We start from the raw sequence: 72,089 nt of genomic DNA on the forward strand, positions 1-72,089 counted from the left end.
TTATTTTTTAATTGTGTCTGAGTAAAAGCTCACCAGAACTGTCAAGCATATACAAATATATATCTTCCAATGGTGACAGCATCCCCCGATGTAGACTTTTTCTAAACGTAAAAATTGATAAATTAACTATGATGGTGCTCTGGGTTTTGACTGATATATCAGACATTAACCTTGCAGCCTTCCTCTTTGAAAGAAAAAAAAAATCAAACAAAACACGTTGCTACTCAGGAAAATAGAATATATGGTAATTAGAAGTAGATCATAAGATCATAGGAGGTTACTAGGCTATTGGCCTTGAGGCCCGTGTAAGCCTAGCCAAGAGTTTAGCCCATGTTTACACAAATCAGCATCCAATGCCAATGTCCAGCAGGGACACAGGTGGAATCCCAAGAGGTATATTTTCTGTTTCCCATCCAGTTATCCTGGTTGTGCTTAAAAAAAGGTAAAGAGGTACTCTGCTTTATGTGGAGAGGGAGTCTATTCCATAGATGGTGGAGTCTCTGGGACACAAATCTGTCCTACCAACAAGTCTTGTTGATGTTACATACCAGGTTTATGCCAAGCGTGCGGATTACTCGAGTGGAGCTTGACTTGCGGATATGCAGCAGTCCCATCAAGGTGAGGTCCGTGATCACCTTGTATGTCATACAGAGGTCACCTCTGAGGAGTCTGTATGAAATTGAGTAGAGGGATAGGGCTTTTAGCCTATCTGTGTATGGCAGATATTTGAGGCCCTGGATTCTCCCAGTGAGGAACCTCTGTGGTATCTCCAACTGCTGCAAGTGCTTTGCGAGGTACATCCCAAAAGGGGCATTGTACTCAATAATGGGCCTTATAAGGGAAGAATACAGGGATGTTATGAACTTCTTGTCTCTGATGAGCTACCCCTTATTTATGAGGTGGCCATGTAGAAGGCTTTCTGTACAATGGAAGTAACATGGTGGCCAAACGTCAGGTTGCTATCAACCTGGGTGCCCTAGTACCACACGCCTGATTGTGTGCTTAGGACATTGTTATTAATGTGATACTTTGTGGGGACATCACTCTTCCCAAAGGGAATGATGATGCATTTTTAGGTATTCAGCTTAAGGCCAAGTTTCTGGCACCAGTCATTTGTCTGAGTAGACCCTCTTGGAGGATGTTCACATCACTAGGGGAACTGATGACAGCACCCAGCTTGCAGTCATCTGCAAATATGGTCAGCCATAGCCCACTGGTTTTGGGCTGCAGCTCAGAAAATTATATCCCAAATAACAGAAATGAACCCTGGGGTATGCCGCTTGTTATGGGTCTACTCTCCTATTTTGACTATAGGGGTTCTATCAATGAGCCAGTTTGCTATCGATCTGGTAACATGGATTGATGTCTAGTTGAGAAAGTTTATCTATTATGGCCGAGTGAGGAATAGTGTCAAAAGCTTTGGCCAGGTCAAGGTAGGCGGTGTGCACCATCTGCACATCGTCCATGGCTTTGGTGACTGTCTCCAAGAAGTTGACCAAATTTAGCAGACATGACCTCCCCGTGATGAAGCCAAACTGTGTAGGATCAAGTGTTTGGAGGTTGCTAATGTCCTTGTTAATAAGGTCCATGATAATCCATTAAATGGCCTTGCAGATCAGGCTAGTTAGGCTGATGGGTCTACAATTTCCCAGATCGGTGGATGCTCCACCTTTGTGTAAAGGGATGACAGTGGCTGTCCTCCACTCATCTTGGATGAAGCCACTACTCAGGCTTTGGTTGAATTGGGTGCCTAATGGTGCTGCAAGTTCCTGACTGAGTTTATGTAGGATACAGCCTGGGATGTTATCAAGTCCCATGGAGGCTGTATTTTTTGCCTTTGAGAGAGCAGTGATGTAAATGTGTGTGTGTTTTGTGTGTGTGTGTGTGTGTGTGTGTGTGTGTGTGTGTGTGTGTGTGTGTGTGTGTGTGTGTGTGTGTGTGTGTGTGTGTGTATAGATGAAATAGCATTGGGATTTTTGGTATACTACACAAAATGGAGGAAGATAATATGATTAAACAACCTGGTTACCTAAAGTTATCAGCTTACAAGGTTTGTCCTTGGGTACTGAGAGAATTTATGAACCTCTGGGGAAAACCCTCTTCAAAACCTAAAATTAATTGCTGTCACACATCTCTTAACTGCTTGGAATAATTAATTACTTTATCAAAACAGATAATAATTCAAGATTTGATAATGACTATGCTGCCTAACTATGAAGGAAATAAACGTTTGCTGTCTTGTAATTAAGCTTTTAAGTTTCTTAAATAAAAACATAAACCAAAAAACTAATAAGTCAATAAAGCCTGAGGAATTGATGGTATTCTTCCTAAACTTTTTGAATTATTTCTTTAAAAATAATACCCCAAAATTCAATAAACTCCATGCAGGTTTCATGCAAAGCCTACATGGAGTGTTTTTGCTCATCACATGGCATCACATAATGAATATTAATGAGGCACAGCAATAGTAAGCAAGGTTTCGCAGCTCATAACAGTGTTGCTGGCCACTTAACCTCTAATGAATGCAGATCATACCTCTCAACCTTTTAGTGCAAGAAATCTGGACAAAGACTAAAATAATGGGGGGACAAAAGCCCAATAATAAGGACAGATTTTAAATATTGTCCTTATAAACTTAGAAAGTAGCTAGAATAATAGGATTTGTGTTAGCATGTATTTTCTGAAGGATATGAAGTATGAAACTCAAATGTATGTCACTATTTATTGACTTCAATCTTCAGTGATTTTCCAGAAAGGCACAAATTTTACAATAAACAGCCCAAAAATATGAGGCAAAAATGTGGACAATCTGCAAAATTCTGGACAGTTGACAGGTGGCCGTGAAAGAGGATTGTATGACAGCACGGCAATTGTTTTCCTCTTTCTTGAGTTTTCATCATTAATATTTGTTTGGGGCACTATCATAGATTGTTTTTCCTCATTTCAAAATTTTCTCCATTTTTTTTAATGGGCCAGTGCACAATGTGCTGCTTATCACAAACATGTTTGGCTATGCTCATCTGGTTTGCATGAAGCATGGCAGTATACAAACTGGATGAATGGACCACCCAGGATGCAGATAGGACCCAGACAACTACAAACATATACATGATGCATTCAATTAATACTAATGGCCATAGCGCAAACACATTAAGAGGCATTGCACTGTGATTAACAGTGAGAACTTTACAAGGAATGCTAATATAGGGAATATAATGTAAGTAATCCTGTGGCAGCAAGTGTTAAGTGTAGGTATAGAGTGCAGATGGTCCTGGGTTCTAGTACAGGGTGTGCAGCCTTTGTTTTTCTGTTGTGACATTGCAGAGTATAGCAATGAAGTGCAACATACACACATGTTTTCTCAACCTTCTTGTGGCAACAGCTGTAAGTGCAGGACTACCGTTGTGGTCACCCCTCATTCTGAAGGTGACAATTCAAATTCAGCTAATATTATGCATTTATGATTGTGTTTTACTGCTGAAGAAATAGATAGCTATGATTCTTTCCTACATCCCCTCCCTGCACATCCCTGCCCTCCTTTCACTTTATTTTTCCCCCTGCTTCCTCCCCATTTCACCACGTTCCTGTCTTCCCCATTTCTTTTCTTTAAAGCATAATTGTGCAATGGTGAACATTGTGCACTAATGCATGGCTATGGAAGAAAGCAATTGTAAGTGTTATATAAAGCTATATTGGAAACCAGTACCATCTAGGCCATGGTAAACACCATGGTTGGGGTGAAGGTAGGGACATTGTGAACCCACAGACGTCAGGCTGGGTGACAGTGAGAATCAAGTCATCATCCACTGGACTGTCATCACTGTCACCTCACTGCGCTGATGGCTGCAGTGTCTGATATCTGTGTCTCTTCATGTTATTCGGTACAATGATGGAGAGCAGTATCTCCATCCAGTGTAGGTGTGCACCAGCTCTGTGGCACACAGTCCTATGCACCAACCCTGGTAGTTCACCACCTCTGTTATTGTTCCTGGAGGGAACCACTGGCATATCCTGTGGGGCAGAACTACCTGAGGGGCCAGGTATTCCAGGGGCAGCAGAGGAGGTGTTATCAGCTTGCATCCCAGACATACTGGGCCTTGGTGCAGTAGCCGGTGGAGTGGGAGCAGGTGGATCCTGTGGGGCAGGCCTACTCTGCTGTGCTGTGGGAAAAAAACAAAAAATAAAAATTAAAACAAAAACAAAAAGGAGACGATAAGAGTTGGGATGAGAGAAAAACAAGGGAGAACATTAGCAACTTCATATGTGACATACAATGCATTGATACAATTATTTAACTCTATTCCATTACCCTTAGTTTTAAGACTACCAACTCCTAACAAATAATGTTTTACTGTTAAGATTACCCATCTCATAACAGATGTGCACTATACTACAGATTGCAGCAAGCAATCCTTGATGTGTGCATATATTGCACATCTGCGTGTTCCAATTACACTGATTACAGTTTACAGCAGGCCACTGGTGCCACTGCTTTAGAGTTCTGATGTTACATTGCAATACTGATGAAAACTTAACAGTACTGTATATTTGGGAAGTGTGGTTTTTGAATCCACAACTTCTGACTACTCTCTAATACTGAACTGTTGTTTTGGCCTACAGACTAATGCATGCATACTTTCCTGTTACAGTTAAGAGAGGCATGCTCAGTTTGATACAACTGTATAATAAACCAAAAAAGGTGTCTTTACTTTTAATACCACAATAACAGTACTGTTTGGATGCATACATACCACATGCTTCTCGCATCCATGCCAATCTAGCAGCATGGGTTCGCTCATTCAGTTCTCAGTCTGTGATGGCTGTGGAAAAAATAGAACAGAACAGAATACCATTATGAATACCAATCCTGACTATATCCAGCTTTTGACTCTTACAAGTAGTCTCTGTAAGTGATAATTACAAATCTGTGGGGTGCCCCCAGTCCTAAATTCCTCAATCCAATGGTCGATGGTATCCCTCTTCCTCATCCGGAGGTGTCTTTAGTGATTCCTATATTGCTCACCAGTGTGGGGGATATTGGTAGCACTGGTCAAAGCCCGTGTAAGACTATTCCATGCCTCTGACTTGTAATCTGAGCCACAATAGTCCCTCTGCAACAGCCTGGGCCCATGTTCATTCACTACGAGTCCACAAAGTACTTTGGATTCCTGGACATCCTATCTTTGAGCACAGAATCTCAAAACCTCTCCACAAAAACCTGCCATGTCTACCACAGATCAACACCAATATAGCATGATGTTTTCCCAATAATTGCAGGTATCACACTTACTGAGAGTGAGCACTTTTTGGTTTTGCAACATTTGAAAATGTTGTGTATCGCTTACCATCTCACAAACACAGTACTCAAGGGTGCAAACTGGCGGGCAGTGTGTTTGATGATAGCCAATAGTATAATCAAATTCATCTGGTTTATGTTTGTGGCTGTCTGGGTTCTGTCTACTACCTGGGTGGTACATAACATTCATCCAGTTTGCACACTGCTGTGATACACGCAAACCAGATGAGCATAGCCAAACCTGTTTGTGCTAAGCTGTGATTCATGTAAACAGTGGCCCCCAAAAAATAAAAAAAATAAAAAAAAACAACTGAGAAACAGTTCAAATAAGGTAAATCAGTCTATGACATACACAGTAGAACATATTAGTACACTTGAGATATGTCTACATAGGTATGGGTTTCAACTCTTACTCCAATGCACTTTCAGAAAACAGGATGGGTGCCTTATCCATCTTTGCCACACAAACAGCTTTGCAGCAAAGAAATGAAGTAATTCCTCACACAATCAAGTACAACTGAATGTACACTGATATCAAGGCATAAACTGTTATTTGTACATTTATTATATTTAATATATTTGGATGTAGGATACTTAGTGATCATACAACCTGTTATGGTTATTGCTTGCAAATATACAGCTCTGTCTTGCCTTTCTGTGTTTCTTGGTCACGCATCAGTTATCTGACCAGTACTCTGAGACATTCGATGTGTAATCCAGTCTATATCATTTACCTTAAAATGTGTGAGGATAATAACTGGGAATACTATGATATGCAGTTGCTATTAAATGAAGGGCAGGTTGGATGGCACAAATAAACATAGCATTCTCTTTTGGGGGAGGGAGCAAAGGTGAGTTCCTGTTATGGCACATGCAAGGATACATTGTTCTTTTTTGGGGAGGGGACAAGCTGAGCTTCTGTTATGGCACAAACAAGGATATGTTGTTCTTGTTACTCTCCTTGTTTTGCATCCTGCCTTTTTGATCTTGTGAGGGTTGTGAAGTCAGAAACTGTAATTTATTTCATTACTTTCTAACTTCTCTCTGTAATGATTTCCCATTACAAACATATGGTGCTAAACTGAGGGCATGCAGTGATCATCAGTATTTTGGAGAGGTGTGAATATTTGATGCCTGAGGCCTACTATTTGCTAATGGACACATACAAGTCAAATAACTCTCTGCTGTCACATGTTACATTAATTTCTGTACAAATCTCCCACCTTTTACTTGTTTACTGTACCAAGTGATGAAATACAAGGACAAGACATAGTATTATTATACAATAAAGTACATGTTCAGGACTTACCTTGCAAATGCAGCAGTTGCCAAAATGTTAGATCTGGGCTGACTGTGATGCAAGCACTACACAGCCAATACATGAGAAGGTAAAGGCTCTGGCTTTGAGTTGAGGTTGGCAGAGGTATCAGAGTTCCTGTAGTGTGTCCCTATACACCCTGTAGCACTCTACAATGTCCAGGTTGTGTATGTTGTGATAAGTTAAATGTGGCATGAAAACTCTTTTCCATCTTGGCCTAGGCCTATTGGCAGCAGCAGCATTGCCTGCAGCCTGTAGCACATACAAATGGCTTAAAGCAGCAGCAGCTCCTAACATTCTGTCTGTGCAGTCTTTCTGTGTCTGTACTCCACAACATTTGAAATCCACAGAAAAAAACAGCATGGAGTTTACATGGATGTTTTATAACTCAAATAGCTCCACCAGATTGGTTGATTAGCATGCAATTCAATTGCTTATGCTGTAATAGCATCTCTGAAACACAGGCTAAGACAGATGCAATCCATTAATAATCTGCTCCATTATAAAAAGGTAAATGAGTATGTAGCTAGCCAAACTAATGGTGAGGACACTTTCTACATGCTTGCAAGACTTCACAGAAGTGTATTTCTTCACAAGATATCTTTACAGAGGAGTACTGAACTCCAGCAAGTATGCTCTCATTTTGTTACCTACATAATGTATACGCTGGAATATACTTATGAATAATGTGAAGCAAAGGCTTTTACACTTTTATGTGTATGCATTAGTTAGAAGTGTAATGATGGCATGTCCTTGTTTGCCAAGCCATTTCAGAGGTACGCGTGATTGAAAATATATGAAAATAGAATGCTGTATAATAAATATGTACAAATGTTTCAGGGACAGGTCCTTTAGCATTTCAAAGATGTTTCATTAACAGAATAGTTCATTTGCCTGTTCTTTTGTGGGTGGGGGTGGGCAAAGAAGAGTTAGTATTATGTCACAAACTAGAATGTTCTGTTCTTTTGTGGGGGGAGCACAGTTGAATTACTGCTATGGCACATGCAAGAATATGTTGCTCTTACTACTCTCCTTGTTTTGCATCCTGCCTGTCATTTGTATTTCACATCTGTAGACTGTTTTATGTTTTTCCAGTGGGTAATACTGGTTGGTTACCTTTGTTATTTTATCTGGAAACAGTTACTTTGTAGGTGTATTACTGTTCTATTGTCTTTTAGGACATAAACAATGTAAGTGAGGTGGAGACCCCCATTCAGCTTTGCAGAAAACAACATCATTGTTGATGCTCTTTGCCAACATGGGGTATTTCTGATGGGAAGGGGTCATCCCAATATGGAACACAGGCTACAATTATGGCAGTACATTGTTGGGAACATCAGTTCTGTGGCTGGCCACAACCAAACCTATGAACAGGTGGACCACAGGGCCACTGACCTGATTACCACTGTACGGAGGTGAACAGCTGCAGTTGCCTGAGACCACAGGGTAAACAGCGGAGGGCCTGCTACAGAACCACCTCTTACCCCAATAAAGAGTTCCTGGTGAATATCCTCCATCATAAGAGCTCACAGCAGAGTGGACCACAGTATGTCCTTGGTGTGGGCACCAATCCTTCTGAGTCCCAAGAAGAGCTTCCAGGTAGGCTTTGTTATATGACCAGTTGAATACTGTTGCATAGTAAAACAATTGACATAAATGTTACTTCTGTGTCACATGCCTTTTTTGGTGGGAGTGGGGTTGGAAGATTGCTATAGTTATAAGCTTAGTTTGGAGTTGTCAGCCACTTTCTTGTTGAAAGTATAGTTAATGCAGATATAGAGGAGTGCATGCATTACACCCTACGTTATGGTTAAATGTGATGATGTTGCCCTTACCTCTTGCTTAACTTCTTTCAGTACCATCAGGAATCAATATATGTCTCCTGTAGATGGTAAGCCAAATAAATTTATGTCAGTACTGCAAATCAATTTAAAGAAATATCATAATGTATCATTTTAGGCTTGTTGTGTATATTGCTGTACTGTCTGTAATAGTGGCACCACTGTTAGTTGTTTAGCATATACTGCACCAGACTAGTGCAGGGATTAAAGTATTCCTGTTTTTCTTCCCTTTTATCACAAGTGGTCATGACGGTGGGAGTATGGGTTCTGTGCCACCTGATGTCACTGTCTCAGCAGACACTGATGATGATGGTGGCCAAACTGAGGCACAGTCGCGGGGTGCAGAGATTGAATCTGACACAGAGGTTAGCATCCAGCCACCCCTTTAATTTTCCCTGGACACAGCCAGTAGGCCTATGCCTAACCTGTCCAACAAGCCCACAGATATTGGACAGGTGGAGGATGAGGACATTGATCAGGGAAGTGTGGCTACTGTGGCATCAGTGCCGGTTGACAATGGCCATAGCCAAAGTGTGGGAAAGGTGCCAATCAGGAATATTGATAGGGGTGCTCAGAGGGGTCTTCTGTCCCTCCTCCACCTGGTGCAGTTGGCTCTTCCTGTGTCATTCAATGTATGTTTAGGGCTGTCATGTAGGCACAGGCACATTCAGGAAGGTGCTCCAGACAAATGCTAAAGGTTGTAGATGTGGCATAGTCTGACTGACTGAATGACACATTGGAATGAGCATTGACTGTAATGGAACAACTGCTGGTAGGGGAACAGCATCCTTGTGGGCATAGTTCAGCCACAACATCTGCTGATAGCCAACATGGCCATGCCCAATCACGCTCCCATAGTGGCAGTACTTCCATTACTCTGTCAGTGAGTGTGCTGTCCACACCCAGATGTGGCAGGCCAACTCTACAATGCATGGCTCACACCTGTCCAACACACCAAGATGTAGGGCTAGCACTGAGCTTGGCTGTGGTCATGCAGATTGTCACATATCACTTTCACATGGAGGACCCCTACAGACACACACACACAACAGTTACATGATTCAGCCTGTCTGCTTCCTTTTCATATTCACACACACACTCACAGACCTTTTGTGTCAGCCTAGGCCTCCTGCCCCCCCCCCCCACACACACAATACCCTGTGCAAGTGATAACTGTGTCATATATTTTGGATTCAGGGATATAAAAGCTTTGTGTCTGATGCACAGGGTACATAGCTACATTAGTGCTTAGTATATCTGCATTTTGTTATTGAACTGATAATTGCACCTGTCACTTATATTTGCCTTGCCAAGTTATACAGTGGATAGCATCATCATTTCACTACTTTGTAGTGTATTCTCTTGTAAGAGTTGTGAAGTCAGAAACTGCAATGTGTTCCATTACTTTCTAACTTTTCTCTTTAATGCTTTTCCAGTACAAACATATGGTGAATATCATAAGTCACGCTATCACAGTTAGTTCTCAGGACTGTATGACAGCACTGTAGTCAAATCTCAGCAGGACAGTAATACAGTATAATGCACTCTTTTGCATGTACCTCACCAGATACATGGAATAGCTGGACAGACCACAGGGCTTCCTCATCAAGATAACACAGGGCCTAAAAACCATGCCATAATGTTTGTGTTTAGATGAAAAGACATGTCACTGTAATATGTCTGGTATTGAATGAGGTGATATCTGCCTGGCCTCCAGGCCAGTGTCTGATCAAGCCTTGGTGGGATGACTGCATATGCAATAATTTAATATAGCTGATGACATGACTATTGTCTGTTGTGCATATGGTAATAACAGTGTCCCACATGTTAGCTCACACACACACACACACACACACACACACACACACACACACACACACACACACACACACACACACACACACATCCAGTTGACTGCACTAAGAATAGAACCCCTACCTATCTAAGCACACAGACTACAGAATAAAGTACTTAATGCAAGCACCACTACACAAGTCTGATTTATACAGGAGTGCAGGTCAACTTATAGTGGATGACATCAACAGTGCATGTTGGAGAGAAGAAGTTGGGAGGCCTGCCTGAAATGGATCTGTAGGCAGGTGCAAGTATCAAAATACTGGCAAGCCATGCCATTGGAGCAGTAACTGTAGGACAGCATGTCAATTCTGCTGACTAGAGACACACACACACACCAAGTTGACTGCAGTAAGAAGAGAACCCCTACTGAAGTGCACAGACTACAGAACACAGTACTTAACAAAAGTGTCACAACACAAGTCTAACTTTTACATGGCTGCAAGTCAACTTATACTGAATGATATCAGCAGTGCATGTTGGAGAGAAGAAGTTGGGAGGCCTGTCTGAAATGCATCTGTAGGCATGTGCAAGTATCAAAATACTGTCAATTTGTGGGACTGGGGTGGTAACTGCTGGATTCATACTTGCTGTTCTGGTTAGACACACACACACACACACACACACACACACACACACACACACACACACACACACACACACACACACAAACACACACATGCGCGCGCGCGCACACACACACACACACACACACACACACACACACACACACACACATACACACACACACACACACACACACATCCAGTTGACTGCACTGAGAATAGAACCCCTACCTATCTAAGCACACAGACTACAGAATAAAGTACTTAATGCAAGCACCACTACACAAGTCTGATTTATACAGGAGTGCAGGTCAACTTATAGTGGATGACATCAACAGTGCATGTTGGAGAGAAGAAGTTGGGAGGCCTGCCTGAAATGGATCTGTAGGCAGGTGCAAGTATCAAAATACTGGCAAGCCATGCCATTGGAGCAGTAACTGTAGGACAGCATGTCAATTCTGCTGACTAGAGACACACACACACACCAAGTTGACTGCAGTAAGAAGAGAACCCCTACTGAAGTGCACAGACTACAGAACACAGTACTTAACAAAAGTGTCACAACACAAGTCTAACTTTTACATGGCTGCAAGTCAACTTATACTGAATGATATCAGCAGTGCATGTTGGAGAGAAGAAGTTGGGAGGCCTGTCTGAAATGCATCTGTAGGCATGTGCAAGTATCAAAATACTGTCAATTTGTGGGACTGGGGTGGTAACTGCTGGATTCATACTTGCTGTTCTGGTTAGACACACACACACACACACACACACACACACACACACACACACACACACACACACACACACACACACACACACACACACACACACACACACACAAACACACATACACAGTTGACTGCAGTGAGAATATAACCTCTACCTATCTAAGTACACAGACTACAGAACTCAGTACTTTATATAAGCACCATGGCATGAGTCTGATTTACACAAGACTGCAGGTGAACTTATAGTAGATGACATCAGCAGGCCATGCAGGGGACAAGAGATTGGGAGGCCTGCATAGCCACATAGATTCATAGGTTCATATGATGCCAGTAGCCTAACAGTACTAGGGTGTGTAGAAGCCTAGCTGTGTAAAAACACAAGTACTCTTTTGAGCATAGTTGGATGCTTGAGTTTAGCAGCATGAGGTTGTGAGCACCACCAACTGGCCTTGTCCATGAGGGAGCACACAACATTATATATTACACTTTGTAGTGTGGTTGATATATATTTGGAAAAAATACTGAGACCCCATGTTTGTACTGCTTGATGGGGTGAGGGTGGGGGGCAACACATGGATTTATTATAACTATATGACTTATAGTTAGATTGTGCCCTTAGTTTGGAATGTTTCCACATGTAGTTTTATGTCATACAAAGGAAGTGAACAATAAACACCAATAGGAAAGGATCATATATACAGTTCCATAGCACAGTGAGCAGCGGATTTGTGCAACACTTGAAAAAATCTACACACATGTGAGTTACACCTGTTTGCATGTAAGCAAGCAGTGCACAAATGTGAGCCACAATGCTAAGGTCTGACAAGCGGAAAGCAACAGTGGCAAGCAGTTGCATGTATAGGTAGTTGTTTATGTGTATTTCACAAAAGTTAAAGCCATGCTGGTCTAGATAGCAGGAATAAATTTACAGGGCTACAGTACACAGTATACCCGCAGTCATACATTTGATCATAAATGTGATAATACATAGATTACTCCATCAGTAAAAGTAATACTGTATGGAATATGTTGCATGTGTATGGCAGTCCTACACTTCCACCTGTTGCCACAAGAATATTGAGGAAACAATTGCCTATGTTACATTTCATTGCTGTAAACTGCAATGTCACAGCAGTAAAACAAAAGTTGCACACTTTGTACTAGAACCCAGTACTATGCACTATTGCCAAGGGCATTAATTGAATGTTTTCAGTTTCTATTTTTGGCTGTCTGCTTCCTAGGTGGTCCGCTGCTCTTCACGCAAACCAGATAAACACAGCCAAACCTGAAACTGATTTGTTTCCTGCTTCCACTGTTTATGCTATGCATTGCATCATGCAAAAAGTGAAATTAAAAAAGAGAAGAATAAGAAAAAAATTAGCAATGGACACATAAGTAAAATAACTGTCTGCTGTCACATGTTAAGGTACTTTCTGTACAATTCCACCACTATTTATTTGATTACTGCACCAAGTTAAGAAATATAAGGATATGCCATGATATTATTAAAGAATGCATTCTAGGTTCAGGACGTACCTTGAAAATGCAGCAGTTGACACAATTTTATTTCAGGGCTAAAATTTCTTTGTCTCTACTCCAATGGTATTGATGTATTCAGGAAAATACAAAATGTAGGCTGTATGGATGCTATATAGCTTGTTGAATAGCTCCACCATGCTACAACTCACATATTTATGCTGTAATTAACACCTGTGAAAAACACCTGCTGCTTAACCATTTTAACTCTGTTGGTGCTCATTAGTGTGCAGTATGCACCTCCACACTGCTGCAAGCACCTACACAAATAAGGTAAACACAGATAATCTTGTTATTACTTTCCTCCATTCCTTTCATATCACACAAATGTGCAACTCAAATAGTGAAGGAAAGGTTGCAGACCCAGTACTAGAACCTAGGACCATCTATTCTCTAGCCCTACACATACATGTGCTGCCACAGGAATAGTTACATGGTAAGCAGAGTGAAACCTGCCATTCATTCCTCCTTTTGCAGTGAGTGAGCTAAGCACTGCAACGTGCAAACAATGATGAAAATAAAAAAAAATTACTTAAAGCAGACAGAGATGACACATTCTAACAAACAATAAAGAGGATGAAACAGCACTTGTGAATTGTGCACTGCGTACATGCACTTTCACACTTCACAGACCTACATGTACACCTCTGTAAGTGTAACCTAACACACAGCCTTGATGTCATCATTCACTGTTGCTATCCATTGAAAACAAACAATATGGAAGTGCCTACATGAAGTGAACATCCTTACAAGGTTACAATTTTTCAGAATTCAGCAATTCTAATGAGTTTTGACCTCATTTGCATCTTCACCATGCTGACAACCCTGTATCTATATGGTTGATAACCATATAAACAGGGGAATTGAAGGGGAGCCCAATGCTGTACATACAAGGGAGGGTATCACTTAGACATATATCTACACAAAGGAATACAGGTTTTGATAAAATTTGACTGTATCCCATACACACTGCATATGCTGACATGACGGTATGAATAGTCTGTTTCATGGGGTTTACACTTTTAGCTGTCTACATTAGTTACACGTATATTCTTCATTTGGGGGTAGGGGAGCAAAGCTGCATTTATGTCATGGCACTTATAAAGGATTGTTGCTATTGTTCCTATACTTTTGTAGCATCCACTCTGTCTGATAATGTCAAAATGTGTCAGCTATTATATGTTAAGGTCAGTTCTGTTCAAATCTAATCACTTTTACTTGCTCTTGATTCCATGTAGACTCCTTTCCATGGCTGTATTCAAAAGGTTTTCAAATACACGGGCAACACTAACATGGAGTCTACATGGTTACTTTACAGGTTGTTGAATCACTTCACCATGTAGGCTGTAATTTGCATGCCACAGAAATTGCCATGTTTGCACGTGAGTGCGTGCTGTTACACGGAGTTTACTGACTAAAAATATTTGCAGTTGTGTGTGCATCGCACCACATTGAGCACACAGTCAAAAATGACCATATAGGCTTTATTGAATCCCCCCATAATATATTACATAAGAATTTTCACAACACTAATCTAAATAAATCAGTACTGGCTTCTTGGAAGTATTCTGTTAAAGTTCTCAAATATAATGAAATAAGAATCCAGTAAAGTATCGCTCATGTCTGCCAAAATCTCTGTTAAACACTGACCAAAATATAAATGCCACTTCTAACTGACAGAGTTCAATTATTTATTCTGTCTTTCATACATAAAGATTAAAGAGGTTTTATCTTAAGAAGGCAAGTCCAAGCAACGCAAAGAAAATTTTAGTCTTAATAGATTACGCAGACTTTAAAATGAGGAATTGATTTTAGTTTTGTTTTAGAAAAAGTCATTTGAGTCATTGTATTGAATATATTTATTTAAAACATTGGAGGTGTGTGCTTTTTGTATAGCATTTACATATATTATTGGCTATTTATGCCATATGATTTGCATACCAAATTTTAAAGTAGGTTCATACCTTTAATGTGGAACTAAATTTAATAAGTGCACTGAGCAAGAATGTTTTATCTGTTTTATTATAACCATAAAACACTTCACTAACTTTTCCTGAGATTCAGAAAGATTATCATGATAAACCTACACTGAGCAATACCTTACTAGAAGCTCATTACCATGTCTCTGAACCAAGCACTACATTGTCAGACCTGATCACACTAGCCCGTGCATTGTGGTTGCACATGTACTTTCCAACTTACACACACACCTGTATGCATGATCCCAGACACACACACATACACATAGTCATCTAAGCAGATGCATTCATGTCCCTACAGACAAATATGTGCGTATGCGCGCATGCGCACACACACACACACACACACACACACACACACACACACACACACACACACACACACACACACACACACACAGGTGGGTTTGCATTACTGACACACACACACATACTACAAGCCCCGATGCACTTGGAATGAGATAAATGGGAAAGAAGGAAGAAAAGAAACCACTATTCCATTAAAAAGGAAAGATTTGGTTAGCCAGGCTTCAAAGAAGTTGAAAACAGAAATTCTGCAGCTGGTGATCATCTGAAGATGCTAACAATTTCACCAGTAGCACCTCCATTTCCTTTGTTTATGAAGAAGACCCTGTTACCCAGCATCCATTTATATGCACTCCCTTTCACCTCCTCAAATAAATTCTGGTCTCCGTGGATGTTAAGTTGTTTGCAGGAAAATGCCCTGACTAAATGCTATATCTGAAAGATTCAGTGCTGTTTTAGTGAGGGGGTGAGACTAGCTTTCTACTGTTTGTTAATGTACCATTCCATAGCTGTACTTTCTGCTATCACCTGCATGCTCCTGATCTGAGAACTCACCTGAAGATCTGAATATCATATATTATGTTCAGCATTTTTTCCATGTATATGCCTGCTGTGGAATGCCTTAGACCCATCTGCCTTGTACTCTGAGAGGGAGATGGGCTGCAGTGTGTTGTCTGAGCTGTCCATGGTCAAATTCTGATTTGGATTTGCAGCAGTGAAGAGAAGGGCTGGATTGATGCTTACCACCTTGACCCAATAGCAAGATTCTTTTTTTTTGTTAGAGTCGATCATGGAAATATCTGCCTCCAAGGCCTAACTGTGTTGATCACATACATACTAGAAATATAACTGAAATTTCTTTAGGATGGATACGGACATGTATCCTAGGGCTTTCACAAATATTCTGTCTGTCAGAAGAGTCTTCAGTGAAACATTTAAAAGAAGAAGCAGGATCTTGTCTGGAAGTAGCATTTAACACAGTCTCACACCAAATCCTGCTAAACAAAATAAACCAACATAATCTATCAAATTCTACTCTTACCTGGTTCCAAAGCTACTTAACTGACAGGTACCAAGCTGTGGAATGGGAAAATTCTCTCTCTCCTCAGCTGCCCATAACTATAGGAGTCCCACAGGGTTCTATCTTAGGACCACTACTATTCACAGTCTTCACAAATGACCCCCATACCTCCACACAGCATGCACCTATCATTCAGTATGCAGATGATACTACCTTAATCTGTGTTGCACAAAACATTCCCACCCTCCTGCAAACAACTCAACTAGCATTCTCTGACATTGAAAACTACCTTATCAAAGCCCAACTTATCCTCAATCCAAAGAAAACTCAGCTTATGATTATAACCAGTTCTAACAAAAACACTGATAACAGTCAATTCACTATCTACTCCACAAATGCTACTCCAATCGCTCCAGTGGCACAGGCTAAGTTATTGGGAATAACCATAGACTCCCACCTAAAATTTGATAGTCATCTCAACTTAACAATTAAAAAAGTACATGCCAAACTGGAATCACTCTACTGTATCAAACCATTTCTTACCAACAACACAAGATCAGCCATTGCTCGCTCCCAACTTCTATCCACCCTACTCTCTGCATCTCCCATTCTGACTAATCTCAACAAAACTGAACTAAGCAAAATGGAAGCCTGCTATAACAGAATTGCCCACTTTGCTGCAAATTGCTCATATAGAACTCATCACTGTACTGCTTTGAGACAGCTCCACTGGCTTGAACTGCCCAACCTCCTAACCTACAATCAGCTCTGCCTCTGTCATTCTATTACCTCTCCAATAAGTGTCCTGCCCTCAAAATCCTAGTACAACATCGCTTATCCAAAAGGCCTCTTAGATCATCAAACAAACTACTACTAGAAGTCACCAACAGCTACAATAGCTTTGGAGATGTGCTATATAGTAGTTCAGTGGCTAAAAAATGGAACTTTGTCCCCACTAGCATTCAAAACACATCATCCAAAGCCTCCTTTAAAGACCTCATCAGGCAACATCTCAAGCAAAGTTGGCAGTGCCATGATTGCTCCCCAGGCTAGTGAAAGTGGATAAGGTATACATACTAAATCTAGAGTACTTGATAATAGTTTTCAATCTTACTCACAAACACTGGCTAATCTACAATGTATGTACTGTATCTGTGTACTATGTATGCATTCTACCTATGTTCCAAATTTCAGCTGTACACCACAAATCTAATAATTACCTTTATTTTTAAACTAATATTTCTTTGTTTGTTCTCCCCACTGTAACTGTTGATGTGCCGCATACCAGTGTAAAAACATGTCTTTTGTAATTTGTGTGTATACTGATCATGTCTAAATAACTAAATGTATCTGTAATTTTTCTTTGTGGAGCTTTTCTCCCGGGCCTCTGCTGAAAAAAGGGCCTTTTTGGCACAGTCAGACACCCCCAGTTAACAAATGTAAAATAGATAAATAAGTAAAAATAAATAAGTAATACCATTCAGGTCATGATGACTGCAACTTCTCCTAGGAAATGTGGATGGTATTAGATGTGCCTGTTGGAAGTTGGGGAAGATCTCAAAACGTAAGAGGTAATGGAAGTTATAACTGAAGGCGTTCTCCAGTTTCACTTAGAAAGATGGCTGAATTACATAATCATAAAGATACAGAGAAATACGGATACTTTCTATCTTAATGTAGTCAAAAGCTGATGTTAAACATTTGGTGAAGACTTTGGACACAATAAAAAGACCAAATATAAAAAAGTGGACTGGCAACAAGAGCACCATAAAGTGAATCTTAATCACAATTTGTAGACTTAACGAACAGGACCTTGGAGACAATTATTTAGCAAAAGCAGGAGAAAAAAAGTACACTGAACAGTTTGAACTTCTATGCAGATGATTTTGTTTAGTAGCCCACAATAGGCCTCCAGAAAGATTCTTTTTCTTGGGCATTACAAACAGCCTTGAGCACAGTCTCTATTCTTCCTTGGATAATGGGACTACTTCTACAGAACTGCAGTCTCAGAAATGAATTAAGTATGACAAAGTGCAACTGGTTGTAGACAGAAATGGTATTCACAGAAAGGGATGAAATTGGTGGCAGTCTGTGGTGTGGCCTGAAAATACAGAGTCTCTCTCACCCTCAGGTCAGGAAGTAGTTTTCCTGGAAATATAAGAGTCTCCTACTTATAAGATTTGGGAGGAGAGAGAAAGGAAAATAAGGTAGTCATAACTATGAAATGTTAATGCCAGCATTGTTGTAAAGGGAGTTCTGCTCAGCTATGTAGTTGGGCCTCTTTTCCCCGATATTACTCAATGTTACCTCTCATATTGTCCTTTGCATTTATATAGGTCTGCTTTAAAGTATTTTATGTAAAATTACCACTTTTTTTTTGCAAGGTAAAGTAATTTATGGAGTACCTTGATACTGGAAAATGAAAGATCTATTTACGTGGTAGTATAGTTTTGTCCTCTGGAAATGTCTAAAATATTCTTTTATTGAGGGTCTGAACAGCTGTATGCATTATATACATATGCACATACTTATATATGTATGTGTATTTATTTATTTATCATTTGTTAACAAAGTAAGTGGGCTAGTCCATGGCCCCCAGTTAGTTATGACTAAGTCATAGGAGTAGGGGGTTAATGTATATTTATAAACCGTTCAACATAGATAATCAATCAGCATATTATGGAGAAATAAGAAGAAACTGGAGTGCACTGGGGAAATCTCATGCAGGAAGAAGGAAAGCATGTAAACTCCAAACATACAAACACACACACACACACACACACACACACACACACACACACACACACACACACACACACACAAACACACACACGCACACTCATATACACACAGTATCTAGAAATCAGGATTGAACTCCAGACTTTGATCTATCAGGGAAAGATCTTACCAGTCAGTCTCCATGCCACCCAAATTTCACTTACATAGAATCCTCTCTGGACAGAATTCAACAGTTGACCCTCCACATCTTCTGGAAGGGAACAAATACTAAGCAACTTGCACCTTCTAATCAGTCTACAGTGGTTGCAGCTGAAGAACAAGCATCCACTGCATCATTTCCACATTGGATGGCATGTGGGGAGGTAACCCGAGCTGATTTAGCATTTCCTCCTTAAAACAGTCATCAATAGATTCTCTAGCCATGCCATCAGTTTGCCTTAATATATCCCCTAATTCTGGATCATGTAGGTCTGGTAAGTAACCACCCTGATCTCTAATGCTCTAAATATCTGCATCATTTTTCAAAATCCAGCAAGGACTCTACTTTCACGATCATTTGGATAGGTGCTACGTCCTGGTAGTAACTTCAAGCCCCTAGCAAAATAAAAGATCACCACTAGAAAGATTTGCAACAGAATATTTATAAGGATTGTACATGTTACGGTGTGGCAACTTGCAAGGCTGCACACATTTCTCATTTTTTTTTATAATCAAATTATGGAATAGCAGAAATGTGATTGGAGAATGGGCTTCTGGAAGTCAGGCCCTGGTATAATTGATGGTTCCATTAAAACAGAGACCTCATTCATGAGTATATTTATTAAAATGTTTGGAATTATCTGTACAGGGGCTGGCTGTGAATTGGAGGAATCACTAAAACTCCCCAGAAAGATCAGTCACCATCTTCAGGAACATGGAAACAGGCATGCAGTACTGGAATAGAAGGTAAAATCCACTGAGGTCTGTCTTTTCTGAGGCGGCAGATCTGCTGTCTGCCTTGAACACACACACACCTTGTAATTAGTCAAAGATCAAGCTGCTGATGAGAGAGTAAATATTCCTTGTCCCATTAATTAAGCTTCTTTTGATTCAAGAAGGCCATGACATTTCTTCCTCATCTATGTTTTCTTATTGAAAATCTTACAATGCTTGCAACTAACGACACTGTAATTTTCCCCAAATCAAAGCAAGCATTACAAATGCTGGTGGAATTTGTTCCTGCAGATAGAGTTGTTGGAGACTTTTTTTCCAATAATGTCATTAGCCATAAGAGAAACCAAACTGTCTAGAAAAGAAGGCTACATTGAGAATACAGTTCAACAGAAATGAAAAGGCAAATGCCCAAGCAGGGTACTTAATAGTTTTGCACTATTAAATGACAAACTCAGATGAAACAAATGGCATTTACTCTTGCAGCAAAAAATAGCTAAAGAGAGAGAGAGAGAGAGAGAGAGAGTGTGCACGTGTGCTACTTTTCCCTTTACAACTGGTTTCCAGCTGATGCCCCTTGCATGGAAAGTTATCACTGGTGCTCTGGAGACATCCAATTACTCCTGAAGTCTGACAAGAAGGCTGCTGTACAGCTGCAGATCCTACGAATTATGAAGGACATCCACATTTCCTCACTTTTCCAAGACTTGGAAAACTAGGACCTCAAGTATAACGAACCAGTTAGTAATATTGGTTAGATCTGGTTCTATTAGATCTGACATTTCTTTATAGAGATACTTTCACAAACTGGAATAATCATCAGGGCTGAAGATATGCCCAGAGAGACTTCATGCAGTTCGGGGGCATAGGTCTATTTCTCATTTTGCTCAGCAGATTTTCAAGGCAAATATTTATCACAGAATGTCTTGCTGGTCTGATTTTTTTTAAATATTAAACTAAATTCATTAAAGACAATGTGAATATGCAGACATTAAAACACCCTTTTACCATCAGTCATGAATAAGAAGCATATGTCTTTAACTGCTCTGCAGATCTCTACTGCCAACAGCTTGTTTTTCATCACCCCTTCCTACAACTGCTGTGCTCGACAGTGATTTTCTAAAAAAAGTAAAATATACAGAATATATTTATATATCTCACAGAGCAGTTGTTGTCAGATAGGGCATCACACATTGCATCCTTAATATGTGTAATAAATTCAAATGTCAGGTTGATGGAGTATCTGCAATGGCTTACAATATCTGGTAAATCCACCTTGGGCTTAGCTTGCCCTGGAAATAAATGAGTTGCGATGATTCATAGCTGTTTTATATTGTCTGCCTAAAGCCTAGACAATGTTCTGTTATTTCTCTTGTTTGTCAAACACAATCCACAAAACTGCAAATATTCAACAATAATATTAACTTCAGTTATGACATAAGAGAAAAGCATAATTCAAATGGGGGCTTTTCAAGACTCTCTATTTAGTTATTTTCCAATGGAAAGTGATTATTAAAGCCCCTCATTACAGCATAATACTAATGTGCAGATATATTATTTACCTTATGCTGTATCACACTGACAAAGGCACCCCCAACACACAAACACACAGTCATAGATATTACTACACACAAACACACATTCAGCAATCAGAAAACAAGTCTCTCCCCACACCTGATCACAATTACAGACACACTCAGCCATTCAACCACTATATGATACTATAAGGTAAACCTGCCATTAAGTAAGGAGGTTTACTTTACAACAACTTAATGAAAGTAGGCAATGTCAGTATGTCTGATTACTTATAAAGATGTTACTAGCCATAGTTAATTGTCATAGGTTGTTTCACAAGATAAGGTGTAGCTGAAGGTTGTGGGCAAATCAGGACTTGGATTCAGAAAGCCTTACTGTGAGATAGAAGCCATAATATGTCTGTTGTCTCCCTTCCAGTAAATCTTTCTGATTCTTGTACCACTCTGTCTTTGAAGTTTCCACTAGCACAGGCCTCAGCATGCCTGGTAGTCTCAATGGTAGAGTTGCTAAAGTTGCAAGCCAGGGTTATGGCTCATTAGCCATGTGCTTGTTGTGTCTGACAGGAATGAGAACCATTACCTGGTGCCCCACAGCATAGTCTCTAGCTCGAGCATTCCTTTCATACCACACCTTTTTCTGTTGTTGGGCTTCTGCCAGGTACTCCTGGGCCAAGCCCATAAGTTCCCTGAGCCTTGTCCTGAGGTTTAGGATGTATGCCAAAACAGACTCCTTGTAAGACTTGCACTCACCTTACCACTCATCTCGAATTAAATCTAGAGGTCCCCTCACCCTATGCCCATACAGCAACTCAAAGGGTGAAAAACCTGTGGATTCCTGGGGAACTTCTCTGTAAGCAAACAGCAGATGGGCCAAATATTTGTCAAACTCCCTCTTAAACTGATCTGCAAATGCCTGTAGCATGGACTTGATTGTAGAGTTTAACCTCTCAACAACACCATTAGTCTGGGGATGGTGGGGGGGGGGGTCTTCATGTGCTTCACCCCACAGGACTTCCACAGACAAGTCAGCAGGTCTGACATGAAATTGACACCTCTGTCAGTCAGTATTTCTTTTGGGAAACCTACCTCGCTGAAAATCTCTAACAAAGCATTTGCCACCTTCTCTGCCTCAATGGAGGACAAAGCCACTGCCTCAGGGTATCATCTAGCATAATCCACTACCACTAGAATATACTTTTTCCCTGTGGAAATTGGGGTACTCAGAGGACCCACAATATCCATAGCTACCCTATGAAATGGCTTCTCAATCACAGGCAAAGGCATCAAAGGAGTTCTCACCTTGTCTCCTGCCTTGCCTACCTTTTGGCACTGCTCAAAGGTCCTGCAGTACCCTGTTGCATCTCTGGAAATTCCAGGCCAATAGAAGTTCTGCATAATACTTCTCTTTGTACGTTTTATGCCCATATGACTACAAAGGGAATATCATGGGCTATGGCTAGAAGCTCCATACAGTAGGCTCTAGGCACTACCTGCTGTACTGTCTCACCTTCTAGCTCTCCCTCAGGGTTCCATTCTCTGTACAGTAACCCTTTGTCCCTGTATACAGATTCCCCCATTTCCTTCAGAATCAGGTGCCTCCCTAGCAACCTGCCTCAGGCCTTGAAATGTAGGGTCTGAAAGCTGAGCCTGTCTCAACTCTCTCCGTGTAACACTTCCCAGCTCCCGTTCCACATGAAGTCCGGCATCCTCTGACAGTGGTGCCTCACTGTCAACTTGGGTACTACTACTCACTTCTACTTTTGCAGTCACTCTGTCCAAGGGATGATCACTACCCACAAGCAGCTGTGGCTCACATTCAGTCTCACTGCTACAGAGTAGCTCTCTCCCTGAAGTAACCACCTCACCAGTCCTGGCTGCAAGTATGCAGTCTGTCTGGGTCTCTCCCAGGCTACCAGACCCACATGTTTGTCTCCAAGCCTGACTGTGTGTAATTGCACAGGCACAGGTTACTGCACTATCAAAATCATTCCCTATCAGGACATCTGCAGGTATATCCTCAAACACACCTACTTGCTGGCTTCCTTTTCCACCCTCCCAGTCAAGGTGAACCCTAGCCAAAGCTATTTGGAATGGGATCCTTCCTAAAGCCCTGACTGGAGTAAACTGCCTAGGCAAGTAGTGCTCCTCTGTAACCATTGCAGGCTTTACAATGGTTATATCAGAGGCTGTGTCTCTCTTGGCAATGGCCTCTTTGCCATTCACTACAATAGGATATAGCCTCTGGTGGTAGTTTGGTACCCTTGTTGTCCCAAGATAATCTACTATGGGCATTTTGTCTTTCCCACTTACTGGCTCCCTCACCTTTTGTTCCCCACCTTGCCTCCATGGCCACCTGTATGCCACATGGCCCCACTGGTTGCATTCAAAACCATTTAACCCTAGCTCCTGGACGTGTACCTGGACTAGTGGCTTCCCCTGCTACTGGAAGATTCTGTTGTGGCAGTCTGTGCTGCCCATCATGGGTTCCTTTAGACCCATGAGCAGTATTGGGGGTTCCCTTCCTGTGCAGGGCTGCCCTGCTTACCAGGTATAGGTCTCCCTTCTTCCCCAACTCATCTGAAGTAGCACATTGCCTATCAGCTAACCAGATGCTCATGTTCTCAGGAAAAGTGCTGAGGGCTTGTTCCCTCACCAAAAGGTCTGCCAGCCCTTCAAAAGTGGTGACCTGACATCCACTCACCCACCTATGGAAATAAGTCCTCAATTCAGTAACATATTCACACACACTTTCATCTGCCTTGAGTCTATGCTCACAAAACCTTTTCCTATACATTTCAGGTGTTAGCGTAAACAGTTCTAAAAGACTATTTTTTACAGCAGTATAATCAAAACATGCAACATCAGGCATTTTAGATAAAATAGTTACAGCTTTACCATGGAGTAAGGCGGTCAGGAACCATATCCAGAGCCCTTGGTCAGCTTCATACTGTTTACAAACCATCTCAAACATGTGAGTGAAACTATCAAAATTATCCCTCTCTTTAAACTGCGGAAACAATTTACAGACCTTTTTTGCTTCTGGGGTCCAGTTACTCCCTTCCCCATTACCTCCATGACTCTGGCGAAGAGTCAGCATCTCCTACTCATGCTGCCTCTGCCTCTCTTGTTCCTCAGCTTGCAGACATAACAGTCTCTCATTTGCTTCTAATCCCACACGCCTGGCCTCCAACTCAAGTCTCTTTAGCTCCAGCTGGATTTTTAAGTCCACTGCGGAAAGGTTGAGCTGTCCATTCTCCGAGGGAATTCTACCTCCACTGCCAGTCTGATTGTCCTCCTGGTTGCTGTTTTGTGATGCAGCTGTAACCAATGCTGCAATTAGGTCTGCCTTAGTCAAGTTTCCATGCACCAGTCCCCTAGCCTGGCACATCTCTGCCAGCTGGCTCCATGTCAGCTTTCCGTACTCCAATGCTGACATGCTGCCTACTCACCCTGACTAACTAAGCTAACAAAAGAAATAAAACAATTGTAATCTGAGTATTCACTGTGTGGCCGTTTTAGAGTACAAAAACACCTTCAAAGCTCACTGTACACATGCTACAGGATTCACTCTACCCACACCACTACAAGCCAATTTGTATTTGCCAACTAATTAATATGTGATGTGGATATCCCACCACTGCCAAACAATTAATATGTGATGCCCGTGCCCTGGCCTAACAATCAAGGAGCGTCAATCCTCACCACTAACACCAGAGAGCATATATGAGGAAAGGATAACAAATACACACAGTAAAGTGCAATTTCCCTTAAGAGCACAGAGAGATCACAGTCAGTCCGGGGCTAGTCATTCCCTTGCTCCCCAGGTCCCCCAATAAGACGCCCCACTGGCACAGCTATAGGGTCCAGATCTCAGCCTAGCTGGGCAAGTTAAATCTCCAGCGCCCTCTCTGTCCAACCAGTGCTTCATGTCCCTGCCCAAGTAGTGACACACACACTTTGAGATAAGTGTTTATACAACCACACAGACACTTCTAGGGAAGGCTGGCACAGGTTCTCCAGCTGTGCCCCTTTTACCCAGACTATACGGTAGTACCACTTGCCACCACCCAGCTAATATTTATCAGCTACTCAAAGGCCCTTAAAAGGGTGTTCAATTATTACTGTGCAATATTATTATCCAATTGGTAGTATGACTAAACAGTCTCAAGGCTTATTAGAGTGACCTGGTACAGGATCCTTATGCACATGCAATGCACTCTTAGAGCTTAACTTATCTCTACACAAATCAGCCACAGTTAAACGGTTTTAAAATATTTAATAATAAATAATTAAAACCACAAGACAATACTTTCTACTATACAGTGCTAGTCAAAAGTTCAGAGATCACACATAAATACTTAAAATAATTCAGTAGTACAGTTCTGACATCACAGAAAAACACTTAGTCTAATCTTTCTAGCTTCTAGCTATCCCAAACGAAAACACAAGTCTAAGATAACTTACATACGAAAACAGGCAGAGTGCTGTGAGTTGGATGATCAAGACAAAAATGCTTAATGCCTTCTGATTCTCTCTGTTTAAATTGCTATTGCAGTTCTGATAAACATTACATCATCTTTTACACTTTCCTGGTGTTCCCAGGCTGACAGATTAACTGCATTTACATTCTTAACATCTCCCTTTTTGTTATCTTGCAGCTGGTCAGGAACAGAGCAATAAAATACATTTGCATGTTTAAATCTAGCAATTTAACTTTTGGTTAAAACAGTAGAAAGAATTTCTTCATCTAGACTTTTCGGCACCACTGTCTACTTCAAAGGGTCACCACATGCTTTACTTTGGTCAGTAGAGTGCACTGTTGTCACATTTATTTTCAGTTCCACATGTAACAGTATTTCTTTACATTTAAGACAACAAGCCTGTAGTTTACATTTATATTTACAAATGACAGAATTATCTGCACAATTCTATCTGGCTAGACTGGCAGCGTTCACCCTTCTCTACCAGTCTTCACAGTGGTATGTTCAGCAAAGATGTGGGGGTGGCATGGTGTTAGTGTGTGCATATGTTCGGATGTGTGTACATGTGCTTGGATGTGTGTGCATTTGTTTTGATGATCTGTGCATTGTAGTATGCATGTGGTTGAATGGCTGAGTGTATCTGTAACTGTGCTCACCTGTGATTGAGAGCCTTGTTTTCTGATGGGTGAATGTGTGTTTAGGAATATCTGTGACTGTGTGTTTGTGTGTGGGGTGTGCCGTTGTCAGCACAATACATGGGCATCAAGAGAGAACACTACCACCTTCAGGTCTGACAGTGGCAGTGTTACTTAAGCTGCCATTCATAGACATTTATTTATTTATTTATTTATTTATTTATTTATTTATTTATTTGCCATTTGTTAACCAGGTTAGTCCAACTGAGCCATGTTGCCTGTTTTCAGTGGAGACCCGAGGAGAGAAGCTCCGGGATACAAAAAGTAAAATATAAGAAATTAACAATGTACATACAGAGCAAAAAAATAAATGAGATACATAAAAATGTCACAGTCACTTAGAATATACAGCAGAGGTGCAAAAAATCCATGAATCTGCAAAATAAAGTTTAACAACTTAATTCAAATATCATGCTCAAAAGTCAATAAACATGTACAATATGATGAAGCAGAGGTTATTAGAGTGTATTATTTACCTAGAAGTATGATTCCAGTGTTAGGCTTTTGACAAATTCAGAGAACTTAAGGAGAGAAGGAAGTAAGTTGTAGTGAAGACAGACATTCATGGAGGATTATGGCACGAGCAGGATCTTGAGTTCAGGAGGTAGTTTTTGACTTCAGTTTTGAAGCAGGTGGTACTACTAATGTTACGTTTGTTAGGGGGTAGCCTATTCCAGGCTTGGGAGACAGAATGTCTGTAAAGGAGTTTGCCAATATTTTTGTGTGGTTTATAGATATCCAGAAGGTTATGGTCAGAGCTACAAAGTGAGCAAGCTGAAGTATAAGGGGACACTAATGAATAAAGAGCAGGACAGGCCATAGATTTATTTAGTAGGGAGTGTTTGAGCTGCAGCTGGGAAAGTAGCAGGAGCTGGGAGAATTCAAGCCATTAGAGTTGGTTTAGGGCAAGGCAATTATGTGATTTGTATGGTAGGTTACTGGCGAATCTGGCTATGTTGTTATAGGCTTATATGAGTTTGGATAGTAGGGATGTCTGGAGATGGGTTAGGATAGGAAAGGCATAGAGAAGGCAAGGAAGGAGAAAGGCTTGAGCCAGAGAGGGTCTGTAACTGGGAGAGAGGAATTTTTTATTTCTATAGAGAAGACCTAGTTTTTGGTTGCTTTTTTAAATATAGTGTTGTTTATCAATGTCGAATTTTAGCAGGTCATCGATTATAGTTCTGAGTAGTTTGGTGTGAGGATCTGCTTTAATAGTGGTGTTATTGAGAGAAAGACTGGAAAAGGAGGTTTTATGGTGTGAGAGAGATTTGGGAAGGAAAAGTAGGAGCCTAGTCTTTTTGGGGATAACTATAAATTGGTGTTCTGTTAGCCAATTTGCAACAGATGAGAAAGTGTTTTTAGTGATGGAAAGAACGTTAGAGGTGTTATCAGAGATAGAGATGACAGTAGAGTCATCAGCATATTGTATAAGGGAAGAAGAGGTGCAGGAGGTGTGTAGATTATTAGTGAAGATGTTGAAAAGGAGAGGGCCAAGGATTGAGCCATGAGGGACACCAGTTCAGATAGGTAGGAAGGGGGAACAGGTGGATTGCCATCTAACAGACTGGAGTTTGTTTGAGGGATAGCTAGAGAACCAGTGAATAGTAGGGGGTAGAGGTTAAGTTCAGTTAGTTTGGCAATTAGTTTAGAATGAGAGGCAGTACTGAAAGCTTTGGAAAGGTTGAGAAAGAGACAGGATACTTAAAAGGCTTTTGTCCCTGGCATCAGCGACAGTATGAGTGAAGGATAGAAGGGCAGTGGAGGTACTATGATTGGGTCTTGTAGAGGGAGAGCATGGTTTTAGTTTTAGTAGAAGGAATTTTATGTAAGCAGCAGAGACAGGTTTAAGAGAGAAAGGGGTGCTTGTGTTTGTTTTGTGTGTGGTGTCAGTGGGATTGTCAGATGGATAAGTTTGGGTAAGTTTTTGAATAGATTCAATGAAATGGGTATTGAGTAGGGTGGCAGTATCTTGGGGAGTATTGTTTGGATAGATGTTGGGGGTGGTAGGGTTACCAGGGTACAGAATTTTGTTGATGGAGTGCCACAACTTCTTAGTGTTAGAATTTTGAGTGAATTAGGCATTATAGTAGAATATTTTCCTTGTCCTTATTAATTTGTTTTTTAGAAAGGTTTCAGAGTTCTTTATATTAATTTGTTTTTTAAAAAGGTTTCGAAGTTCTTTATACTTTTGGAAAAGTGTTGTGGATTTACTTTGTAGCCATTGTTTCCAATACTTGCCCCTTTTGTTCATAAGAGTGAGGGTATCTTTAGTGAGCCAAGGAGAGTAAGTTGTTTTAACCCTAATTTTTCTTAGAGGAGCTAAGGAGTAAAGGATATCTAGAAATGTGTGACTGAAATGTAGAACTGCGTCGTTGAGGGGAAAGTACTTATGGAGAGACCAGTTAATAGAAGCTAGCCTATTATTAAAGGAAGAGAGGTTTCGGCATTCTTTGTAGTGGTGGGACTTGGGTATTTGGATGGAGTGTCTTAGAACTCTGGTAGGGAGGTGGTTGCTTAGGGAGTCGGGTAGGGTGCTGGGGTTGTGGTAGAGAGTCAGATCAGAAATAAGAATCAGTCTATGGTGGAACTGTTAGTATTGTTGTTATTGTACTGAGTAGGGGTAGTAATAATTTGATGGAAACCATGGAGGTTGATGTGTGTGGAATAAGAGGAAGTGGATAGTTTTTGCCACTCAATATTTATGCCACCGAGGAGAATGGCCACATAGATGATGTGTTGAGAGATCCAGGATAGGATACATTCCAGGATGGGGATGTTGTTACCAAGTGGTATGTCTATAGCTGCAATGGCAACTTTTTTTTGGGGGGGGACTGAGATAACAGTTAAGAATGTGTAGTTCAGCTGGGTGAAAGTTGGGTTGAGATATAGGCAAGGGGGAGAGGATCAGGTGTTCGGCGTATATAATTGCAACACCAACACCAACACCTTTTTTGTTAGCTCTAACAAGACGATATATGTTATAGTGGGGAGGCAGTATTTCAGCACTAGACAGTTGCAGTTTTAACCAGGTTTCAGATAAGGTTAAGATATGAGGGGGAGTAGTGGGTGATCCAGGAATGAAGCGCAGTAACTTCCTTAGGCAGACTCTGAATGTTAATGGCATAGATAGAGGCATTTAGTTGGGTTGGTATTAGTTATGGATGGAGGAGGGGTGGGGTTGGGACATGCTAATGAGCTAATTATTATGTCTTTCTCATTGCAGCCATCCTTCTCACTGAATCACATTTTCTGACCATCAAGGAAATTGGCCTACTTGCGGAAGATAATTTCCACGAGCAGTGAGTACTGTTCTCAATTTCATGGCGAGTGTTGCCTAGTTTCCTTAGGATAACATTTTTCTTTTCTTTTTTTTTTTTTAGAGCCAATGTTTACACTGTCATGAGGCTAGCCCTGAGGTGCCAGACAGAAATGCCTTTGGTAAACAGTTGCGCAGTTTTTAGGAGTACTGGTGCAGAAAGTATAATAATTTGTCCATATAAAAATTAACAGTATTACAATTTAACTTTTGGGAAGGCTTACAGAATGTCATCTTTTACAGAAAATTTTAAAGGTAAGCAGACCTGTAACTTTTCAATTCCCAGTATGTCAACTTTGATGAGAAATTTCTTCTTGCAGTTTAGAAATCATGAGTTGTCCATTGATGACATTAAAAAGAAATTATTGCCATTTTGTGATAATATTACCTAACGCAAAAGAACTATAGATTTTTTTTGCAGACTGGGGGGGTGGCTAGGAAAGCAGTGTCATATTGTTCAAGCTCTTAGCAAAGAAATCTGGACAAAGCCAAAAATATTGGTGAGCAAATGCCCAAAATAGAGGAAGATTTTAATTATTGTTTTTATAAGCTTAAGTATCAGGCTTTGCACTAGCATGTATTTTCTGAGGGATATGAAGACTGAAACTCAAATGTATGTCATTACCTAGTGACTTCAGTCTTCAATGGTTTGCCAGAAAAAAACACAAATATTATTTGAAACATATCAAAATATGAAACAAAATTCTGGACATCACTCAAAAATCTGGACAGTTGAGAGATATTGGCATTGTGAATTTAAAGGTAGAAAATATTTTGTTAGTGCACATTCTTAATGTTTTGTTTATGAAATTGATATAGGAATTATAACATAAAGGAAATAACAATCTGGCCTACCAAAAACTGCAAATATTTTGCCAATAGATGCAATATTTAGCAGCAATCTGTCCCTAAAACTGATGTGAAATCTGTGGGGTCACAGCTCATACTAAGAGCTGTGCACTATGTATAAGATGCAAAGGACTGGAGGATTGGACGATTCCAGATGGATTGTGAGCCTGTGAGGAAGACAGTATCAATGAAGAAGTCATGCAGGACATTAATATATAGAAGAACAAAGATGGAGACACTGAAATTGAGTTGGTTGATGACAATTTTATCAAAAATTGTGACTAAACAGAGTGATCCTGATGCTTTTCAAATATGTTAATACTTCAACCAATAATTTTTCAGCTATGGAAACATAACTAGGGAGTAAAAACTAGGGAAAGTGAGTCCACAAATATTGTGGAATATGGCACTATTGGGGAAAGGATACATAAGAAGGAAAAATTAGGCTAGGTTCTAGTAAAACATGAGTGAAGGTATCAAACGTCTGCCATTGAATGTCAATAATACTGAAGCCTGATTTTGATGAATGACTATGCTACAGTGCATTATGGCAAAATAGCAATATACTGTATGCCCAGAAGATGCTAGATTATTGAAAAAAATGATAGAACACATTTTGAATTGATGGGAGTGTACAGTACTGTGGAGTTTTGGCACTAAACAATATTCAGGAGTCTGTACCCTGCAAAATAAACATATTATGCTATCAAGTTTCTACATGTCAAATAGAAGAACCAGAATGGGTTATGAGTTATGAGTTATTGGGGAAAGCCATAAATGGCCCTGTGAGTTGTATAGACAAGTGACTGAAAATTAACATACTTGAGAAGTTATAATCTTTAAACGAATACAGAAGTGCAATATAGAAACACACAAGATATAAAACCAAATGTTACAGAACAGCATGAATTAAGGAGGATAATGAAGTTACCATTCCCAGTTTAAATGAAGTAGCCTCGATCAAGCCTTACTTGAAACCATGTTCCCTTAGATAATATTATTTTGGTTGAATATGTAACTTTTTAATATGTATGTTGGTTTTATATTTCAGCAATTATAAAGTGGTTTATAGTGAATAACTTTTTCCAACACATACATCCATTTTTTTGTTGGTTAGGACAATAGGTAATCTGTGACAGTCATGTGATTGTGTTTAATTTTAGTTTTTGTTGCTCATAGGCTACTGATACTAATGAGTTGATTGAAATGAATAGCATTCTTGTATTTAAGTCTGTGTGTGCTTTATAGTGTTTGTCTGATGAAGCCATTTAATTTGGTGCAATAGGAGTTTATTTGCAGTGGCATTTCTATTATTTTTGATTTTACTGAAGTTATAATCTTATTTGTTTAATAGTGGGGATGTTACTCTGGCAGGAGAATTGCTGTCAGGGAGAATAAAAATAAAGTCTGTTCAGAAGTTAGGAAAATAAAACTGATTTGCAGTTGAGTAGCAACATAATTTACATACAAAAGATGGTAAATGCCTGAAAGTGATGCAATGTGTTACTTTACATCTATGAGGAAAGTGAAAAGAGGAATAACAGTGACAGAGATTGCAGATCCTTTGGCAATACAGATTGTTTTGCAAGAAAAAACATTGAAGTATAAGATAAAAGCTGTTGAATGTTGCAGAGGAAGAAGAAGAAATCCAGAGGTGGTCAACTGAATTATGGGAATGCATATGGCAATGAGGGGTTTTATGACAATTAGATAGAGTGGTGGTGGCTTGCAAAGGTAAATTGCCACAGTAATATAAGGAATATAATAGAATAAAGAGATATTTGGAACCTAGATAACATAGGTGGATGGTTCCTGATTTGAAAAGGTATTTAGAAACAAATGGTGTGACATTTTTACATGCATAACAATGTTTATTCACATTTACTGAACAAAATTATGGTACAGGTATTTAAGAAAAAATATGCTGTATAATGTAGGAAGAAAGAAGCATTGCCTGTTTTTAAGCTGTTTAATAAAGCAAGATGAGGGATATATAGAGGGATTGTTTAATGAACAGAACATAGAATATAGTCAAGAGGTATTTTAGAATTATTTAAAAGGCTAAATATGGGTCTCCTGAAAAAGACAACTGACCTAAACATCAGTGTTCACAAGAATGACAACAAAAGGTTGACTTTGTAAATGTCAACATGATACTATGCGAGTGCCGAGCAAAAATCTCAGTGCATGGAAAACTATGTTTCTGCAGGGGAACACGTGACTCTGCCCCCCCACACCTCCTGCAAATTATATATACTATCTTTGAGATTGTATAATCTCAAAGAAAGGGCATATTTCCCTACCCTGAGAATTGTACAATCTTGGTACACCTACTGACCATCTGTGTAGTCAGCTAAACTTTGTCAACTAAGCAGATGTCGACCAAAGGGGGATTCATCCATATTCAGTTCTCAATATATATATATATATATATATATATATATATATATATATATATATATATATATACACGTGTGTGTGTGTGTGTGTGTGTGTGTGTGTATATATATATATATATATATATATATATATATATATATATATATATAAAATGAGAGAGAGAGATCGAGAGAGGGAGGCAGAGATGGGCAATAGAATAGTGTTTGGTTGTAACATCTGTCTATACAAGTGAAAGAGAATTTGGACACAGAGATTAGTTGGAAGAGCAACACGATATATAAAAATGTGCTTATAGACAGTGCACCAAGGTGTGTTCTTCTTTGAACATATTAAAAAAAGATATGTTGATCAAGCAGAAAAATTATTTCTTGAAGTTTATTAATGAGTGGTACCATTAGGAAATATACTATGTTGAGGTTTTCAAGTTATATAAATTTTTTGTGGGAAAATTTGAAAAAGGGATGGATTAAATCTTTGAGGCTAATCACTTTGAGTAATTCTGATGATAAGTTCTAAAACTTACTCAGCCATAAAATGAAGGACTACTTCAGAATATTACAGAGAAGGACACATATGGCATTTGTAATGGGAGAGATATAAGACATTTGTACTACATGGAGCACTATGATTAGACTCTGAAATCATGAAGAAGACAGCTTTGTTAAATATCTTCCACAACTCTTATGCTCTAGTTTCAGGCAAGGGCATTAACAGTAGTCACCACAGAACAGCGTTAGAAAATGTAACAGTTTTAAAAGCTGTAATACACTTTAAACTGCCACAAAGAACAAACAAAAAGTGTGGTTGACTGAAGCTTCAACAGCTTTTAAAGCTGCTGCTCAAACAGAAGTACATCACACCTATCCACTGTTTGTATAGCAATACTTCAAACTGCTACACTTTTTTTCTCTATTTCATAATACATCAGAGCAGCTAAAGCTTTGTGCACTACAAAGTTATGATCAGGTTTCTTTGTAACCCATTAGTGATCTCTTCTCAGAATGGATGTCAATATTCAGCTATTGAATTTTGCTCTCAGGGTATCATCCATTTTTCCAGTAGAAACCAAGTGGGTTATAATTAGTGAACTGATAATAATCTTCTATATTATTAGTGAGAGAAACAGTAGCTGCAACTGTATGAGAAAGGATAGGGATAGAGAGAATGACAGTGTATAATATTGGTTAGGCATATGACAGTGCAACTTCTAATGTAACATGGAGCATCATGAGGGAATATTTTTTTTTTAGAGATAAGCTAGTATAGTAGTTTTGATTAAATTTATACCATAAGTGAATGTGTGGTTGGGGAAAGACCAAACTTGTAGTACAGGGCTCACATGAACAGCCCACGCATAGGACATACCTGTAGGGACAGTTTTGAGTCATATTGTCAAATGCTAGTTCACCCAACCTGGGGAAAGTGAGGAAACCTGATCTACCCTGCAACTAGCTGTTAGCACAGAGAGGGGATACAGCAGGTAATACAAAATTCCAAAGATGTCCATGCTCACCAAACTGTGCTGCAGAGTACGCACATTCTGAACTGAAGGAACACAAAAGTATGTGCATGCCTTTCTAGCAGTATCATATAAGTTTTAAGGTTGTCAGGGCTGCATCTGGGAGGGGTTAGGATAACAGAACATCCTTGCATTCTCCACAAATCAGAAGCAAGCACTTACATGTTCAAGGGCCACTGCAGACTTCACTGACCTGTGGATGATTAGATTTTGTCCTTAAAGGCACTTTGCTCCAGTCTTGGAGGAGTGAAGCCTGACTCACAGATCACTTAAACAAAGACAGACCCAGCACAACAGCAACAAGAGCAAGTGAAAACTAATATGAACTGAAGTTTGTTCATAGCTACCTAAATGACAACCACTCTGGTCAGAACATGTAAGCTCAAGAGCTAGGATATCTGGACCTGATGATCAGCAGGTAAAATATCTCAGATGGCAACTTGGTGTCAAGCAGGGTTGCCCCTTGACTCCATTCTTATTGCTTTTTTTATGAATGCTGTTATATGCAGAATAAAAAAAAAGACAGAAGGGTAGATGGGACATATTGAGAGGTTTATATAAAAATATGCTTCTGTTTTCAGAAGCAGAATGTAACAGAAACAAAGCTGCAGTTGAGTTAGATAAAACCTGCAGCAGATACACTAAAATATGTAATTTGAACTGCAATATTTATGTTTCTGTGTGGCATGAAATTATATGAGAACCTATCATTTTCTATGAATGTAAAAACAAAGCATAAAATAAAATAAATGGAGTATATAACTGAAGTCGTAAAGTGTAGCTTCCTGTTGCTGGATGTCAACTGCACAGGATACAAGCTATAATTTGTTGTGGCTTGTAATGACAGTATCAGTGGCTTTTCTCAGGCTCAAGAAGCTAGGGACATACATATGCAATCAGAAGATTCTTTAAAGAGATACCTGACCAAAAGCAATTAAATAAGCTCATTAGCATTGCAAATATGAAAAACTGTATAGTTTCAATAGTTTGAAAAAATTGCACTGGGGCAAAATGCCAGTCAAACTGTAGACTCCAATTAAAATGCATAAACCTTAGTATCAACCCAGTTATCAAGATGTTTTTAAATAGATATAATGATTCAGATGGTCTAATTAATAGATGGAGTTTATTCCACATACATACCATAAAATGTGATAGAGACTTTGCTCTAGCAACAGTTCTATATCTTCCAATTTTAAACAAGTAGTTGCATTCAGTAGTAATTTAAACAGAATCTGTAAGTTCAGTGTTTAGTAATTATCGGAGCTCCTCATTCCTTAATGTCTGATAAACTACACAAATAAACCTATAACTTATGAAAAAAAGACCTAAAACTTCCAATCTAGATTGATATGTAATATTTTTCACCTCAGAAATTCTGATTGCAAATTTCCTCTGCATTCCTTCCAAAATTAATAAATTCCATTTGGTATATGTACAAAACATTATATTATATTCAATAACAGGTCAAACATATACAAGAAATATTTTTGAAATATTTCTGTATTCCTTGAAACAAAGTTCTTAAAAATTCATGCTACAACTTGGAACATTTTGGTTTTAATTACTTGAACGTGTGATCTAAATTTAAAATTATTACAAATTGTAATGTACAAATCCTTATATTTTGACAAATTAGATAAAACATATGATACAAAAAAGTATATAAATCAAAAACAGTTGAAAAGATCCAAACAGCCAATAAGAAGAACTTGTAGTCTATAACTTGTAAGTACTTTCAGCACTTTTGTCTTAATCCTTAAAAATGTGTGAAAGTACAGCTAACATAGATAAGTTCCATAATTATTTTAGATAAGAATAGTCTTAAAAAAATGCACAACATTGTCATAGATAGATAAAGCTCTGACTACAGCCCAGGTCACTTGAGTTCAACTAATAGCTCAGGTAGCTGATGGCAAAGGCACAGAGGATGGACATGCCCTTCCTGGGGGAATGATGGTGGTTCCGAACTGACTCTTTCTGCTGCTGTAATGATAGGGCCTCGGCTGGGAAGAAGAGGCTCATCATTATGTGGAAGGCAGTTCCAAGAAATGTGTAGCTATCTCTCCCATACTAGAGATAGTAGCCCCTGTCTGCATACATGGAGGAACACACATGCATAGACAAAGGGGCATAGGTAGCCTCTGTGGTGACATGAGTGCTCATGTCATCAGCAGGGATTCGAGTAGGCCAAAATAAAGAAAAGATCTCATTTCCAGCAACTGGCCTGCCACCGCACAGACTGAACTTATGGCTGCCTGAATGACAGTCTCTCCCCATCAGAGCTGTTAGTGTTTGATTAAAGGGAGAATTGATGATCAGCAAGCACCAGGGCAAAAATAATACAAAAATGAATATAGAAATATAGCTGTAGACAAAATGTTCACATTGGTTGACAGTAGTAGGATTCAGATCCCATACCTCCTTACAGTTTTACATTGGGCTGGCACATCCATTTATCTACTATCTAACCCTATTTACATTGGTTAGCAAAGATGAGATTAAATTAACATTGCCATCTGATAGCTGTAGCATCCATTTATATTGTGAAGCAGTGATGTACAGATATTGAATTAGACTTATTCAGACTATACAGTAGTTTTGTTACTAAAGGTGTATATATGCTTGCAGCCAAAAAGTAAATATAAAAAGGGATAAATGCAGTAATCATTTAATTTTTTACTCAGACTAGTAGGAAACAGGTTGAAATGAGCTCTAAAGACTATGCCAAAGTGTCAGTCTCACAACTGACTAAGTGGTATGAAACTTAAGGAATTTTGCCTGCTACTATGCTCATAGCAGCTGCATGTGCAACCAGAGTTGAGCCTGAAGGCAGCCTGGAACTGCTGTGGATGTGCAGCATGCAGCAAAGGAACAGTCCAACTCATCCCCACATGTCCTCAACCCAGCTGGAACTACAGAGACTGGCACTAGAGATATGTCATATGGAGCCTCAGATAGCTGAAAGACTGACACAGTTGGAGGCTAAAGAAAGTGAATAGCCATGCCAGCACGCAAAGAGATCTTAAACCTTCGTAGCTTGAGTGGTGCGCTATAGCTGTTTTAGGGAGGTGCATGCATACTACAGCCCATGCTTAATCTGACGACTGAACTGCGCACCACTGTGCATCAGGGGCATGCTAGGCTCCTTGCTGTGGGTGATACATCTGCACTTCTACAGGTATTGCCATTGCAGACAATATAAGAAAGTTGTATATAAAAATATTTAAGCACTTTATCAAGTATAAATGTGAACAGTCTTTTAGTAACTTATCCTGATTCTCATCTCGGAAACCTTGAGACACACCCAGTTGTAAATACCTCTATGAGTATAAATTAGTACAAACATTTTTTTTTTAACTTATCATGATTCTTACATCTACAATCCTAAATCATTCCTGAATTTCTGGCCCTCCTGACTCATCAGAACATTCTTATCTGCAAAATTACTGAAACTTGGTTTCATTGTATTAATAGCACTCCCTCTATACCTAGGTTTAGAGCCTATGTTTCATTCAGAACTTGGAAGATTTAGAGGAGTGACAGCATTTATACAGAATCTTATCACCTCTGGGCAAATCTCTCATATCCCAATCTAGAATCTATAGAAGTCCAAATTGCCCTTATTAAAACTAACTCATGAATCATTGCCAACTGTAGGTTCCCCTCCATATTCCCTGCTGAGCATGAAAATATCCTAAATCTTACTAGAAGGGATCACTACTCTAATTAATATGATTCTTCTTGGCGACTTAATTTAAACAGCCTATACTACTAGTAACAAATATACTCACTATTTCAGAGATTTTGTTAATGTCAACTCCTTTGAACAAATTGTCAGCCACAATCGGTGGTTCATTCTTTGGAGGACTATCCCTTTATGGTAAAGCCAGCGGACTTCTTTTCGTTTTTTGGAAGTGGTCCTTTGTGGGGGTATCGAAGGAGTGTGGTTATCAAATTGTCAGCCTTCCCATTAAAGGCTCTAATGTCATTGACCTTGTCACCTACATGCTACCCTGCATCTCATAGCTCATGCTTGCACACAATCTTACATCACTTCCCTATTTAAATCTAACAATTTGCATTCTTTTCCTTAAAAAAAAACTGTGGCATCCCTCCTACAAACTCTATATTCATCAGAAATATCTCCAAAGCAAACCTGTCAGGTGACCTAGAAAAGTTTGAAAGCAATCCTGTCCTTCTTGGTCACATTACCACAACTATTTCTTTCACCTCCAACTTCTACTGGCATCTAAAAAATTGTTTTGGGAAGCTTGTCCCTATCTTCCACAAGTACAGTGGGTATCTTAAAAGTAGCTCCTTGTGATGCAACTCTTACATTAAAATATTTTACAACAAAAGGAAGAAGCTGCCTATATTATATAACAAAGCTCCATACTGACTCCACAAAAATGTCCTGAGACAGCTTGTCAAAAACCTCCAGACCAAATACAAAATTAGGGATGCTACCTCCACTAAAGACAACTGTAAAATCATCTTCAACTGTGTTAGGAAGCTAGAAGTAAAAACCCAGAAATGCTCCAAGCATATTTATAACATTAACATGTACTCTGATCCTAAATCAATAACCAGTATCAGAGCAGATAAATTTAGCTCTGTTGTTCGCCCTAGCCTCCAGTTCTCCTGCCCAAAAAAATCACAATCAGTAAAATCTTGTCCAACTTATCCAGAAACAAGAACACTGCACCCATGTGTCCAAAGTATCAGGCTGTCTCTCTAGCAGCACCAAGTAAACCTGCACAAAATTGTCCTTACCTTTTTTTTTTTATTTTGGCCTTTTTATGAGATATGTCCCAGATGCATGGAAAACTACCACAGCAATGGCACTGCAGAAGTGTGGCCCCATCATCAGTCCAACCAACTACAGACAACTACTATATGTAATGTTATGGAACATATCATATCTGAATTCATTAACTAAAACATAGATAATTTTCTAGTGCTAGACCCTAATCAAGTCAGCTTTGTCAAAGGTAGATCCTAGATCTCAAACCTTGTTAATTTACTTGAAAAACATCAGTTACAACCCTCATCAAACTGCCATAGTTATCAGAGATCTGAGCACCCATGCTGATAAAACTGCCATTTATCCATCATGTCTTCACCATAGTTCACAAATCAATCTACTTAGACCAGTTAATCTCCAAAGACATTTCCTCCAGATCAAAAGAAGTCATAGCCACCAGCTACTCATCCCTTGTTAGAACATCATCCATCCCTAAATATAGAGCCCCTTTGACATACAGATCTCCTAGCATCCTGCTCTAGATGACCCCAAAGACTCTCAACCAAGAAACTCCCATGAATTTAAATCTCTCAGTTACTCAGATAAACTATGTGACCTGTTTCTGTACTCTGTCTCCTACAGAGTCTTCTTTTTCATTCACATGTGTAAAACCAATGGTTCCTCAAATACCAGGACCATGGATTTTAAATTCCATCAGTAAATAAACAGAAGTAAATGATAGGACATTGTACAAACACAACACTTTTCCCTCCTTGAAAAGGCAGAAAGCATAAATGAAGTACAACAGACCCAAGGATGGAGTACATTGACTTTTTTGACTTAGCTTTTGTATAGTTTTCATGGCTACTTGCCTAACAATTACCTATGAATCTGTGAACTCTTGTTAACTAGACTGCATATTTCCCATATTCCCTGTTCATTTTCAGCTGTGATCATTAAGGAGCTTTCCTCTTTCTTATATTATACATTTTGCATACTGCTTTAATTAAATCCCCTAACTGCATGATCTTAACTTATATCATACATCATTTTATTTACCTGTACATCCAATTTCAAAAACTCTTTAAAAAGCAGAACCCTAATAGCATCATGGATTCCACATTCCAAACAATGTTTGGTAGATTTCCTATCTCTTTTCACTATACACACACACACACACACACACACACACACACACACACACACACACACACACACACACACACAGTGTAGAACCAAGCCAAGACTATTATATTTAAATATTTTGCCTCTTAAATACAGATTTTTGAGTTACAGATGTGTACTCTCCCATTTTGTTCTATTACATATATTGCACAGAATAAACAATAACTATTGTTTTTATTTGTTCTGTTTTATTACATCTTGCTTTTGTTATTTGTATTCAAAAAGGGCAGTTAGGATTTGCTTAACCATTTTAAGGAAGCTTTGGACATACTGTAAACATTATCTTTCCGATGTGTTGTTTGTCATTTTCTGAGTATTCAATATTACACTGCCATCCCGCTGCCACTACTCTTTCAACTTACACTTTTTTTGATAGTTCATCTGTTGGTAACCAAACCATTTTAAACCACATAGCTGCTAGAATCATGTATCAATTATTGCTTCATTTATTATATGCAGTTCACTCTCAGATATACAACTGGAAAGGACTTTGGGAATAATAGCGTATAAATACCATTTAGGAGTTAGTTTTGTGTACTGACTCCTCATATTTCTGCACCATATTTTATAGCTGTCATTAATGAAATATATAAGTTGTCGACATATACTTACGCTAAATAATGTCTCCTCTGAAAAGAGGCAACTAGCTAATGGGGACTAAATTGGTCAATAAAGTATAAATAAAATTAAAAGTACAATGTGCACACAGATTTATCTATCTTCATTTTCAAATACTGCAGATGTTTTTGAAGGGAATATTATCTATGATTATTAGACCCAAATATTTATATTCTTATTTTTTTCTAGCTATTCTTCTTTAATAAATATATATTATTACCTCATGTTTTGATTTGAACACCATTCATTTACTTTCAATGCTGCTTATTTTTAAATTATATTCTGATGGATACTTTTCTATAGTTGTTAAATGTTCACTTAATGCTTAGAAACTAAACATCAGAATTATTAAAGTATCATCAAATCCTCTTACTGGTCAGATTGTGTTTTCTGTTTTTGGATCAGTTTTATTATATAATGAAATTTTCTCAATTATGAAATTTGTATACATCAGAAATAACCAAAAAGTAAAAAAAAAACCCTCCATGGGATACAGAAAGATTTACCACAATATGGAAGCCTTACCTCAGAAGATTTCTGTATCACAGTAAGACTTTCTGATTCAGATACCACTGTACTACTGTGCTTTTCCACTTGCAATTGACATAGCATGGAAAGCAGTCTCACTGGTGAAGCTATATTCTAATATGGCAATCCAGGGTAGTGGCTAATTCTAATTATCTATTTGCTCTTCCCAGAAATATATGCAGTAGGGTTGCCACCAGTCCGTTTTTTATTTCTTCAGGACTATCCAAAAATCAAATCAATTGTCCTGTAGTCATGAAAACAGTGTACAAACTCCGGTATTCTGTTTCAAAAAAGGAAACAGACTAATGGAGTTTGTTAAATCAGCTGATTTACTATGCTTTTTTTTTTTTTTTTTTTTTACAGAAAAGCATAGTAAATTGGCTGAAAGCAAGCATCAGGAATGGAAAAAGAGGGTGTTCCCCATCAGCTGATGTCATAGTGACATTGCAAAATTTGTGGAACTTGGATGGGAGAGGGGCGGAAATGGGCAGGGTGATGGGTGATGTGAGAGGTGTGGCCTTAGTCCAGTTTTAGCCACAACAAAAGGTGGCAACCCTAGTTTGCAGCTCTCAAGTAACTTGGCTAAGGAATTCTCTTGCTTGGATGAGTTAACATTCCCTGCAAGGAAAAGTGAACTTTGTCTTTTTTTAATAACATTTTTATTAATTTAACATATTTACAACATGTACACAGAAATGAAGACATTCAGTATCACATGCTGTTATACAGTGTTAGGAATGCATTGAACTGATATTTCAATAGCAACATTTCAAGGCTATCCCAAGTGCTAAAAGTCTTAGTATGATTTATAGATCTTGCTCTGATCACTTCTTTTTCAATTTTCCATTGTATTGCTGCTAAATTCAAAAATTATTTGAATGTAGGAACTGAATTTGATTTCCATTTTTTTTGTAATAACTTTTCTAGCTACTCTCAGGAGACTCCAGAACAATTTTTGTTGATTGTTTTTTACAGATAAATGAAGTGGAACATTCATTAGTATTATTGATCTGGTTAAAGAACTATTTCTTCCCAATATACATTTAATTTTTCACAATCCATAAATATGTGTGTCCAACAGACTGAAAAAGTCATTTTTCTAAACTTAGAGATGTTATAGGGAGCAATCATGTATTTCCACATAAACACTTTTCATTATAAATGTGAAGAAATTTGACTACAAATTTATTTAATTTCTGACTGACAGATAATATTAACTGGTTAACAGATTTATCCAACTTATTTCATCATCATCATCAGCCCCCCTTTTTCCATTTTTTTTCTACATGGGGTCAGGATATTGTGTCAACTGTCACCAACTATTTTGATTCAGTGCCACACCCTTGCCTTCTTCAACACTCATGCCTGATTGTCGCAGATCTTCTTTCACACCAGATCTTCTTTCACACAATCCATCCACTTCTTTGCAGGATGTCCTCGCTTCCTCTTACCTTCTTCCTGTCTGTCCCAAATCTTCCTCACCAGATTGTCTTCTGCTTTTCTGCACAGGTATCCAAATCACTGTAATCTATTCTCTTTGATCTTTTCTACAATTGGTGCTACCTTGGCTTCTGCTCTTATGTCCTCATTTATTCGTCTCTCCCACAGTGTGCATCCTACCACCCTTCTCAGGCACTTCATTTCCATCTCCTGTAGCTTCTTCAACTGTTCTGCCTTTACTGCCCAGGTTTCTGTACCATACAGTAGTACTGGTCACACCACTGTCTTGTATACCTTACTTTTCAGCTTCTTTGACATTCTTCTGTCATAGACTATACCAGACACAATGGGTCTAGGTGATTCTGTTTTTTATTCAACTTATAATCTCTCATTAAATATTCTGCTATCTTAGCTTTCCTTTTTCAAAGCAATCAGACCATAATGCTAATCATTCCCTTTTTGGTAAATTCTTTTAAAATTGTTCTGAGTTTCCTTAAATTTAGAGATGTGTGCAATGGGAAAGCACAAAGATATCCATTGTGATATTAATGGAGTTTTAAAAACATATTTCTTAACTCTTTTAAGACTGAGATGAATTTCTTTCTAAGGTAAATTTTATTAACCAGATGAAAAGATTGTTACATATTTCTAATTTATCATATTTGATAAACTTATAAGAATTCAGTCAAATCTGCTCCTGAATGGTTTTCCATGGACTAGTGTAAGTTGAGTCTATCCAGAGTATAATCGAGTTAAAATTTACGGCAATAGAATAGGATTCTACATCTAGGAATCTAATACTATCATATTCCCATAATCTTTTATGATTTCTGTAAACAATTCTTGGATTTTTAGGATACCATAAAATTGAAGTTAACATTTTTTCAATTTTTTTAAAAAAGTTTTTTGTCAAGTATTAAAGCTATTGAATGCAACATATGTATAATCATGGGTAATATAATCATTTCAATAAGTACTAACCTATCAATGAAAGTAAAAGAAAAAATCATCCATTCCATTTTTAATAAGTAACAGTTCTTCAATTATTTTTTCAAAATTATCATTAATAATCCTACTCGTATCTTGATAGATTTTTATTCCTAAATATTATAGTTATTTTCCTTCCCAATTATATTTATACTTCTCTTTAAACTTACTGTCTAGTAATGATGCCACAGTGGTGCAACAGTAGTGTTGGCACCTCATACCAAAAGGTTCTCTAGTTCAATTCTTGGCTGAGATGCTTTCTGTGTGGAGTCTGCATCTCCTCCCTGCATTCGAGTGGGTTTCTTCTGGGTGCTCCGGTTTCCTCCCACATTACAAAGACCTGCATCTACAGCATTTCTCACAGGGCCTCCACTGAAAATTGGCTTAATTCCAAGTTGTACTTTCCCGATAAACAACTATTAAATAAATAAATAATTGATTTAACACTGGAGTTTCAGTTTTATTATTATTAAATTTCAGCAGTGATACTTCTTGGAACTTTTCAATTTCCTCATCTATTTCTTCAATTGAATAATTTCAGTCTTCTATATTTAGTAAAATATCTGCAAAAAAGCTATATTTTAGATTGACAATCCATGTTAATTGAGAATCTATCAATTTATTCATTGCTTCTTATACTATTAGCTAAAGGTTCAATAACTAATGCAGATGAGGGGGCAAGGGACCCTTGCTTTGTGCCTTTGTTTAAGGTAAATCCTTGAGAAATATAAGATCCAGTTTTAACATATGCTTTGGAGTCTGTATACAGGTTTTTTTAATAATCCAATAAATTCTTCTGGAAATGCAAAAAACTTCTAAAGTTTTAAACAAGCAGTTCCAATCTGCAGAATCAAAAGTTCTCTCAATATCTAAGCTAATTAGGGGCAATTTCTTGTTCATTCCTTTCCTAAATCTAAGATAGTTACTACCGTTTTTATATTATCATACATTAATCTATTGACTATAAATCCTGCTTGATCTTTATTAATTAATTTTATCTACTATATCTCTTAATCTTGTGGTGAAGATGGAAGTATTTTTTATAGTCTACATTTAATAATGAAATAGGTCTATATGAGAAAACTAAGCTAGTATCCATTCCTTGTTTGAGCATAGGTGAGATTACAGAAAATTTCCATGAAGGAGGAATTATTTTGTTACTCTAAATTATCTTGAAAATGTCACTCAGTTATAAAATATTTAATGGAAGCAGGCTATATAATTCCATACTTAAACCATCCAACCCTAAAGCTTTACCATTTTTAAAGATTCTTTAACTTATGTTAGGGTAATAGGCTTATTCAACAGAGATATTTGTTGGTCATTAAGTTTATTAGTAACATTTTATTTTAAATACTTGTCAATTTTGTAACCATCAGGATTATCATTTTTATCTTTATTAAGATCATCATGGATTTTTGAAAAATATTAAGCATGTCCTCTATGTCTAAAGTAAGCTTATTACTGTGAGGATTTCAGATATTATTGATTTGTGCCTTTTTGCTTAACATCTTACTTCAATTAGCTGTTCTATATAGATTTTTTTGAAGTCATTGCATACCTGTGAAATTTTAGCTTTTTCTGAAGCTGTCTCCACTTTATCAGTTAAAACTCTTTCATATTTTGTCATTAATTTGTTAATGACTTAAATATTATCTAATTTCTTTGTTTGTTGTTCAGACCTCGCTTAGTGTATTTCATCTTGTATTTCTAACAACTTTTTATCCCACTCTTTCATTTTATTAGTAGCCCATCTTCCCATTCTATCTTTAATATGCATTTTAAGGAGTACTATAGTATGACTTTACTAACCTAACCATTATCATTTAAAGATAAATAATTCTCCATTTCTTCTTTAAGATAACTCTTAAATTATTTTAACTTCATCATATATACTGGGATTCTATAAATAATCTGAAATTTCCTTATATGCATTAATATATTAATTCTTAGAGCATTATAAGCTAAACAAAACAGAATAGTTTTAAAATAATTCACTTTATTAAGTGCTTTCCAAGCTCTTGCTTCCCATGTGCATAAGAATAAACCCAGAAGAGATTTTACCCCTTATCTATCAACATCAGACCCTACAGATCCCCTCCATTACAGACCTCTTATTGTACACCCCAAATGTTAGAACCCTAAAATAGTTCCCTGCCTGATACCCCCATCTTTTTCTCCTTATCTGCTGAGATACCAGGTTCAAACCTTGCATTATGGACCGACAGTTTCCCTCAGTTTCTCCTGTCAGCCAGGTGGACATTTTTTTTTGAGGCATTGTGTAGCAATTGCCTCATGTACATACTCCTAAATCACTCAAGTACAAAGTATGAGAGATGCTCCTACACTAAGAATCTGGAATCACTGCTCTCACATGCCCAGAACAGCAACACTAAATAGGTTGTCAGCTCACACACCACAACACCTATTCATAATATGCACCCAACACATAAACCTTCATATGCAGAAGTACTCTCCAGAAACCTACCTAAACACAAGAGGTCTCCAAAACACACACATGCTATACCTAACACAACACTCAAAGCACCCAATACACATAAAAACATGAGCACGTGTGTCTTACCAAATAAGCCCTTAAAACAAACCATCCCGGTGGACATCTAGCATTAATAAATTATACAATAAGTGAAAGGAGCTGCTATCAAAAAATACAAATGTTAGATCCCAGAACTGGAAGAACAACTTCCTCAGCATAAGCAAGCAAATAAGACAACTCATAAAATCTTCAAAGTGCAAATATGAGAAAAATTTAGCAAGCATAGCCAGGGATAACCATAAGGTTTTCTTTAGCTACAGCCACAACCAAAAAGGTAGGACTCAGATGTGTGCTGAACTAATTATGAATGGCATCACACACACTGACCCTGTGGAAATTGTAAACCTACTAGCAGACAGGTTTGATTAAAATTTCACCCCCCACTCCCCAAACATACCACAAACCATGTCTTGATCATCTCCTCCTCCTCCCTGAATCTCCAAAGAGCAAGTAATCATTGCTCTCTCCATGGCTAAGAACACAGCCTCCATGGGACCAGAAGGCATTCCAGGCTGTATTATTAATGTTCTAAAACATCATCTAGCTACTCCATTAGGCACTCTATTCAACCACAGCCTGATTACTGGCTTTGTCTCCCACTGAGTGGAAAACAGCGACTGTTATCCCCCCTCCACAAGGATGGCTCGACAACAGACCTGGGTAACTATAGACCCATAAGTTTAACCATCCTCATCGGTAAGCCAATGGAACAAATCATCATGGACCTCATAAACAGGGATATAGGTGACCTCCAAACCTTGGATATGTTGCAGTTCAGTTTTGTCAAGGAGACATCATGCCTGCTACACCTGGTGGACTTCTTTGAGAATGTGACCACAGCCATAAACAAGGGCAAAGCCATGCACAAAACCTATCTTGACTTGACCAAGGCCTTCGACACTATCCCACATTTAGGTATCATTGACAAACTAACCCAACTGAATATCAACCCATGTGTTGTCAGGTTGGTTGCAAACTAGCTCATAGATTGGCAACACTCAGTCAAAGTGGGATATCCATTACCTCTACCAGCAGACCTGTTAACAGTGTGGTCCTACAAGAGTCAGGACTGGGCCACCTCTTTTTTGGCATATATTTTTCAGATTTCTAGACCAAAACATAGGGGCTGTGGCTAACTAAGATTGTGGATGACTGCAAATTAGGTGCTATCACTGAATTTCCTAGTGATGTCAGTGTACTTTTGTGCCCCGAGTGGGTTTTTATGTGTTTGCTACTTCAAAAGGTGTTTACAGACCAATGATTGGTGCCAAAGCCATGGTCTTAAACAAAATGCTAAAAAAATCCATCATCATTCCCTTTGGTAAAAACAATGTCCCTGCTGATTATAAAATAAACAATAATACACTAAGTGCTTAGTAGGGACAGCAGTGGGTTTTCTAACCAGATTGTTTAATGAAATCTTGGAAAGTGAGAAGATGCCTGAGGAGTGGAGAAGTATATTGGAACCGATTTTTAAGAATAAGGGTGATGTGCAGAGCTGTAGTAACTACAAAAGGATAAAACTGATCAGCCACAGCATGAAGCTATGGGAAAGAGTAGTGGAAGCTAGGTTAAGAAGGGAGGTGATGATTAGTGAGCAGCAGTATGGTTTCATGCCAGGAAAAAGCATTACAGATGCAATGTTTGCTCCGAGGGCATTGATGGAGAAGAATAGAGAAGGTCAAATAGTTGCACTGTACCTTTGTGGACTTAGAGAAAGCATATGACAGGGTGCCTAGAGAGGAATTGTAGAATTGTATGAGGAAGTCAGGAGTGGCAGAGAAGTATGTAAGAGTGGTACAGGATAAGTACAAGGGCAGTGTGACAGTCGTGAGGTCTGTGGTAGAAGTGACAGATGCGTTCAAGGTGGAGGTGGGATTACATCAAGGATCAGCACTGAGCCATTTCTTATTTGCAATGGTGATGGACAGGTTGACAGACAAGATCAGATAGGAGTCCCAGTGAACTATGATGTTTGCAGATAACATTGTGATCTACAGTGAGAGTAGGGAACAGGTTTATGAGACCCTGGAGAGGTGGAGATATGCTCTATAGAGGAGAGAAATAAAGGTCAGGCTAAGACAGAATATATGTGTGTGAATGAGAGAGAGGACAGAGGAATAGTGAGGATGCAGGGAGTAAATTTGGTGAAGGTGGATGAGTTTAAATACTAGAGATCAGCAGTTCAGAGTAATGGTGAGTGTGGAAGAAAGGTAAAGAAGTGAGCGCAGGTAGGGTGGAGTGAGTAAAGTGTCAGGAGTGAGTTGTGACAGATAGGTACCAGTAAGATTGAAAGGGAAGGTCTACAAGATGGTAGTGAGACTAGTTGTGTTATATAGGTTGGAGACGATGGCACTGACAAAAAGGCAGAAGTCAGAGGTGGAGGTGACAGAGCTGAAGATGTTAAGATTTGCATTGGGTGTGACAAGGATGGACAGGATTAGAAATGAGTATATTATAGGGTCAGCTCAGGTTAGACAGATTGGAGATAAAGCCAGAGTGGTGAGATTGTATTGGTTTGAACATGTGCTGAGGAGGGATGCTGGGTATATTGGGAGTAGGATGCTAAGGATGGAGCTGCCAGGTAAGAGGAAAAGAGGAAGGCCTAAGATAAGGTTTACGGATGTGATGAGAGAGGACATGTAAGGGTTGGTGTGACAAAGCAAGATGCAGAGGACAGGAAGAAGTGGAAACAGATGATCCACTGTGGTGACCCCCTAACAGGAGCTGCCGAAAGTAAAAAAGAAGACCCTAAGTACCAATTCAGTAATGACAGACCTGGAAACAAAAGCTGACTGACTTCAACTTTGACCACTATGTGTCTACTGTGGTGAGGAAGGCATTGTACATTGCTCACCTGATTGGCAAAGCCATCACCTCAACAGAAAAAGAGGTTATAACTCCCTTGTACTCATCCCTCATCAGGCCTATTATTGAATATAGTGCTCCTTTTGGTATGTACTATACCAGACACCTGCAACTACTTGAGAGACCTCAGAGATTTCTAAGTAAGAATATTCAGGGTCTCTCGCACATGTCTTATAAGGACAGACTGAAGTAATTTTCATGGTACTCAGTAGTTTATAGACTACTTAGAGGCAACTTATTTGTGGTTTACAGGGCTATCTCTGACCCAAATCTAATTGGAAATACTGCACATCCCTAAGTCAAATGGGTTTAGAGTCACCCATTCCCTAGGACCTCAATCTAGCCTGTGACATAAACAGGACGTGCTAAAGAGGCAGATAAATGTCTCAGAGGTTGCCACTCCTCTAGAATAGGCTTCCAGTCCATATCAAGTACAGCACCTCCATGATCCATGTCTGGTTTACAGGGCTATCTCTGACCCAAATCTAATGGAAATGTTGCACATCCCTAAGTCAAATGGGGTTAAAGTCACCCATTCCAGGGACCTCAATCTAGCCTGTGACATAAACAGGACCTGCTAAAGAGACAGATACATCTCTCTGATGTTGCCGCTCCACTAGAATAGACTTTCAGTCCATATCAAGTACAACACCTCCATGACCCTGGTTAAGCACAAACTGGATGGAAAACCATACATGTCTGCCAGATATTGCCTAGGCTTCTCTTCTAGATATGAGTAGTCCTTGCTAGGATAAACCTTGGGCATAGATGATATCTCTCATCTAGTATTATATTGGGATTTAACAGCAAAGCTTGTAAAGTCCCCTGGGTCAATAGTCTAGTAACATTGTATAAAGCTATGAACCTATGAGTGAAGAACAATGACTTATCTTCTGCTTTTACTATTAAATTGACTAAATTATTATTACTAATCCATCTGTTTAGTGCTTTAGCTGATGCCAGAATTTTAGCTTTCCTCCTTTCACATGTATCTTCTATACTAAATATGCAATTAAAATCTGCTGCTAGAATTAAACTACCCTTTCAAAGACTTTGTAGTAAGTTTAAGTGATCTTTAGCCACTCTTGCACCTATTCCAAGGATCCAGTAAAACTTGGTTGATGTATAGATTTTGCCATTATATTTAATTATTACAGATGTGTGCACTCCTTTGAGATTATTAATGGATTCCATGACTTTATACATTACAGTAGATTTTCTCCAAAGTATAGTAGTTCCTCTCTTTTTTTTTTTGTTAAAAGAAGTGGATGATAACATTTCATAGCCAAAGTTTTTTAAATATTGTATATTTTATCTATCATGTGAGTTTCTTGCAAGAGGATAATCTCTCCACTGTGTAATGGTTTCCTTTAATTGGCATTATTTAATCCATTTACATTAATAGATAATATATTAAAACTACCCGTACTGTGTATGTAAAAAGATTTATTTTCAAAGATATGACACATTTATCCACCCTATTAAACTGTGTACAAGACTCTAATACCTTCTTCCATCACTATCTTAACATTTCACATTTTTTTAAATTCTTCCTTTCTGTAAACTTCTCCTTCTGCTACTACAAAATCTCTAAATATGCTACAGGTCACAGATCCTCTACCCATCATTGTAAATCCCTACATCAACTGAATTGGCTTGAGCTACCCAGTTACCTAACCTATAATCAACTATCCAAGCACACAAACTTATTTTAGCCCCGCTCTTTGCCCCTCCCTTACCTCTACCTTCCAAATGCACCAACCAAATAGATGCCTAAAATCCAACTTCCTTAATCTAATTGAGCAACACAAACCTGTCTGTCCACCAGGCAAATATCTTCTATCCTTCTCTGTAGCACACCATTGGAACTCTCTACCACCACACATCCATACCACTAGCAAACTCTCTGCTTTCAAAACTTTACTCCACTCCCATCTAAACTCACATTGGGAATGCTCCTGCTCCCACCCTACATAGCTTTCTCAACATCAGTTACTCTCCACAGGCTCATGTATTCTGCTAGGAGCCTCCTATTATCTTATAACTCCTATTATGGTATAACCCCTAACTGTTGGAACAATGATATTTTATAAGAATTGTAATTTGTATTTTTGAAACCTGTTACTCTGTATTGTTCTTAAATTTTTATTTGCATTGTATTACTGTCATGTGTATTTTGTATTTCTCTGGAGCTTTTCTACAACTGAAACTGCATATATTACAAATAAAATACAACCTACCATGGATATCAAAGTTCCTAGTTTGTCTATTGAATAGACAAACTACTATACTATCTCTCTACTCACCAATATTTAAAAGTTCATTAAAAACTAGCCAAAAGTTACTCTAACTTACAAATAATTAATATAATATTATACATAATTAAAAAATAATAAGACTATTAATTTAGTTATATATTTTGCCATCTAAAACTAGTCCCATTACTAGATAAACTGTAATAACCCTCTTCTACTAATCACAAATATTAAATAATCCAACAAATAGTGTACTATATACCTATTTATGTAATAATAGTACAAATTATCCATTAACTATTCCTAAATAATTCATGCATTCAACATAATTACAACCATATCTTTAAATAAATAAGTACAATAAAGTGGGACCTGACGCAATAAAGATATCTGTAAATGTACAGGTAACAGGTAGTCTTGCCATACCAAACTATTATGCAAAAGGAAAATCAATGCACAAATATATTCATTGTGCTAAAAGATATACCCATATTTTTAAGATCTAACAAAAGCTCTGAATTAATTTTAAAAGTACAACTGTCTATATCACAAAATTGTGTAATACTCTTAATATGATAAATATCAAACTACTAAAAAATCTTTTAGTTTATTAAACTAATTCATAAAAATATATTAGACTGAGTTCAAAGAGAATGTCTTGCTATTTCTGTTGAGTCTGTATTGTATTCAAAAGTTACAATGCACATAATTCAAATCCTATTTATGTTTCCTGAAAAATCTACTTTACTTTCTATCAATACGGATGTACTGATTCAGCAGTATAACACTCAAATTTCAGTTCTGACTTATGAAATGAATTATTTCAGGTTGTATTCATGAATCTAATTACATTCAATATGCAAAATCATTAAAGTTCACATGACCAAGCTTCAAATTTCAGCTTTCAGGATATTTTCAAATATTTTATATGATCTTCTATGTAACTTATATGAGATCTTATACATTCACATTTCTGCCTTATGCAGGTATATGTAATATACATCTTTCGTATAAGTACTTTATTTAATTTTTTTTTCTTTCACTTGCCCACTAATATTCTACCTTATTCTGTATATCTTGTATTTCTAAAATCTCACATCAAAGAGCTATTAAGTCATCAGTTCTCTTTTAGAGATTATAGTATGTGTATATATTTCTTAACTTACTTATACTGCACTTTTATTAACCTTACATAGTTGATATTTCATTAATTGTGCATATGCATATTATTCATAAGATGTTTACTCTTCTTGTTAATTTGATTATTAAAAACAATACTGACTATATCTATATATATATATATATATATATATATATATATATATATGTGTGTGTGTGTGTGTGTGTGTGTGTGTGTGTGTGTAAGAATTCCTACTTGTTTAGTTTGAATGTGTATTTTTAGTCATTATAAACAGGTGTTATCATCTAAGCTTCACATCCTGACATCAGAATTTGATTACTACATGTGGAAATTACAACTCACAGCACACTGTAGCTGCTAATTGCCTGTGTAGGTTTCTCATTATTCTCAATTCTTTTAAACTGTACCAATCAGTAACAAACATCAAACTTTACTTTCTTCCATTAATATGTACAGTTAGAGTTAATAACACTACAAAATAAGCTATTAACATTCAGCAAAATGTAAGCAAATTATATGTCACCAATAGCTCAATATAACATATTATTATAGCTTTTGTTTTACCAATTCTTCACTTCTAAGAAAAGAGAAAAATATGTTATTTTTGAGTAGATTTCTCACATATATACCTGAAAAAAAGAAAGAAAAATAAAGTTCCTTTCTGTTTTCACAGTCATCAGTGATGAACTTTGACCTAGATTTTCTCAGAACAGCTCAAGGTGGGAAGCAAAGTAAGCAAGAATCCAGCATTCTGACTTAACTGGAACATTCTTTTGTTCTCAAGCTTTTTTAAGTGCTACATGCTTCATAAATGATCGATGAAAGGAATATGTTGCACAGGAACAAACAAAATAAAATCACCAGCACTTTAACACTTCTAATTAGCATATTACTTAGATCTGGCATTCATTTAACTCAGTAATGTATATACTAAGCACAGTTAAACAAATATAATAAAATTCTTAACTTATATAATCTTAAAGTTACCAATTCTATTACTTATAATTTAATTACATTCTCTTACAGGAAGCATTTGTTTTACATTTATAAATGCATGTATACATTTGGTTAACTAAAATATATTAAATCTTTGACTGTAAATATAGTAAAACCAACCATTTATATTCCTTATCATGAAAAATGTTTCACTTAAAATATAAATACATACTTATTTATCTTTTGAAGCTTAATGTCCAATACAAATCTTTTATTTAAAGGGTAAATATATTGTTTCCGAAATTAAAACTCCTGCAGTCAGAAAATAAAAGTCACTTGTTTTTAAGCTTTTTAATTTTAGAGCAGTTTTTCAGGAATTCAGCTGACTCTGTCTCTTCTGGGATATAGTGTTCCAAGCCATTTCTTCAGTATTGTCAAGGATTTTACTTTTGCTGATAAAAGTGGATGTCTCTTCCAGTGTGTCAAATATTTTAGTTACTTCAGAAAGAAATACTTTGAACTTTACAAGAAACACCAAAGTGGCTTTAATACTGTTCATTTTAAGTCCCTTGATAAGTGGTAAGCAGGATTTTCTTTTACTCATGACTTTACTGGTATAATCTTTGTCAAATCTGACTACATGTTCACCTATTTTTAATAGGTGAGCTGGACATTGCTGTTTTAAATATGTGATATTTTTCTAAGCTAGACATAAACTTAACAATTACAAAGCAAGCAAACACACACAGCCAGCGGAGCTCAGACTCTGTAGTAAGCAGACAAATAGTGATAAATCCAAACTCCAACAGCATAAACAGAGTCCTATGGCAGTGGCGATATCAAAGCCAAAACAGTCTCTCAAAACTCCAGGATAAAAATAACGAGTGCAAAAAAGAGCGAAGTATAAAACTCTGAAAAACGTTTTATTTAAAAACAGACGTGAGCGCTTTCACCATTAGGCTTCCTCAGACGTTCCATAATAACACTGTTGCAACACATTTAAATATCTATACAAGAACTCCTATTGGCTAATAGATATCATCACATGTGCATATGCATTAATGACGAAGCAGCTCATAGTATCACTGCAAGTAAAACTTAATAAAAGCAACATAAATCTAAAATATTTGACAAAAACATATACTACCAGTATATAATAAAGACAGTACATATATATGCAATATAGTGATACATACATATATTCCTGATTATGTTAAATTGCTGGCAACTCAAACAAGCATACAGTATTATATACATATATTCCTGATGGTATAAAGGTGCTGGCATCACAAACAACAAATGCATACATGCAATAACAAAACTGTACACACATAGGCAAACTATGAAAAGGAACAATTCTATCTCTTTGGTCTGAAGCATCTCCTTTTCTTCAATATGGGTCTCAAATTAACTTTCTCATTCAAACCTGGTGGTTGGTCCGCTTTGCATCTTATTATCCAACGTAGTTCACATTCAAGTGTATAATTAATTAAATCACCCCCCCCCCCCGTGCACTTGGAAAAACCTCCTGTATCACACTAAATATAAAACTGTGCTGTGGGCCATGTAACTTAATATGCTTAGCCAAAGAATTAACATCTGTACCTATCCTTATATGGTATTGATGTTCCCTAATCCTTTCTCGTAGGGTCCTGTTTGTTTTTCCTATATAAAATGATGTACATGCTGTACACCTAGCCAAATACACCACGTTCTTGCTCACACAGTTAGTACCTGTGTCAAAATTATAAACATGGTTATTGTGTGGATTGACAAAACATGCTCTAGTATCTATCAAACTGCACTGATTACAACTACCACAAACTGTAGTGTTGTAACCTCTAATATTCTTGGTGTCCGACGACAATCCCTTATAACACAACAGGTTTCTTAAATTAAATTTATTCTTGTAGACGACCAATGGAGCTGGCCCTACTAACCTACTTATCTCCTGATCTAAACTCAGAATCTCCCAGTGCTTACTCATCAATTCTTTTAAAAAGAACACATCACTGGTGTAAAAAATAGGCGCTCTCACAAATTCAGGAACAGTAGACTCCTGACCTTCTAACACATAAGCATTATCAGAAAAATAAGGTCTAGCTGTGGTAGACCTAAGTTTGTGTACCTCATCTGCTACTTTATCAAAGGTCTGTAGATCGTACCCTCTCTCTAAAAACATAGTCCTTAGCCTGACTACCTCTTCTTCATATCCAACACCACTAGGGTTCAGCCTTGAGGCTCGCATTAGTTGACCCTTCATTACATTGCTAAACACGTGGCGAGGGTGCATACTGCACCTATGCAAAAATGTGTTCCTAAAACATAATTTACGATGAATGGAGGTATTCAGAAGGCCAGATGGAAGTCTGACTATGTTAACATCTAAAAATGAGATACTTTCCCTAGAAAAGGTGTGGGTAAATTTCAAAAAACTAGTAGATGCATTCATTGCATCAATAAAAGACCTCAAACCCTCCATGCTACCATGCCAAATCAAAAAGAGGTCGTCTACAAATCTTTTGTAAAAACCAACACCATCTGTGAAAGGTGTAGATTTAAACAGAAACGAGTCTTCCCACTGTGCCATCACTACATTAGCGTAGCTATTGGCACAGGGTGTTCCCATTGCTACACCATCTTTCTGGGAGAAAACCGAGTCTCCAAACAAGAATACATTATTGTGTAGGATCGTCTCCATAAACAAAGAGATCAACTCTACCTTCTTAATAGTCAAACCTGATCTGGACTGTAGAAATTGTTGGAAGCATGTTACCCCTAAACCATTGGGTATGGTAGTAAAAAGACTAACCACATCTAGTGTGACCAAAATGTACTCAGCATGATCATCTAACCTCTTTGTATATTCATACAGCTCAATCAAGAACTGTTTACTGTCCTTTAAGATATGAGTGGTCGCATCAACAAGAGGTCTGGTGTAATATTCTACGAAAATGGACATGGGTTCTGTTAGCCAGCCTTGGCCGGCCACAATTGGCCTCATCGGTGGTGTCGATATAGACTTATGAACCTTAGGGAGTCCTTGAATAATTGGTATTCGTGGATTACTAACTTTCAAGTAGGTGTATAACTCAAATGTTATGTCCCCAGTCCTTAATAAGTCATCCAACATGTCATAAACTTGAAAAACTTTCTCTGTGACATGAACCATATCAATCTTTTCATAGAACTTATCTTCACTAAGTAAGCTCACCATGCTATCTTTGTACCAATCTAAATCCATCACGACAATGGGACCCCCCTTGTCTGCCGGCCTGATCATAATGCTGGAATCTGACTTCAATGCTGTTAACGCTTTCCTTTGATTGATGTTCAAGTTACCTGTCCTTCTCTTATAAACACTTTTATTCATATCGGAGTGGGCATGTATACCCTTCTCTACTAACTGTGAAAAGGTTTCTAAGAGTGGGTGCAATTGGGGTGTATATGTACTGTTACACCGAAACACTGAGCTAGGTCTATCTTCTCCATATTTACCAAACTCTAACTTCAGCTGTACATTCCTAACAAACATTCGAACATCCAAAATAGAGTCCACTAAATCACTATATGATGAGGGAATGAAGCTCAAGCCCTTGTTTAACACTTGCTGTTCAAAAATAGTCATCTCCCTGCTCGAAATGTTTACAATCAACGAGTCCCCACCCTCTCCCACATTTTCTTCAACGTGGGGCCTCGTTGCTCGCTGTCTGACACCAGGTTTGAATGAGAAAGTTAATTTGAGACCCATATTGAAGAAAAGGAGATGCTTCAGACCAAAGAGATAGAATTGTTCCTTTTCATAGTTTGCCTATGTGTGTAGAGTTTTGTTATTGCATGTATGCATTTGTTGCTTGTGATGCCAGCACCTTTATACCATCAGGAATATATGTATATAATACTGTATGCTTGTTTGAGTTGCCAGCAATTTAACATCATCAGGAATATATGTATGTATCACTATATTACATATATATGTACTGTCTTTATTATATACTGGTAGTATATGTTTTTGTCAAATATTTTAGATTTATGTTGCTTTTATTAAGTTTTACTTGCAGTGATACTATGAGCTGCTTCGTCATTAATGCATATGCACATGTGATGATATCTATTAGCCAATAGGAGTTCTTGTATAGATATTTAAATGTGTTGCAACAGTGTTATTATGGAACGTCTGAGGAAGCCTAATGGTGAAAGCGCTCACGTCTGTTTTTAAATAAAACGTTTTTCAGAGTTTTATACTTCGCTCTTTTTTGCACTCGTTATTTTTATCCTGGAGTTTTGGGAGACTGTTTTGGCTTTGATATCGCCACTGCCATAGGACTCTGTTTATGCTGTTGGAGTTTGGATAAACTTAACAATAATTGAATGTAGTGGTGAGTTTTCCTCTTTCAGAAGCACTCTCAGGGACCTACGTGCCCTTTCAATTCCAAAAGATAAAGTTTCAGGTAGATTTAATGTTTTATGCAGCCATATTGTTAAGAAGTTTATTATATTGTTTTCCTCATACTTTTCAGGTATACCATACATTCTAGTGTTCTTTCATCTTAGTCTGTTTCTAAATCATCAACTTTATCTAAGATCCAGTTATTTTGTTTAAACAAAAAAATCAATCTGAGACTCACTTTCAGTTATTTCCCCTTCTTGATCATTTAAAGCTTCTACCATACTGCTGTTTTGTGCACTTTGTTATTTCATAAGAATTTTTAAATATTCTGGTTTCTTCTTTGAAACTTTCTATTCTGGTATCCAGTTTGTCCATTTGAAAGATACATTCTGTATACTGGATATTAGTGATTGGATGTATTTTTAACACAAGAATCCTGAGTACCATTTCTTGAGTGGCGCATGTTGAAGTTTCTTCTCTTTTAACCAATCAGCTGAAATTCTGACAGGAAAATAAATCTTTTCTCTGACTATTAATGAATAAAATTAGCTAACAAGTATCTCCAAATTTAAATTTTTTTGATTCCATTTTCTGTCAGAGAAAAGTTTTCAGTCACAGAGCTTTCACTGGGTGCTGCTCTCAGTTAGTCATCTTGGCCACTCTCCCTCATGAACTTTGTCTTTTGATAGTGTTCAACCATTCACTCCTACAAGAGTACTCTGTGAGTGTGTGTCTGTGTGTGCATGCGTGCATGCATGTCTGTAGGACTGTCAGTTTGAGTGAATGCATGTATATGTGTGCTTCTGTCTAGGTGGTCACACTAGGAGATTTAGGTAGGCAATGATAACTTTGAATGTGTGTGTATGTCTGTCTGTCAGAATGTGTGACTGTGTTAAGTGTGTTTGCAGGTGTGTGAGTGAATGTTCCTATGTCGGGGTGAGTATGTGAAGGCTTGTTTGTAGATTCCCGAATGTGTCTGTGTGTGGTATGTGTGAATTGAGTTTTGAATGCTTGTGTGTGTGTGTGTGTGTGTGTGTGTGTGTGTGTGTGTGTGTGTGTGTATGCCTACCTGTAGGGATGTGCTTTTGTTACAGCAATGCATGAACTGCTAGGGCAAATACTAGTATAGTCAGATCTAACAATGCAATGTTCAATCCAGAGGCACAGTAATGAGCCACTAATAAGCTGCTTCTCTCTGCAGTTTTATCATGTCTCCAATGTGGAAATGACCACCTGTGTTGTACACGTTGAGAGGATTTCTATGAATCCAGCCCCTTATCTCACTTTTCTATTGTAATGAAAAAATATTTAGTTATTTTCCTTTTTGTTGTTTTATTTTAATCATTATTCAGATTCTGTCTCACCAATTGTTACTATATTTGGCCAATATTATATTCATTTGGATTATCTTCAACCCATCAAAGTCAATATTCTGAACTGAAAAAAAAAGCTGGTACACCTGATTGAAAATTAGCTTTTTTTCAATGTGAGATTGTGGTGCAGTGGGGATCAAGGAAATTGCCTTTTCCCTACTGTAGTAGGAATTTTGGCTGTGGTGTGTGTGTGTGTGTGTGTGTGTGTGTGTGTGTGTGTGTGTGTGTGTGTGTGTGTGTGTGTGTGTGTGTCTATATACACACATATATATATATATATATATATATATATATACAAACACACAAACACACACACACACACACACACACACACACACACATATATATCTTTATAATTGGCAGGGGTATGGGGGGTGCAGGGTGTCTCTCTTCCCTGCAAAAAGAAAATAGATTTTGTGTTGTTTCAAATCTTTCTAATTAGAACTGTTTTAGTAGTATGACAGGTGTTCAAAGTTTTGATACTTCAAAACTCTGTCAGACACATGTTCATTTATTAACTCTTTCATATACTCTTTATCTTGCATTATTTCCAACAATGTATTCCTCTCAAAATCATCAAAAGTAAATAAACAACAGAAGAGTGTTTGGTTTACAAAGTTGCATATAATTTTCTATGATGTGCTGCAAAAAGAAGCATGCATATCAAGTAGGGCTACTATTGACATAATCAAATAGAGGTTTTGATATTCCTGTTATGTTTATTTCAGTCTTTAATGTGAGTAACTATAGTCCTACCTCTCCAGGAATATGAAAGTTAAAGTTCTTTGAATTCTTTCTAAAGTGATTATTTAATATTTCTGCCCACTTTGCATTAACTGTCTTAAATAGCTCATTAATGGCCCCAGCTTTTTTAGACCTGCAAAATGAATGTGCAAATATGACTTTAGTTTAGCACCTCATCCAAAAGGTTGTACCTCAGAAGTGTAGTGGCACTTTATGTAACACTGTACTGTTAGTGCTACCATATAGAATGACTTTTAGTGTAAATTAGCCAATATCCTTTTCATCCTGCAACATCAGATATGAAATCAGTCTACTGAACTACAAGGACAGTCATAAGTGCAACTATTTGCAGAATGGCAATTTACTCCTACATATGATAAAATTTAATCAGTCACTCTAAAATCAGTACTGTGACTTTATGATGGTCTCCTAAATTGAGCACATAATGCAAATATATATTTATTTCTTTGTAAGTTTATGTACCATAAAGACATACATACATATATATTATGGTGTAATAAATGAATATATTCCTTTTCAAGATCAACATATTGTTATTTATGTACAACTTATGTGCATCACTGACATGTTTATCTTTATCCCATTCACACCAGCATATCTCAAACCAATCAGAAATATTACATAATAACCCTGTCTCAGTCGCATTTAAAAAAGGAAAAAAGATGAAATTACATATGCTGCATGCAATAAAATACACAATAACCCCCCAAAGCAACCAACCTTCAAATCAGTCTTCTAGAATATTAATCTTACCTTAGTTTAAAAAAATATCTACACAAAATGAAATAAAAGCAAAACCAAAACTAACCAATCAGAAAATGTCATTACCGACAAAACAAAGATCCTAAATAACTAAACTAAAGATTAACTACATAAAAGAATAACTCAACTATAAAACTAACATATTCTAACAGATGCCACACTAATTTATTAAAATAATACCAAACCTTAAATAAATGAAAAAGTCATCTCAGAGCAAAATTAAGGAACAATCATCAAGACGGTCCATTCATAACAATTTACAGAAGCTCAATACATCCTTATTTCATACACATCTTAAGCAAAATACATAATTACTGTGTCTCATTAAAATTAATTGGAAATCAACTAAGAATATAAAAAACATATACACTGAATATGTTGGGGAGTGTAAGTCAGATGGTACATAAAAGATATTGTACTGTAACTTTTAGTTTTTACCCTTTCTGTCAAACCCTGATCCAGCAGTAAGTGTCCTAGGCAGGTGCCTAGGGCCCATGTTGGTTGGGAGGACCCACTTTGCTTATAAAAAATAGAAATAAAAAAATCCCTTCCGTATAAAAAATTCCATAAAAATATCCCTTCTGTAAATAAAAAGAAATCCCTAGAAAACCGAGCATTAGAACATAAAGCAACCTTGCACAACATCATATTAGCAGCAAACAGCCCCAGAAACCCTAGCATCTGAGCAGGACATTAGACCGAGTAGCAGAGATTTGCAGAAGCAAGTGCAAACATTTGATTATTTTGAATAACAGAGATATGCAAAATCAGGTACATCAAACCGAAAGTAGACAACCCCAGAAATCATACCATCTACATGGGACATATGATTGACTGATTTTGAATAACAGAAATTTGCATTAGTAGCAGAATACAGAACAACGGCTGGTCCATGGGAGATTTTCAGTGCAGAGATAAATAGTTCATCAAACACAACAAAGTGTGTGTGTGAGTGTGTGTGTGTGTGTGTGTGTGTGTGTGTGTGTGTGTGTGTGAGAGATGCCCCAGTTTGGGCCACTGTCTAGTTAGGTGGTTTTGGTGAGAGTCAAATCCGGAACCTTAATTATTTATAGTCAAGTGTCTTAAACCTCCACACCAAATGACAGGTCTCCTTAAATTTTATTTATTTATTTTTTATAAATTATTGAGGATTACAGTCTGTCAATATCAGTTACAGAGATTCTTAGTTGGGCTGTTCATAAACAGTGTAAGTAGTGCAAAAGGTAACACACTTGCTTTAGATACAGAACTCTCTGGGTTCTATTCCCATACCAAGTAGATCGATTGCTGACACTGCAGTGCAGCATAAGGGATGGGGTGTTGCAGTCCTGAGTGTGCTGTCCTTTTTTGGAGCTTTCTAATAACTATGAGTCTGTTGTCAGTTTGCTGTCCATTCCCTAATGCATATCACCAGCATACCATTATTTAATGCAATACAGGCACTTTATTCATCAATGGCAGCAGGCACTGCATCTGTAGGTGAAGAATTGAAATACAAAGTTGTTTGCCAGCAGCATTAGTAATAGTTCTTTTTAATGTGGAATTATTCAGATGACTTTCACTTCTGCAGAGATTGCGCATACTGACTGATATTGGTGGATTATAACAACAGCATCTGAGTGGCCACTTCTGGTTGAAATGTTCTGAAATGACAGTTTTGTCATTATTGATTCATACATTTTGTTTCACTAATTACTGGAAAAAAGTTCAAAACTACAAATTTAAAACACACTCCAACAAGTGTTGCTGTATTAAACATGGAATATAATTTAATACAATCAGGGAGGATACATTTATATATGGCCCTGAAACTGTGTGCTAGCATCCCATGTGGGTTTCAATGCAGTTTCAATGAATGTGAGTTTCAAGGGCCAAGAAGTTTACTGTTGCTCATTTGAAGTATGTTCTTATTTTGAGACTGTATTGTTTTGTTTAGCAAATGGCTATCAGTGTTTTTATTATAACATTTGAAATATAAGTTTTAAATTAAATCCAAATATCTGTAATCATTGTAGAACTAAAGAAGAAGAAAACAGTATGCATACTGACAGTTTTGAACGGTGTTTCTGGTAAATGGGGAGAGATTGTCAAGTAATGAGACACTGAATGGCTGGGGAAAGGGTGCAGCGTGTTTGTGTGTGTGTGTCTGTGTGCGTGTGTGTGTGTGTGTGTGTGTGTGTGTCTAATTCATTCATGTCTGTTAAAGACTGTGACCAAGTTAGTCAGATGTCAAGGGATCTGGGAAAGCTGGTATATTTCTCCGGTAAGTTTGTTTGTGTCTTTCGGCTTTTCCCGGTTAGGAGTCGCCACAGCGGAACTCCGGTCCGTTAATGATTGGTAGTTGATTTTTACATGCCGAGTTACCAGCCCTGACGCACAACCTTCAATGAAGGTACGCCCATTCGTGCATATCTCCACGCAGAAGACGCTCTAGCTGAGAATCGAACCGGACAGCATCTTACCGTGAGGCGACAATGCTACCGCAGCACCACAACCGCGGGTTTGTATATTTCTCCGGTAAGTGCAATGTAAAAATGTGGACATCTTTTTTAATTGTTGTATGGTTCTGTTTTTTAGAGCAATTACAGGTAGAAAAGCTTAGTAGAAGTGTTTAATGTAAATGTAGTTTGTGGGAAAAAACTGTAATGATGTTAGAAACCATTTCTGTTCTTTCAAGGGTATAAAATAAATTGTACCATAGGTGTAATGAATTAACAAATATTGAAAAAGTTCTATACTTGCCTTTTTCAATGAAGCATAATACATAAAAATGTGTAAAATGTTATATAAATTTGCAATTGCTGCTGTGGAAGTGTATTATATTTAAGAAGGACTCTAAACTCTGTTTTTTGACTGTCTGCTCTTTTACAGTCTGCTACTTGAAGACTTCTTAATTAGGTTGTACAATGATTTATTTTTATGAATTTTGGATATATCACTGCGGAATCAGGAATGGCATCTTCTAAAATTTAAATGAAAATGAAAGAGAATCCTGTTTGAGGACTAATAAATAGAGCAATAATTAATGCAAACAGTAACAGTCAAAAAGTACACAAACTACAGGAGTCCCTCCTGGAGGATGTCCCTGGAAACAAAGCTCAAGTATACTGCTGAAAGGACAGTGAAGCTCTCATGTTTGGCTTCAGCCAGAAAGAATAAGTGCAGAGCATATATTTATTGAAAAGCAGATTGTTTCTAGTTTAGATATTAGGTAGTGTTTTTGTTATTATTATTTCTCTTCTTGAAGGTTTTATTTTCAATTTCTCATTAAGCCTTTTGCTGTCTGTGTATTTCTGAACAATTAATGTTTTAATTTATTTCAAATAAATCACTTTGTAATTCAACTCTGAACGTTTGATGCTCATGGTTAATGGGTTTTGTGAATTGTATACATGTTTATAACTGTATGATATCCATCATTGAGAAATTTGACTGCTCAGAGCTAATTGCTATTACTTGAATAGTTGAAATTTAGTTTTAAGTGTAAAACAATAAGGTGTGTTCTTGCTTTGTTAGTTTTGACTGATGGCAGCATACCTTAAAGCCTGAGAAAAAGCAGCTTGTGGTGGGGAGTCATTGTTTATCCCATTATTAAAATATTGTGTAGGAGTTGCAAAATAATTCTAATCAAGTTTCAATTACTCTTGCTAAGGTTGCTCTGGAAACCACTGGAGTTGATCTGAGTAGGGTGAAACTGAGGATCCAGTGAGTATAACTCTGGTGTGTAGCTCTGCAGTGTTTAACTTATTTGGGTATGACCAGTCTTAGTTAATATGTAAGGCAGCAATGCATATTTACTGTTGACCATTAAAACCATATATCCTTTGTATGCTTTGTTACAGCTGATGGGAGTCAAATCCCATTTTATTAGTTTGGCATCACACTGAATTCTGATGGCAGTGGTTCATAGGTTCATAGGTAGGTACTAGACTATCGGCCCAAGGGCCTAAGTAAGCCTAACCAACAAGGTTTCCTGGCTTACACCACCCAAGAAAGTTATTTTCCTGTGCCCCTGTCAAGCAGAGCCACAGAACTGATCCCTGGGGTGTATTTCCTATTTCCCATCCACTCATCAAGATTTTTCTTGAAGAGTGGTAATGAGGAACTTTACTTGACATAGATAGGTAGCTTGTTCCAGAGTATGGGAAGACTCTGGGCCAGGAATCTATCACTCCAGCATGTCCTGTTTATTGTGGTGACAAGTTTTAGGTTCCTAGAGTGTGTATCGTGGAGGGATTGGGATTTCTTTAGGTATAGCATGTCCAACAGCTCTGGGTTTGACATAACTTTATATGTTAGGCAGAGATCACCTCAGAGTAGGCGATATACTACAGAGTAAAGCTGGAGTTTTTTGAGATGGTCAGTGTAGGGCATCTGTTTGAGGCCGGTAATCCTCTTTGTGAAGTACTTCTGTAGCCTTTCCAGCTACTGCAGATGTCTTGTGAGGTACATTCCAAAAGGGGCATTGTATTCTATAATGGGTCTAATGAGTGTTGGGTAGAGGGGAACAATGACCTCTTTTTTCCTGGATGAGAACCCCTTTGTGATGAGGTGTGCCATGTAGAAGGATTTCCTGACTACTGTGGCAATGTGATTATCAAGGAAGAGAATACTGTCCACCTGGGTCCCAAGGTCTCTTATCACATATTCAGTGTTAAGTAGACTGCCACCTATGTGGTAGTTCATGGGTACAGAGTTTTTACCATAGGGGATGAAAATGCACTTTTTGTCATTGAGCTTGAGGCCATGGCTCTGACACCAGGCATCTGTCTCAGTGAGACCCTTCTGTAGGATGTCCACATCATTTGGAGGCTCAACTATGGCTCCTAGTTTGCAGTCATCTGTGAACTTCATTAGCCAAAGGCCTTCTGTGTTAGCCTGTACTTCAGAGAAGTAGATACCAAACAGGAGAGGTCCCAGAACTGAACCCTGTAGTACTCCACTTGTCACTGCTTTGAAGTCAAATTTGGAGTCTGCAACTTTTACAATGTGGGTACTGTCAGTGAGACAGTTGGCAACCCATCCTGTGATGTAGGGATTTATACCTAGTTTAGTGAGTTAGAATGCATGGTCCCATTTATGTCACATATTATTTGGTGGCAGGGGAGATTATATGCCTGTTTGTCTTACAGTTTATAAATGTTATGTATGTTTTACTGGCCTTTTGCTTCATACTGTTTTTTTTGGGGGGGGCTGTGGTTCAGTATCAGGCTTTTTGTGGACAGTTATTTAGCAATCGGAATGGGATTTATTTACAAACACATTTTTAATATTCATCTATTTCTGTTTTATTATGGTTGGTAGAATTTGTTTTATCTTTGGAGGTAATTACAAGCTCTTTTTATTGCAATTTTCTATCATGATTAAGAGAACATTTTATTATTTACATGTTTAATTGTGATATATAATATTATGAATGTATAACTACTATTATTAGTTAGCATCCATGATTTTTGTGTGTTTGCTGAAGTTTTCTTTGGGAAAGGGAGTGTTGTCTCATTGTATTACTTTAAATATGTATTTTTAATTTTACACTTTATCCAGCATTAGGCAACGGCCTAGGGCTCACTGAGTGGGGCGGTGGTCACACACTAATTTAATAAAAAAAGCCACACATTAGAAAAGTAAGTTTTCCTTTACATTTTTCCATATGTCTCTCTTACTTCCAAAAACACTGAACATAGACATCTTACTCTCACTCATAACAGCAAAATGCAAGATTTAATTTTGGGTACAAATCAAAGCAGCATTATTCATCCATCTCTCTCTCTCTTATGTCCACATCTAATACCTGAGATTTGATTTTGGTGAAACCTTGGTACAAGCCGAAGCAACACAGAGATTTGATTGTGCAGGAAATTTAGAAGTTATGATTTTGGAGTATAAGCAGCAAAGCAACAGGAATTTCATGAGAACTCTTAGTGTGTGTGTGTGTGTGTGTGTGTGTGTGTGTGTGTGTGTGTGTGTGTGTGTGTGTGTGTGTGTGTGTGTGTGAAATGTCCTAGTTAGAGAGGGCTGGTTAGTTAATTAAATTACTCAGGCTCAAACCATCTACAGGAGACAGTGGTCTTAATTTCTACACTAACATTCATTACAGCTGGTTGAAATGTTCTGAAATGGATACTTTTTCATTTATTGGTTCATACACTGTGATTCACTGCTTAAAGGGAAAATGTTCAAATTTACAAATTTAAAATGCACTCTAATAAATTTTGTGGTATTTAACAAAAAATACATTAAATCAGGAAGGTGAAAAAAAAACATGTGCATTTAGGCTTAGTCCAAAAAATGTTTGCAGGGGGAACATGGTTTGAAAACAGCCCAGTGACCAAGGTACACCAGTACTGGCCTGGTGCATGTCAATAAATGTGAGTTTGAGTTTCAATGCATTTTCAATGATTGTGAGTTTCAATGTATTTTCAATGAACATTAGCTTCAAGGAAAGAGATGTTTACTATTGCTTTTGCTAAGTCTGTTTGCAATGTACAACTGTTTTGTTTAGGAAATGGCCATTAGTGTTTGTGTTATAAAATTCGTAAGTGGTGTTAGTAACGCAACTGGTAGCATACTCACCTTTGGTGCAAAAGACTGGGAGTTCTACTCCCACATCATGTAGATAGCTTGCTGACGCTGCAGTGTAGTATAAGATGGGCTACTGCACTCCTGAGTGTGTCATCTTTTGGATGAAATGCTAAACCGAGGCCCATCTGCCCATATTGATGGTAGGTGTTGTGAGATATTTTATGTCCACTTGAGCTATCAAAAGAGCATGGGGTAGTTCCCCAATACCCTGGACACATTTGCCCTAGTAGTATAAATACCACTAAGGGTCACCCCTGTAAAGAGGCTACTAGCCTAGTGGGGCTAATTCAGTCAACAAAGGATAAATAAATTAAAAGTTTTAAATGAAATCCACATTCAAAAGAAAAGAAAAAAACAGCATGCACACTGCTGGTTTTGAATAGTGTTTATGGTAACAGGGGAGAAAGACAAGTACTGGGACACTGGAATGGCTGTAGGGGGTGAGGCTGGGTTATTACCCTGTTGAGGGCCCCATTTGACCATGATTTGGCTTTTCTGTAATCTAGATATGCATTTTTTCACAATCTGATAAGAGAATACAAGGTTAGGATATGAGTGCATCACATCCCATTGGCAACACTTAGCTTGAGTTTTGTTTTATTGATTCAACCTAACCAAAAACAGTATTATTAGGTTAAGCACAAAACCAGCAAATCAGTGTCTTTTTGCAGGAAGTCAAGCACCACCTGCACCCCCAATACTATATTTATCTATGCCTATATCGATATATAAAACATGCTTATATAAAGATAAAAACACACACACACACACACACACACACACACACACACACACACACACATACACACACACACACACACACACACACACACCCACACACACAGATTAAATGAGTATATATATATTGCAATCCCTCCCTACTCTTCCCCTTCAAACTTATATCCACCTACAAACATATCAACCCTAGTCTGACTTGCACTACTCTAGCAAAACATACAACCCTAATACTATATATTAAACTCTCTAATTACCTTTCTTTTCATCTTCACCAAGTCATCACCACCCTGCTGTCAGGTGACATACACCCTAACCCTGGTCTCTCTCCCATCAACTCCTCAACAAACACACCTTCCCCCACAAAAACCCTCACCTTTTCAGCATTAAATGCTCAAAGTATATGTAACAAAATCCCATACCTCCATGCCTGGCTTCTCCATAACAATCCTGACATACTGTCAATATCCGAAACATGGCTAAGACCCTCCATAAAAGATTCAGAAATAACTCCCCCCAACTATAATATCATCAGGAAAGATAGAACCCACAAAAAAGGTGGTGGTGTAGCTCTACTCCATGTCTCTTCCTTTTCTGTTACTTCTTATACTAACTAAACCAGTTCCCCAGTTTGCCAATGCCGAACTACTTCTAGCCCTACTCCATCTGAACAAACATAAAACAATATGCTTAGCCTCCCTTTATATCCCTCCTGGTGATAACATACCAATTCTTGAGGATATTCTCTCTTGGCTCTCCACCAACATCACTAATGAAACTGTCATCCTAGGTGACGTTAACATTAACTGGTCCTCTGTCCAATGCCCAACAAATCCCCAAAATATAAACCTTTACAACTTTCACCAATTAATTCAGTCCATAACCAGACCATCTAAGGACCATTCCTGTGGCAGCACCCTAGACTTGATTCTAGTATCACACCCATACCTTATCTCAAGTAGTGGTACACTCCCTGACCCTCTCAGTGACCACTTTCCTAGCTTTGCTCGATGTCACTCTCCCTCTCTACAGCTATCACACACCACCATCTCTGTGTGCTCCTTAAAGAACTTCAACCAAGACACCTTCTCTGACTTACTTAAACAATTCAACTAGAGTCCCCTATATACATTACCCCTAGATGAAGCTGTCATCTATTTTAATACATCATTTCTAAACCTTCTCGACACCTTAGCCCCCCTTAGAACAAAAATAATCAAGAGCAAAACTATCCCATGGTTAACAAAAGACACCTTAGCTGTCATGCGCCTTCATAATAAAGCCTTGAAAAACTACTACAAATACAAAACCCTAGCCTCCCTAAATGAATACAAAATACTCCGCAACAGAGTTAAAAAACTCATCAATTCTGACCAGAAATCCTACTATATCACCCTCCAAAATAATCATAAGTCTAACCCAAAAAAGTTCTGGAATAGTATCTCCTCCCTCTTCAACCCTGGCAAAAAGGAAAATTCACAACCCGATCAAAATATTTCTGATACCGACCTCGCCTTCCAATTTAATAGCTTCTTTATTGATTCCATAACTAAATTAACATCATCATTTACTAATAACTCTACTCCCCCAGCTACAACTCCAACTTCCCCTTCCTATCTAGGCTCCTCGACTTCCAACCTCCCTCTCTTCTCCCCCAAACCCATACCCATATGTACTATAAAAAAACTGCTTCTTAAGTTAAAACCTTGCTCTAACGCTCCCGATAACATCTCTTCCTTCTTCCTAAAGATAGCTACTGAAGCCATTGTCTTCCCCATTTGTATACTTATAAATCGGTCAATCCAAGAAAGTTATGTACCCCAAATTTGGAAAAAAGCTTACATTATTCCCCTCCATAAGGGAGGTAACAACAACACCATCGCCAATTTTAGACCTATTGCCATCTTATCCCCCATCTCTAAACTACTAGAAAAATATATCCACATACAACTACTACCTTACCTCACCAACAATCACCTATTAACCCCAACACAACATGGATTTAGACCTGGTCACATCACTACTACTGCTCTTTTCTCCTTCCTCGAAACTGTAAGTAAAGCTAGAGACTCTAACTATATTGCCTCCACTCTCCTCCTAGACCTTTCTAAGGCCTTCAACACCATCTCCCATTCCCTGCTACTCAACAAACTCTCTAACCTACATCTTTCCCCCTCTTGCATCAACTGGTTTTCTAGTTACCTTTCCAATAGGCAGCAATCTGTCAAATGGAAGAAATCTACCTTCTCTTACCTCAACACTGTCACTGGTGTACCCCAAGGCTCCATATTAGGTCCATTATTGTTCAACATCTTCATTAATGACTTCCACCACAATATCCCAAATGCTACAATAGTCCAGTATGCAGACGATTCAACTATTTTCTGCCGTGCAAACTCCATTCCCTTCCTTAAAAAACTAACTCAAGATGCCTTCTCAACCACTGAAAAATGGATGCATGACAATCATCTTGCTCTCAATCCATCAAAACCCAAACTCATGTTATTCACCCCATCAAAAAGCATAACTATCGACATAAACTCTTTCCTCATAACCAGTCAAAATAACACATCTCTAGAAATTGTTTCCAGTGCTAAACTGCTAGGAGCTCTCACTGATAATCAGCTTATATTTGATTCCCATATACATACAAACATTAAAAAAACACATCAGAAACTAGGCATGTTCTACCGGCATATCCGCTTCCTCTCCCATCTAGTAGATTCCTCCTATCTACCACATACCTCATCCCCTCTCTCCTTTATGGTGCCCCACTCCTAACCAACCTTAAATCCTCTATTAAAACAAAACTCTCTTCCTGCAACAACAAAATCACCAAATTCGCCTCTGGCCACAGATCCTCCTCCCATCACTGTACTGCCCTCCACAAACTAAATTGGCTAGAACTCCCTAACTTCCTTACCTACACTCAACTAACTCATGCTCATAAGCTAATTTTCAAGCCCTCACTCTGCCCCTCACTCTCCTCAGCCTTCACCATGCACCATCCTAACAGACCCCTTAGAACCAGCACTCAGAACCTAGTTGAACTCCACAAACCTGCCCGTCCAGCAGGCAAACTCCTACTTTCCTTTTCCCTGGCCCGCCTTCCAGTCTTTAAATCTCTCCTCCATTCACATCTATCTTCTCTCTGGGAATGCCCCTGCACCCATCCTGCATAATCCCTCCAGCTACTACTCACCCCTAAATCCACAACTCTTCCCTTCCTAGGGAACATTCATACTGTAGTTAACCACTTATGTAAATATTCTCTGTGCACACCTACTAACCAAAATCTTACCCATACT

This window comes from Protopterus annectens, chromosome 14.part0 (genome assembly GCF_019279795.1).
Source record: "Protopterus annectens isolate FY-2018-M chromosome 14.part0, PAN1.0, whole genome shotgun sequence".
Lineage (NCBI taxonomy): Eukaryota > Metazoa > Chordata > Ceratodontiformes > Protopteridae > Protopterus > Protopterus annectens.